The sequence below is a fragment of the Urtica dioica genome, chromosome 11 (assembly GCF_054948205.1).
Source record: "Urtica dioica subsp. dioica isolate 48M chromosome 11, U.dioica_male_clone48M_v1_H2, whole genome shotgun sequence".
Lineage (NCBI taxonomy): Eukaryota > Viridiplantae > Streptophyta > Magnoliopsida > Rosales > Urticaceae > Urtica > Urtica dioica.
In genome coordinates, this window is record NC_142766.1 from 6,611,552 (window position 1) to 6,683,640 (window position 72,089).

The following is a 72,089-nucleotide window of genomic DNA, read 5'->3' on the forward strand; positions in this document are numbered from 1 at the left end:
GTCAACGTCAATGAAAAGTCAATAAAAAGAATATTTGTGACACTGTTGTCTATTTCAGGGTATAATTTCGTCATTTTAGTTAAACAGAGGGTATGAACTCGACATTTTTGAAAACCGAGGGTTAAACTCGACATTTCACTAAAACACAGGGTATAAATGTGTTATTTTCCCTTCATTTATAAACGTCCTGATAAAAGAACTCTCTCTTCATGCATGCGACTTGCACTTTAATGAAGAAAAAAAAACATATGTGACAAAAAATATTTTTGTTTCATAGAGATATCTTATTCTTTTTATTATATAGATAACTTTTTTTTTTTGTTAAAAGACCACAGTATATATTTTAATTTCATATTGCCTCGGCGATCTTTGCTTATGTATATATATAAACTATCCTCTTTCCCCTGGAGTGAATAATAATTTCTAGAAATCAAGTACACTGAGAAAACGATGGAATAACTTACCAAAAGTAGAGCCTTGATATTGATCAAATTAAGTCTCTCGCCATCTGGAATATCGTCTTTCATGTTAGCCATAACAAGATCAAGAAAGTCAGGGCTTCCTTTCCTCTTCTCAGCACTCTGGCGGTGCTCCTCGATCATCCTCGTCAGAAGCACATCGAACCGCTTGTGCAGCCTCTTCATCCCGCGCTCAACCCCCTGCAAATCCATCCATGCCACGGACGGAATGAAATCCCCGACGTTGAAGAACCCGGCGGTCGTCATCAGCTCCACAACCATGTCCTTGAACTCGTTGGACTCCGAGCCCTGCGTGACAAACACGCGCCGGCTCAGTATGACCTGCCCTATCATGTTGGCCATCGCGTACGTCAGCATCTCGGCCACCACAACGGGCCGGCCGCGGCGGCTGAACTCTGACATGGCCCGAAGCATGTGGCCCAGCTCGGTGTCCCTGACCCCGGCCCAGTCAGCGAGGCCCTTTCCGCCAAGCATGTGGAGGTTGCTCAGCTTGCGCAGGAGCTTCCACCGCGGGCCATACTCCGCAAATACCATATCCTGTGAGCGGTGGCAGACCCAGAATTTAAAAAGTGGGGGGCCAAAAAAAAAATTTGGTGTAAAAAACAAAAAAAAAACCTTATATATATTGCCCTAAAAATTTGGGCTGGAGGGGGGCCAGGCATCCTAAAGGATACACCTGGGACTGCCAATGCCTACGAGCATGGACGGAGCTAGAGAAGTTTGTTTTGGGAACTAATATGTGTAAGGGCCGAGTTCCTCCACCGTGTTGGGCTGCCACCCACCTTAGTATGATATTGTCCGCTTTGGGCCCAAGCCCGCACGGATTTGTTTTTGGGTTTCCTTCCAAAAGGCCTCATACTAGTGTAGTTAGGTGGGTCTCTTATATCCAATGCATTCTTTGCATTCACTTCCGATGTGGGACTTTGGTTTGCATCCCAACAATCCTTCCATCAAACCAAGGACCACATACACATGTCTTTCCCTCAAGCGAAATCATCTTGTACCGCCGTTTGGACGCTAACGGGACCCGCCGCCTGACCGGCATCATTGTCAGGAAGACTTTCGACACAAGGCACACCATCGCGAGGTCACCACACAGAGGGATTCTCCTTCCACATCGCAAGCCCAACCCAAACTCCCATTCTCCTGAACCATCGGCTCTGATACCATTTGTAAGGGCCGAGTTCCTCCACCGTGTTGGGCTGCCACCCACCTTAGTATGATATTGTCCGCTTTGGACCCAAGTCCGCACGGATTTGTTTTTGGGTTTCCTTCCCAAAAGGCCTCATACTAGTGTAGTTAGGTGGGTCTCTTATATCCGATGCATTCTTTGCATTCACTTCCGATGTGGGACTTTGGTTTGCATCCCAACAATATGAAAATAAAAAAAAAATTGTAGACTGGTAAAAAAAACATTATTAAGTAATATAAAATGAAAATTATAAATAATTTTGAAGGAGGGACCAAGCCCTCCTCCATGGACCTTAAGAGGCTCCCTCCCTACCTGCGAGTCGTATGCCAGGTGGGTCGCGCCAGCATTGGAAGGGCGGTTCGAGAAGTTGATATCTAGGGTTTTGAGGAACGCCTTGGTTGCGGCCGGGGTCGAGGCCACGACCATGTCGCACGTACCCATTTTGAGGAACATCACTGGGCCGTAATTCTCCGCCATCTTCGCCAGTGTCACGTGTGGCATTGTGCCCAGTAGAGGAAGTGCCCCGATTACCGGCCATCCTTTCGGGCCAGGCGGCAGCGGCTTCTGAGGCTTGCAGAGAAGAGATCGAATGGAAAATCGGGTTACGAGGAAGAGGAGAAGGGAGACTAGGATGTCTCCGAGAAATAGGGATGTTGATAGAGACATGGTCTTTAATTCCATTACTCAAAGTGTGCCAAGTAAGTTGGCTTGGGATGAGAAAAATAATTGAAGGGTGAAGGGAAATATATAATATTGCACGGAAAGATGAGAGAGGTGCGGAAATTTTTGTTAGGTTTGAATCACGTGCATGAGTGTTAGCTAGGTGGTTTATCTAATAGTTACCGTATGATCGTATATTAATGACAAATTAACCAGTCTATGTGTACTGACTTCTAATTATAAGGCCCTACGTTGACGTACGAAGTATCTTTTCTTTAGATATTACACTTGGCCCATCCTCCTTTGTACCAGCTTCCAATTTCATGAAAACTAGATTTTCACGCCTACATGATTGAGTGTAGTACAGAGGAATCTAAATAATTCGGGCTAAATAAGACATAGCTACTACTACTAGTCAGGCACATATATATTCTAATTCGGATCTTAAGTCATGAGAAGATCAGTAAAACATTTTAACAAGTTTATAATCATTGTATTATTGATTTTACTAATTACTAAACCTGGCACATTTTAATTAAATTCTCTAGCATGGTCTTAATAAATAAAAAATTACTAGCTATGGCCTTTAAATTGTTAATATATATATATATATATATATATATATATATATGGTAAACGAAGCTGCTAGCAGCCGTGATGGTCGGTAATATGTTACTAAGAGAGCATCTTCAATGGTGTCATTTTCACACTAAATTTAGTGTAACTTTTACATCATGTATTTTTTTCCAATGGTATTACATTATATCTTATATTATAGGGAATATTCTATGTTTTTTATTAGGCTTTTTAATCTAAGATGCTTTTATATTAAGTGTCTTAATTTTTTTAGTTATTTCTAATGTCTGATTAGATATATAAAAATGTAATTGCATTTTATTTATCAATTATATGTAACTTATAGTATAAATCAATAATAAATTATTCAAAAATAAAAAATATAATTAATAAAAGTGAAAATTAATAAATTTCATTACATAGATAATATTCAATATTTTTTATGGAATAAATAATATACCATTAAAAAAACATAAATATGAAAATTACATATTACTAATTGAATTAATTTGGCTTGATATTTATAAATAAAAAAATTAAATATTGGTTTAACTTAAGTGGTATTGAAGAAATTAATTTGGATTATAAACAATGTTGGAAAATGCTGGTATTTATACCAAGTTAATGGCTGATTTTTGGCAACAATTTGAGTGGGATCCACTCATCGGATTTGAATAATTACGTATTCCTTGTAACGAGGGGTATAAGATTGAATATTTGTTTGCCAAAATCGGACCTAGAATGAATGAGAAATTGATGCTCAAAGTAGGCTTAAAAGAAACACATACATGTTATGTTGTGGAAGTGGAATTGCAAGAGTCCCACATTGTTTTGGGATGCGTGTTGTGGTAGTGTATAAATACTATCATCTATCCTTTAGTGGATAAGCAAGTGCGAGAGAGGAGAGTGTGAGTGGGTTAACTTAACCCCTCACGCGCACACACACACACACGCGCGCGGCGCCGCCGCCGAGCCGGGCCGGTTTTCGGGTTTCGGGAATGTCTCGGGCTTATCTTTTTATTGCAATTTCATTTCCGGATTGGGCTTGGGCCTACGCTACCATGCATTCACGTAGACACTTTGAGCTCCATTGTAACCTCTGACTCTTCAGAGTTGAAACCTCTCATTTATGTGAGGTAAAGAGCTATTATGGAGCTTAATGGTGGACGTTTTTAGGAGCTATAGCTCAGGTCTTTGCGCCTATAAAAGGCAGAGCCTTTCTCTCATTTGGAGAAACCCGAAGTTAATATTCCTTCATATTCCCTACTGTTCCTTCTCTCTCTTGTTGTTCCCAGAAATTTCTTCTTATTTTTGTCCGAGTTTGGTGATAGTTCTGCTTCGGTTCTAGTTCGATGTGCGACGTACTTTGTGGTACCTTTGTTCGTCGATTTTGTCGTTGTATCCTGGGAAGCCTTGCTCAAGAGTTCCTGTACCGGTGGGAGAGCAACAAAGCTTCAAGGAAACTGTCCAACAGTCATCGACAATTTTCCTTTCTTTTTATATTATCTCTGTGAAGGTTCTTTATTATTTTGTTGTTCATCGTTACTTTATCATGTTGTAATTTTTCGTTTCCCTTAATTATAATCTGTCTTTATTCCCAAAATATTTTATAATATTTCTAACAAACAAAACATCAAACATTAAAAAATATATGATTAAATTTGGATTAATTAAAATATGTATTTTTAAATAAGAATTATGAATTAATTTAATTATAATAATGTTTAAATATTTTGTGTAATCTTTACACCAAATGAAGAGTATTACATTAAATAGTGTAATATTATTTTATGTAAAAGTTACACTAAATATAAAATTTTAAAGTTTTGAAGTTTTAATTATTAAAGAGGAAAAACTTAATTTATCGAGTTTTATAGTTGTGCAATTGGAGATTGCTGTAACAATTTCAATCAGCATTATATATTATGCGGTTTAAAAAAAAAAAAAAAAAACCATGCTTATTACGTATATCCTCGAAAGTTGTGACGCTAATAATACACCCCACTAAATATTATATGACCGACCAGTCAACGAAAAGACATTGTCCTAGGGGAACAGATATTCCGACATCCATGTTAGATACTCATCCTCATCCAATCATCTCCCTTCATTAATATCGATCTTTTTTAACTGACATTAATATGTTCTTTCTCCCGCCGAAAATCTGGAAAAACATACCACCGCATTATAAATCACTATTAGAAAAATAACAGTTAGTGGCAGTATTTTAATGCTATTGTAAATAAAAGATGGTGCTCTTAAATAATGGCATATGTGAGTGGTACTAAAAATTTTACTGGCGGTGTTTTTAGATGGCGGTTAATATTAAACTGTCACTATATAGACAACCGCCACCAAAAATATTGGGGAAGGAGACCGGGCTCTGTCAAACTCGCACGTCCTCAACAAGGCTGAAACACCGAGAAAGGAAGCCGAGCAGACCTATTTCATGGTGCTTGCATGTGATGCGGAATTTCAGTCCCAGTAGAGTAAGTAATCATTTCGACCTCCGAGAAATCGAAATGAACACTCGGAAGGAAATTCCTTCCTAACCTGCTAGTTTCAGCGGCATTTAGATTCGAGCCCGCAGATGGGAGTCCACCTGCGACACAACGAGATTCAAGTGCGTTGCATTTCGACGAGATTGTGAGATCTCGCGTTTTATGGTCTGATAAGAATGATCCTAATGGGTAGCTCCCTCGATGAGTGCTTCCAACATGGATTTCAGCTCGGGAATCATTTCTAAGCCATATGTGGTGTGAATGCCATGGGGATCTAAGGAGATCAGGTGAAAGGATGTTTGGTGAAAAGTATTTAAGCTTTTTGCGTGAGAAAATCTGATGGGATCTTCACAGATGATGCCAAACTGTTGAAGTAAAAAATCACCTAAAAATAGTGTCTACTATTCGTAACGAAAATCGGGCATATTTAAATTTGTAAAGATGGTTTCAGAATTCATTAACAAGATTAAATTCGATCCAAAATAATGAACAAAAGGTGATAATTGAAATTAAGTCAAATAAATTAACAAAAGATGTCCGGGCTCTTTTATTACATTAAAATTACTATGAACAATAGAACTGATAAAATGAGAATAACGATTGTCTCTACATTATCAATGGACAGTAACAAAGTTTACATACCACGGTGTTGTCGACGTCTATAAATGGACGGTTAAAAAATTTACTCATATAGTATAACTTTAAACAAAGCAATAAATGGGCAATGTAGAAAAAATAAAAAAAATAAAAAAAAATAAAACAAAACAAAACAAAACAATAGGATAAATTACATGAATCTCCTCTCAACTCTAGGTCGAGTCACAAATCATCCATTAAATTTCATTTTTCCATAAAATCAGCGTTTGAACTCTTGTTTTGCTGTAAAAACCTCCCCTTCCGTCAGTTTTTTAACCATTTCATCCAAAATTTGCTAACGTGGATGTTGCATGTGAGTTAAAACATGTACAATTATCAAAATATCCCCACTTATTATTATTATTATTATTATTATTATTATTATTATTATTATTTAATCATTTAAAAAACTTTGAAGAAAAAAAAACAATCTCTCTATCTCCCTCTTCTCTCTCTCGTACAATGTAATTAAAAACCAATCGATCTCTGAAACTAATCAACAAAATCAATTGTTTTCATGAAACCTATCAATATATGTAATTCTTATAATATGTGTCTGTACACACACACACATATATATATATATATATATATATATATATATATATATATATATATATATATATATATACTAGTTTAAACAAACGCGCAACACACTTGTGGGGGTATAAAATTGTTTCAATATTCCGGATGGGCTTTGGCCCGACCAAAGTCCAGTGTCCATTTGAAGACCGGCCACGAAGTCAATTATGGGCCTAGTTCGACCTTGACAGATCGATCCAAGCCCAACAGTACTTGCCAGCCTGTTGAAGGAATCCAGCTCGACCACGTCCTTTAGAACAGAAGAGTTGGTCAGTGAAAGAAATGATCTCGCCATGAAGACCGGATCTGAGACGACTTCAGCCTTGACGAGGAGTGCGGTTTGACGAACACGTGTCTTCGGCAAGAAGGTTCCATTTCGCCTATAAATAGAGGAGGAGACGACGATTTTCGCACATGCAAGCTTACAATCCCAGTTCCAAATCGACCATATCTTATTCGTATATTTGTAGTCTTGAGCTCGCCATTTCGAGATCGTCCCAGTTGTAATTCGTTATTCAACAATTTCAATAAAGAATATTTATATTTTCTTCTTATTACATCTTTTTATTTTCATATTGTTTCTTATACGACGTCTTTCGAAATCCCTCGAAATTAATATCAAATTTTAACATTTCTATACTTGTGATTGTTGATCGACCTGAAAATTGACATCAACAATTTGGTTCCGTCTGTGGGAACCTTCAGAAAGACCAACCTCAGAAGAAACAGTTCGTAAAAAAAAAATTTGTTTTCCATGTCTTCCACTCCGACTCATTAAGAATCTGGAGAGGAGATCCCCCCGGGGATCAGGGCAATCCTGGATATGTTGACCAAAAAAATAGACGAGCAAGCGGAGACCAACCGTGCTCTTAACGATCGGTTAGATACTCTCTCGACTCCTCAAAACATCCCGGATCCTCAGGTGGGATCCGGAGATACGACCGCTTCGGAATCTGCTCGTCAAGCATCATTGGCTGCGCAAACGAGCCGGGCTCTCCCTCCCGGAGTCCATCTGGATTTCTCTGGGATCCAGGTCGCCCAAGTAACAGACCAGTCCCCGTGCCCGAGCTTTCAACTTGGGGGGACTGCGGGCGAAGTCGCAACGGAAGTCACGATCGACCTTTCCGGTCTCCCTCCGCCTCCCCCGGGGGGAGCACCATCCGGGCCTTTCCTGACTGAGGCAGGACTTCGCCCTTCGGCAACCTATCAGATGTTCACTCCCCAACCTTTTGGCGGAATGAACTGTCGCGAAAATAACTCGTGCACGCAAGCGTACGTGTGTCGCTCAAGTAATATAGAATGTAAATTCGAGTATCGTACCCACAGAGACTAGTGAAACAGCGATTTCCTAAAACTTGATGCTAATTAACTCCAAGTAAAATTAAGATGATGGTTGTAATAAAAGCAATAATAAAACTAAAGCAGAGAGTTAAATACGAGTTTTGCAAGAAGAGAAGATAGGGGTCACGACTTCACCGGAGCTAACTAGGTCGGGGGGGTTGTCGGGTTCGAACAACAGCTCTACTCCTATAAACGCTAATCTCACTCTGTCAGAATTATTCACTAGCCTCTCTCGAGTGTTCTAGCAAACCTATGTAATTGACGGATTATTATCCTCTCGGCATCTAATCCTATTAAAACAATCACACGCAATGAAACAAGAGTTCAAACGATTACATAAATTGCCTAGATTTTCTAACCTAGGATCAACTATGAAGACATGAACGAAAGCACGATTATTTATTCTCTCTCAAGTAGCTAAACAATCCTAGATAACAACACTAATGGTGATCAAGCATTAGAAAGCATAAGGAACAATTCATATCAAGCAGTCCATAATAATGAAGCAAACAACAATTATCTAACCCTAACGAGTCCCCCAACCATTATCAATCTCGGCTACATCGTAACCCCATAAGAAACTTAGCCTCTAATGGTGTTCATAATCAACGCTAAACATAACAGAATAATTAAAAGCAATAAAATAAAGATTGAAACCAAAATAGAATTCATATTAAATAAAATTGATGTTCAACAATAATTTAGAGCAATAAAATAAATAAAAGAAGAGAAGAAAGAAGAACGAATGAATTCGGAGAAGGATAACTCGTCGGGTAGTCAATTCCGTTGAAGAACGCATTTTTCCTCTTTCAAAAGCTCTAAAGAACAACCAAACCATAAAAGAGAAACTTAAACAAAAGGGAAGATGTGTTTTTGAGAGCTTAAAGTCGAATATATAGGTCAAGGGGTGATTTTCGGAGCATATTGGGCCTTTGGAATGGTTCAAATAGCCCAAAAACATCAAAAATGGAAAGAAAGTCCGTCAAAACCCGAAGGAACGCGCGGCGCGCACTGATAGTCTGGAGATCCTCGCGGCGCGCACTTTTTTCCTCGCGGCGCGAGGATGCTTCCGGACGCGCACACTGTTGTTGTTTTGGCCGTATCTTCTTGCTCCGGTGTCCGATTTTCGCAAATAAATATGCGCTGGAAAGCTAAGAGATAGCTCTAACCAATGGTGGAAAGAATTTATCCAAAATCATCACTTCAGAATCTCAAATCATGCAGAAGAATACGCCATGTTTCTTGATTAGCTCTAACTCGTCCGAAAAATCTTCAAATCATCCCAAAGTTGCTCCATTGCCCTCAAAACACTTTTAGATCATGAAAACCTATAATAACAAATAAAAAAAACACAAAATATATCAAAAACACTTAAGGATTCGCTTCGATTCAAGTCCGGGAACGAGCGATTTGTACGTATAAAACGCACTCATCAAATACCCCCAAACTTGAACCGTTGCTTGTCCTCAAGCAACACAAAAAACTAGACAATAAAATAAACACACCAAAGAAGTTATACTAAAAACGAATGGTTATCACAAAGTTTAGCAACAATGTCAAGTGTTAGTTAAATGCCTCAACCTACAAAAATTTCCGAATCGAACTCAATCATCATATGAAACAAAAAAAATAATTAGATTGACTAAATGGCCTTTCGCAACACGTTCCCGATCAAAACCCCCGTGTGTGAAATATGTCCAGAAAGAGAGAGATGTCAACTCAATATGTTCGTTCACGTCTTCTAATGTCAAATGCTCAAATAATAATGAGATGAATGTGAATCGAACACCATAATGCTTTTCGCCGCTCACTCTCCACTAATGCAAGACACTTACCGAGGAAATCAATAGGGCTTTGTCGGCTTGTAATGGTAGGCTAGGGTCAACGGTAGGATATGTTCAAAATGTGGCTAAAACGTCAACCTAGCGACTCAATCCCACCAAACTCACCAACTTTCACATGGTATTAATTACTCACTCATTCCCACGTTCATGGCACAAATTTCGCTTTTCGAGAGAACATTTTTTTTTCTAAGTCTTTACTTCCCAATGTTTTCCCCCCAAACTTTGACTATGCAACGTCTAGTCTCTAAAACTAATGTCACAGATTACCACGCCAAAAACTAATACAAATAAATAATAAAACGCATAAATTAAACACTCTTTTTTTGTAGTTTTTTTTCTTTTTCTCTTTTTTTTTCCTTTTTTTTTCTTTTCTTTTTCTTTTCTTTTTTTTTCTTCTTTTTCTTTTTTTATACAAAACAATAAAAATAAACACGAACAATCACCGGCGTGGTGTCTAATGAACTATAAATCACGTAGAGACTAGTCGAAAAACATGTCACAAAATCGTAAGAATTCACTCAAGAGTCGCTAAGTTAACGGTGTTCTTTGTGGGATTTGAAATATTATTGGCTCGGCTTTTTCTGACTAAGTATCGAGAAAGGATTAATCGTTCGGCTTTTTCTGAAAGGGTGCTCAAGGAAGTATTACTGGTTGGCTTTTTGGCTCTGATCGGTCCAAATGAAGGCCTATGTCATTTTTCCTAGGTTCGTGTCTGGTCATTTCGCCTCGAAGAGGGCTAGAGCGGTTCTTAGTGTTCGTGAGCTAAAAGACATTTAAAGATGTGATCGAACCTCTAAGAGACTACTCAAAACCCGGGACAGACGTGTGTGCATAAATGGGAAAAATCAACCGAAATTGTGTTACTCAAACCACTAGTCAATCACAATGAAGCACAAAAAATATATTGATTCAAACTCGGATTTCTTCGAAAATACATGGTATCATTGGCAAATAACGAGATAAAACACTTTAATATTATCACTTATAAGCAATCAAGAAACAAAATTAAGAAAATAAAAATTAAATAAAAAACAACCTAATCTAACAGAAATCCTCCAGAAAGTAGTTCATCCCCCCAAACTTAATCTCTACATTGTCCTCAATGTAGATCCATAAAAAACATGGGAGATAGAGAACTTACCTCGCGGGGGTGGTAGAACTCCCCTACTCGTCGCCGCCGCACTCAAGCAGCGGTTGGATCTTCTTTTACGCGCTTTTTCTTCCTCCATACCTCTTTGAACGGTTTCGGCCAATGTCCTCGCCATGACTTGGATGGAGACTTCGGCTTTGCACCCTTGCTCTCACTTTTTGTTGATTTTTCTGGAGGAGCACGTGGCGGAGGTGTGGGTGGTGGAGTAGTGACTTCGTCAGTCTCGAGGACGTAGACCTCTTCTTTTTCCTTCTTGCGCTTTCGGGTTTTGAAGATTCTGAACGTCTCTTCCTCGTTCTTCACGCGGGTCATCAGCTCGCCTTTTTGCACGTCTATGCGAACACCGCAAGTGGCTAAGAAAGCCCTTCCAAAGAGAATGGGGATATCGCGATCCTCGTCCATGTCGATGACGTAGAAATCAGCCGGAAAAGTGAATTTTCCGACTTTAACGAGGAGGTCTTCCACGAAGCCGCGCGGGTGCCTTACGGTCCGATCTGCCAGTTGGAGAGTGGTGCGCGTGGGCTTTAGTTCACCCACCCCGAGTTTGTTGAAGACGGCCAACGGCATGAGGTTGATGCCCGAACCTAGATCACACAAAGCGTTCCCGATAAAGATGTCTCCAATAGTGCATGGCAATGTGAACTTGCCCGGGTCTTCTAACTTTGGCGGGAGCTCCTGTTTTAGAAGTGCGCTACACTCGGCGGAAAGCGCCACCATGAGCCTTTGCGGAAATGGAAGTGGCATCTCATAGATATGGACCGACGAGGGCGGTTTAGGAGCTTTGGTGACCAAGGCAGCCTCTTCTTCTTCTTTCTTCGGTCTCTCGATGACTGCAACGTGCTGATGTGAAATGGCATTGCAATGCTCCCTTGGATTTACTTCGGAGGTGCTTGGAAGTGTGCCTTGGGGTCGTATGTGGATAGCAGTGGCGAGTTGCCCCACTTGCGTCTCGAGATTTCGGATCTGAGCCGATTGGTTCGAGAGTGCCGTCTTCGTTTCGTTCATGAAATCGATGGTGGAATTCACGAAGGCAGTCGTCGACGTGGCCAGATTAGCTACAAGCTCCTCCAGATTGGTCTCGTTCTTGTAAGCTCGCAATGGTGGGGATTGATATGGCAATGGTCGGGACTGATTCTGAGGCGGTCGAGGCTGAGCTTGCGATACGGGTTACATCGGCATGTTATTCTGGGGACCACGCCACACTAGTACAATTGATAGCATCAAGTGCGACAAAAGTCGCACCTGAAAGCATAAATGTCGCACCTGAAAGTATCATCAGGTGCGACTTTAGATGCGACAAAGTCGCATCTGAAAGTGCGCACCTGATGATATTAGGTGCGACTAGTCGCACCTGAAAGTCATCACTATCAGGTGCGACATTTTAGGTGCGACAAGTCGCACCAAACGTCGCACCTAAATATCCCTCTAAATAAGAAATTAAAGCATGAATTACAGTATCAGATGCGACTAGTCGCATCTGATACTTTTGCGGGAAGAGTATCAGATGCGACTAGTCGCATCTGATAGTAATTCCCCGCGAAATATTTGGCGGGTGTTAGTACAATCAAATGCGACTAGTCGCATCTAATACTCTTCCCGCGAAAGTATCAGATGCGACTAGTCGCATCTGATTGTCTGTAGTTATTTTTTTTTAAATGCTGATTCTAATAGAATCAGCCATTTAAATATATAAAAATTATAATTTAAAAAATGAATTAAATAATTTTTTTGTTAAATTAAATAAATAATTTGAATAATATTAATTAGAATAAGTATATAAATAATAATATTAAATTCATAAAATTTGATAATTTACATTCAATAAATTAAAAAAATTACAATTTATTCTTTTTGTTTCCCTTTTTCATTCGAAGTCTGCCAATTCTGGAATGCACGGCCTCCTCTTCCGCCAGATCTTGCTCGTGCGCCTTGGCGGCCTGATGCGCTGCCGCTCGAACGATGTCGCTGAAATTCTACCGAACCTGGCGTCTGATCAGCATTTGGCATGGAAGCGGATGGCGGCGTCTGAACATTCGGCATTGAAGCGGATGCCGGCGTCTGAACATTCGGCATTGAAGCTGATGGCGGCGTCGTGCCAGGGTGCATCATCGCGGGGGATGTCTGCATGGGAGACGGATGCTGCTGTGTGTAGGCAAAGAACTGTCGCTGAAACGCCTCCATCTGAGCTTGTTGTGCGGCCAACGCTGCTTGTAGCTCGCTAATCACTGGATCTGGAACGCGCGTCGATGAAGAACCTGAGGACGAGCTGTCGTCCTGAGCTTGAGCCAAGAGATACGAGGATCTCGGGATTGAGGGACCTATCCCGACATACCAATCTCGACGTTGCCCGAGAACAGTATCCATCGCGTACTGCTCCGCCTGGTCTATGTCAAATATTTGCCAATTTCGTTAGGGAATCTTCTTGCAGCGCGAATAAACTCGTTAACACCGGTTTTGTACTGCAATGTCACCCGATTATTCTCCGTGATCCAATCTCTACTTGGATTGGACATTTCGCTGAATGAGAGCGAGAAATGAAAGTTTGGAAGAGTTATTGATAAAGGACGACGGAAATCAAAATGAAAGAGAGATTATGAATTCTATGTTATTTTGAGCTCGGATTGAATAAGTTGGGAGGTTTTAAACTAATTAATTCGAAACTCTACCGAAATTTCGGCAGAGTTTCCCCTATTATACTGACAAACCAAAAACCTGCAAAATTATTTAAAAACATACACAAACCATCCAGAACTATCCTATAAATTAGCTCAGCCCTAAACCGAACCTCCGTGGTTCGATCACAACATTTATAAATGAAAAATCGAAATAAACAAAATATCACAAACTATCAAAACATGTCACAAACTATTTTTCTTATTTAAACTTACAATTTCATTTCATGTTAAACAAACTAAAACTAATCACAAATTCATTAACTTAATTTTAACCTAAACTTCATTTTATATTAAACATGTCACAAAACATCAAAACATGTCACAAAACATTGTAATTAATTACAATTTCTTTACAATTACAATTAACATACTAATCAAAATTAAATTAAAGAACCTAAACATATTACTAACTATGTAATTAAAATTTACAATGATTAACTACAATTATATTAACTAACATTTACATTTACATACTAACACTTAACATTCTAAATAATTACATACTAACATATCTATTTAATTAACTAACATTTACATACTAATTTCTTATTTAAACTTACAATTTCATTTCATGTTAAAGAAACTAAAACTAATCACAAATTCATTAACTTAATTTTAACCTAAACTTCATTTTATATTAAACATGTCACAAAACATCAAAACATGTCACAAAACATTGTAATTAATTACAATTTCTTTACAATTACAATTAACATACTAATCAAAATTAAATTAAAGAACCTAAACATATTACTAACTATGTAATTAAAATTTACAATGATTAACTACAATTATATTAACTAACATTTACATTTACATACTAACACTTAACATTCTAAATAATTACTTACTAACATATCTATTTAATTAACTAACATTTACATACTAATTAACTAACTAACTAACATTTTATATCAACTAACCTAATTAACTAAACTAACAACACAAACAATTTTTTTTTTTTAAAAAGGCTAGACTTACTTGGACAGCTCGGGACAACAGGGGACGGCTCGGTGAAACGGCGGAGGAGGGATCGAGGCAGCGACGGTTCGGTGCAGCGGGGAGAGAGACTCGTCGAGGACAGGGACTCGTCGAAACAGCAGGGACGCGCGAGGCAGCTCGGGACAGCAGCTTGACGAGGCTGAGCACGGGACAACGCATCAGTTCAGTCAAAGGGAAAATAAGAGAGAGAGAGAGAGAGAGAGAGAGAGGCAGTGAGAGATAGCTTACCGGGATTGCAGTGACACCGAGGCTGAGCACGCGTCGAGGCAGCGGGGCTGTCGGGGCAGAGACGCCGAGGCTGTCGAGGTCGGAGAGAGTGAGAGGTGAGGCAGAGAGAGAGCCGGGGAGTGAGAGGTCGGAGAGAGTGAGACTGAGGCAAAGAGAGAGCCGGAGAGAGTGAGGCAGAGAGAGAGCCGGAGAGAGAGAGTGAGGCAGAGAGAGTGAGGCAGAGAGAGAGCCGGAGAGAGAGAGTGAGGCAGAGAGAGAGCCGGAGAGTGGTGGCGCGCGCGGCTTGGCGGAGGAGCTGCTGGCCGCCGATCGAAGCTCGGCTTGACGGAGGAGCTGCTGCCGGCGGAGCGTGGCTGGTGTCGCAGATGAGGCAGAGAGAGAGAGACGCGGCGGAGGTGGTGGAAAGGGCGGAGCGCGGCGGACGTCAGAGAGAGAGAGAGGGTTTTTTTTTTTAAGTGCAGGGCTTTTTTTTTTAAGTTCAGAGAGTTTGAGCGGCTGGAGAAGAAGGACCGCGACCTGGGTTTTTAAACAAAACCCTAATAATCAGGTGCGACTAGTCGCACCTGATTATTATTATCAGGTGCGACTAGTCGCACCTGATGAGTTATCAGGTGCGACTAGTCGCACCTGATTATAATAATAATAAAAAAAAAATCATTCGCCACGTCAGATTAATGAAATAAAAGAGGGGGATTTGAGGCCCGCCTAAAATTTAAAACTATCTGATGCGACACAGTCGCACCTGAAAGTTTCATCATATTTTCAGGTGCGACTAGTCGCATCGGATTGTCAAAATCAAAAGACAATTTGAGCAAATTTTTTCGGCTTCTGATTGACTATTAGATGCGACTAGTCGCATCTAAAAGTTATTTAGATGCGACTTTTAGATGCGACTAGTCGCATCTGATAGTCTTGCGCATCAGAAAATCAATTTTGTAGTAGTGCCATCCCTCATTCTGATAGTTATTCCTTGGGCCTTGATTGTAGTTGTTATAATTCTGGTTGGGCGGCCGATTGTTGACGAAATTTGCTTGTGGGCCATTGTCCCCTGGCGCGTATTCATCGCTAGAATGAGGGTCGGCACACCAGAAGCACGGCTTGGGAGTAGGGACTTGGACAGCCTGAACTGTAGCTTTCTGCTCGTGGAGCATTTTGGTGAGGTTGGTCACCTGTGCCGCGAGAAATTTTATCAATTCCATCTCGGGCGTGACTGGCTCGTGCTTCTGAATCCTTCGTTAGGAAGGACATTGGTCGTTGTTGTACGCGAGTTCCTCGAGGATGGCATGAGCTTCTTCCTCGGTCTTTTGGAAGAAGGATCCCCCTGCGGCGGTGTTGACGTGGGTGCGCGATGAAGGAGAAAGGCCGCCATAGAAAATTTTCACCATCATCCACCCTTGGATGCCATGGTTATGACACTTCCGTTGCAGCTCCTTGAAGCATCCCCAAGTTTCAAATAAAGACTCACCCTCGAACTGGGAGAACGAATGGATTTCGTTACGCCTCTTATGCATCTTCTCGAATGGGAAGAACTTCGAGATGAACTTCACGCGCAAGTCCGCCCATGAAGTGATGGAGCCAGGAGGGAGCGAGTTGAGCCAAGTTTTGGCTCGATCCCGCAGTGAGAACGGGAAAAGGCGGAGGTGGATCGCTTCATCAGAGATGTTGTGGAGCTTGAACGTGTTACTGATCTCGACGAAGTAGGTGAGATGGTCTTGCGGGTCTTCGGTCGGTGATCCTGAAAATTGGGATTGTTGCACCATATGGATCACGCCGGTCTTGATTTCGAAATTCTGATTACCCACAAGAACCGGAAGAACAATGGCCGATTGTGTGGCATCAGTCGGAGGTAACCCATATTGGAATAGGGTCTTGGGCTCCTCGGCGTTGTTCATGTTGTCTTCCATTGCTCGTTCCTTTGATTCTTTTCGATTTTTCCTGCAAAATTTTTCAATCTCGGAGTTGATTGGAACAAGAGCTGATGACCCATCTTTTCGCATACACCTTCAAAAGCAAGAAAGTGACACAAAAAGTTAGGAAACGAAATTAAGAAATTAAATAGCAAGAGCAAGTAAATTCAATCGCTATTGTAGACTAGTCCCCGGCAACGGCGCCAAAAACTTGTTGCGAAAATAACTCGTGCACGCAAGCGTACGTGTGTCGCTCAAGTAATATAGAATGTAAATTCGAGTATCATACCCACAGAGACTAGTGAAACAGCGATTTCCTAAAACTTGATGCTAATTAACTCCAAGTAAAATTAAGAAGATGGTTGTAACAAAAGCAATAATAAAACTAAAGCAGAGAGTTAAATACGAGTTTTGCAAGAAGAGAAGATAGAGGTCACGACTTCACCGGAGCTAACTAGGTCGGGGGGTTTTCGGGTTCGAACAACAACTCTACTCCTATAAACGCTAATCTCACTCTGTCAAAATTATTCACTAGCCTCTCTCGAGTGTTCTAGCTAACCTATGTAATTGACGGATTATTATTCTCTCGGCATCTAATCCTATTAAAACAATCACACACAATGAAACAAGAGTTCAAACGATTACATAAATTGCCTAGATTTTCTAACCTAGGATCAACTATGAAGACATGAACAAAAGCACGATTATTTATTCTCTCTCGAGTAGCTAAACAATCCTAGATAACAACACTAATGGTGATCAAGCATTAGAAAGCATAAGGAACAATTCATATCAAGCAATCCATAATAATGAAGCAAACAACAATTATCTAACCCTAACGAGTCCCCCAACCATTATCAATCCCGGCTACATCGTAACCCCATAAGAAACTTGGCCTCTAATGGTGTTCATAATCAACGCTAAACGTGACAGAATAATTAAAGGCAATAAAATATAGATTGAAACCAAAATAGAATTCATATTAAATAAAATTGATGTTCAACAATAATTTAGAGCAATAATATTAAATAGAATTCTGCAACCAGTTCGGCCCCCGAAATAGATCGCCTTGTTGAGGAAACGAGGAGGACTCCTTTTGCTAGAAACATTACCGAAGTACTAATGGGAGATGCCAGAAAGGTTCGCCTGCCGCGCTACAGTGGCACCTCAAGTCCAAAAGCATTTATCTTGTCCTTCAGGGTCGCGATGGGACGGGTTATGCTCGCAGAGAGAGAACTGGAGGCGGGTTACTGCCAACTGTTCGCAGAAAGATTGTCTAGACCCGCTTTAGAGTGGTTCTCCAAACTCGAGCCGAACGCTATTGATAGTTTTGAAAAACTATCAGCGGCATTCCTGAAACATTATTCGATGTTCGTAGAGGACGATCTGACCATAGTAGATTTATGGGGAATTCAACAGAAAGAGAACGAATCTTTGAAGGATTTCATGATCCGCTACAAGGAAGTACTCTCAAAAATCTCTAATGTATGTCACGAATCTGTCATAACCTCTCTGACGAACGGGTTAAGGCACGACTCGAAGCTGAAACTAGAGATGACTGTTAACCGTCCCCTTACATTGGAAGACGCAATCCACAAAGCCGCAACTTATGCGAAAGCCGAAGAGGAATTCGCTTCCTACGAGAGGCAGCGCACGACTGAAAAGAAACCGCCCTCCAACACTTGGATAAGGCCTGTAAATGCTGGGGGCAACCCTCGCAGGGTCAATCCCCATGACACCATGCCTCATGCCAAAAAGCAACACGCCCCTCCTAATTACACTTTCAATGTTGGAGATGATATTAAGGAGGGAGGAATTGAGGCCAACCCAGATCAACTACACGCCTTGCAAGAAATGCATTCACCCCGTAACAGGCGTGAAGTTCAAAGGTTGATGGGACGCATCGCTGCCCTCAACCATTTCATCTCTCGGTCCACAGATAAGTGTCTCCCTTTCTACCAGCTCCTTAAAGGAAACAAGAAGCTCGAATAGGACGAAAAATGTGAAGAGACGTTCAAAAGATTGAAAGAGTATCTATCGACACCCCCGATCTTGGAAAAACCCGTTGCGGGGGAGCCACTCCACCTATACGTCGCAGTGTCTCAAGCGGACGTTAGTGGAGTACTCGTCAAAGAAGAGCAAGGGGACCAATGACTGATCTTCTATATAAGCAAGTCGTTAGCTGATGCTGAAACCCAATATCCTGTTATGGAAAAGTTGCCATTGGCCGTCGTTTCCGCCGCGCGGAAACTTCGGCCATACTTACAATCTCACACCATAATAGTAATGACATCACATCCGCTCGGGAGTTTCCTACACAGCCCCAATCAATCAGGAAGATTAACAAAGTGGGCCATTGAACTGAGCGAATATGATATTGAGTACCGAGTGATGACATCCGCAAAATCTCAAGTTTTGGCGGACTTCATCATCGAACTCCCAAGGGAAAGCCCCACCGTGACCGAAGCCGAAGGCACCTGGAAACTAAAAATGGATGGGACATCGTCAAAGCAAGGGGCAGGAGTGGGAGTACACCTGACCTCCCCTCACGGAGAAACTATAGAACAATCATTCAGGCTCGACTTCGTTGCAACAAACAACGAAGCCGAGTACGAGGCGTTAATCGCCGGACTTAGGTTAGCCACTGCAGTCGGATCAAAGAAAGTGGAAGCTTTCTGCGATTCTCAACTCGTAGCAAACCAATACTCCAACGAATATGAGACTAGGGACGAGCGAATGGAAGCTTACTTGAAAGTCGTAAAAGAGCTTACGAAACATTTCGAAGAGTTCTCCTTGACGCGGATCCCTCGAGGCGAGAATACTTCGGCCGACGCATTGGCTGCATTGGCATCTACCTCGGATCCGGACCTCAAAAGGATCATACCAGTCGAAACAATCAAACAACCTTCCATTGCTATGACCATTGCCGCAGTCATAACAATAGAAGAGAGGGATTGGAGAGATGAAATATTGCACTACATCACGACTGGTACAGTCCCATCCGATAAGATGGCGAAACGCAAACTCATGCTGAGAAGCGCGAGATTTTGCATCATAGGTGGAAGCCTGTTTAAGAGAAGCTTCGCATGACCCTACCTCAAATGCGTTGGGATGAAGGAATCCAAGCAAATTCTGGAAGACGTGCACGAAGGAGAATGCGGAAATCACGCGGGCGAGCGAGCGCTCGCCATTAAAATAAAGAGGCAAGGCTACTTCTGGCCGACCATGTTGGCAGATTGCAGGGCGCACTCACGCTGCTGCAACCAATTCCAACGCCACGCCCCCAACATAAAAAGACTCGCGGAAGAGTTGTTCTCCATCTCGGCGCCATACCCATTCATGAAATGGTCAATGGACATTGTAGGACCAATGCCGGTCGCCCCTGGCGGACTAAGATTCCTATTAATCCTAACAAATTATTTTTAAAAATGGGTGGAAGCAGGCGCCTTCGTCTTAATAAAGGACGTCGATGTAACCGCATTCATATGGAAAAATATAATCTGTCGACATGGAACTCCCCACGAGATCATAACGGACAACGGGTCACAATTCATATGAAAAAAATTCAGGAGCTTTTGCTTCCACAATAACATTGAGTTAATGATGTCAACACCACGATATCCTCAAGGGAATGGACACGCGGAAGCTAAAAATAAGACCATAGTAGATTCCATAAGGAAAATGCTCGATACGAAGAAAGGACAGTGGGCAGAAGAGCTACCTGACATGCTCTGGGCTTACCGAACTAGCCCGCGAAGGCCGACAAGAGAAACTCAATTTTCCCTGGTCCATGGAGTCGAATCAGTCATCCCAATTGAGCACCAAGTGCAAACCCTTAGGGTAGCGCATACGCCGGAGGATGAGCCGAAAAACGATGAGGCACTATGCGATGCCTTAGATCTTGTAGAGGAAAGACGGGATTCAACCCTAGCACGGCTATCCTGTTACACGCAATCCATCGCCAGATTCTACAATAAAGATGTTAACGCAAGAAGATTTGAAGTGGGAGACTTGGTCCTCCGAAAAATCTTCCAAAACACTGCCGAGGCAAACGCAGGAAAGCTCGGAGCGAAATGGGAAGGACCATATAGGGTCACCAAAGTAGCACACCCCGACATTTTTACGAGCTTGAAACACTCAACGGAGTCCCGGTTCTAAGGTCATGGAACGTCTCGAACCTCAAAAAATACTACTGTTAAAACCAGTAAGAATCGAACTACGTCCGACTTGATCCCTGGATAAGGGTACGTAGGCAGCCTTTCTTTACAAAGGCACAATCTCACCTTAATAAAACACTCACGGCCACTCATTTGAAGAAAGTTAAAAAAAAAAAGGAAAAATGATAATAAGGCTCTAGAGCTCACACTTCGTCCTAGAGGTCCAGACTTCGAACTCAACTACGGTATAAATTCCTTACGACCAAGGCGAGATCCGAATTCTCACTTCATCATCTCACGTGACATTTGAATTAGAAGTCGTGCCCCGATAAGGTCGACCTCGCCCAAGGAAAATATAAGTGAAACTTTTTAGATCCCGATAATCTAAAAGACTTAACGACATCTGGGTAAAAAAAATCATCTGATTACTTTAGTCTAAGGGAAACATTTTAGATACTCGGCGATCTAAAAGACTTGGAAAATATGAAAGACACACGTCCACATGATTTCGGCGAAAGGGAAACATTTTAGATACTTCGACGATCTAAAAGACTTGGCAAATATGAAAGACACACGTCCACATGATTTCAGCCTAAGGGAAACATTTTAGATACTTCGACGATCTAAAAGACTTAAGCGAATTCAAGAGACATCCATGTATGACCTCGGCTTAAAGTCTTAAGGGAAACGTTTTGGATCTCGGCGATCTAAAAGACTTAACAGATTTTAGAAAACCCGAATGGATTAAGACCTCGACTATATAACATTTAAGGGAAGCCTTCAGGACAGAAGGGCGACCTGAATGACAGACAAAATATACAAACATTCATGCATCCATAAAAGACTTCGGCGAACTAAAAGACTTGGCAAAAATTTAAAAATAAAATTGCATAACATAATAACAAAAACGATTCAAATAAAATAGGGGTACCGAAGCCCCTTATAATTGTCTAAAAAATAATCAAAACTTCGCCGAAAACATGCGGGCCCAAATTATTATTGAAAGACAAAAGAAAAGAAAACGACAAAAAAAAAAAGAATCACGCTTGTTCTGGCGGCGGGACCTCGGCTTCGGTCCGCTCGGGAGTAGGCGTGAACGCCGCAACGTCCTCATTCCCCTCCGGAATCGAGATAAAGACCTCGTCAGTTCGCCCAAGCATGGAGCCATGTTCGTCAACGACTGGGGGCTCTACTTCGGACGCAGAAGCTTCGACGGGAGATCGGTCCGAGTACGGGGTGAACGGAATGTCTTCAATCTCAGGAATGGCGATGGCCGCATAATCGGCTTCGTACTGAGCGATGTCATCCTCAGTATCTTTCATCACGGTCGCCCAATCCGAGATCTCACCCTTCAAGGCCTCCGAGATCAATTCATTGTTCCCCCGGCATTGCTCGAGCTTCTTGAGAATGAGAACGGCCTCGTCCATCTTCTCCTTCTGCGCGCGATGCCTAAGTATCTGTTCTCGATATTTTAGTGAAGTCGCCTTCTTCGCCGTGTGAGCAGCTCGGTCCCGATCCGCCTTCGCTGCCCTCTTCGATCGAGCGAGCTCATCAAGAGCATCTTTCAGCTCTTTATCTCGTGTCGCCAGATCGGCCGCCAGTCTCTTGCTGTCCCTCTCAAAATGGCTGGAACAGGCCGCCCATCCCTTGATCTTCTCTTTCTTATCATCGACGTCGACAGATAAGAATTGAACTTTTCCACAAAGAGATTCAATCTTTCTGTTCGACCTCTCCAAGATAGCATCCTTGGCTAAAAGATCGTCTTGGAGGGTGGCGATCTTCTCATTCATTCCTTGGAGCTGAGCCTGCAGAGACTCCGTCCCCTTCTAAACCTCGGTGAGCTTTTCCTACTCAGCCTTAGCATTACGAAGATGCTTTTCATAGCGAAAAACGCCTCAGTTCAGTTGGGTTGACAGCTGAAATTAACCAAGCCCCCATTAGTTCGACCATAATAGGTGTCATAAAATTTTTTCCTAAGTATAACAGGTCGGTTATATAAAATGTAAATATATATGTATACATAACGACACTTACCCCAGTGATGGTCGAAGCCATCATTCGATACCAGTCTGACTCAGCCAGTTCGGGTACCTTCGGAAGGGCCATTTCGGACCAGGTAAGCTGGCGTAAAAAGCCCGCCGAGGAGTAAATGTCGTCACACAGCATATGATCTTGTGCATAGTTGAAATTGACGACATGCTTCTTCTTGCGAGAAGCGGCCGCGGTGGTCTCAGCTCGCCCGCTACTTCTCGACTTCGACTGGGTCTTGCTGCCCTCGGCAACAGCTTTACCCATGTCAGTCTGACCCGCCTCGGCTGCGGGGGCTACTAGGGTGGGCTCCTCCCCGTCCCTGCCAGCGAGGTCAGGGGCTTGGTCTTTCTTCTTCTTCTTCCTCCTCTTCTCCCCTTCTCCAGAAACCTCGCCCTCAACGACCCGATTCGATGGCACCTTCCTTTTCTTGGGCACCACCGCGTCCTCGGCCCTTTCTGGGGCATGTCCTTCTTCGGCCCCTGGGGCTTCGGCTTCCTGGGCGCCCGTCGGGTCGGCCTCTATCGTTTCGGGTACCTCGTCTGAAGGCACCGGGACGACTGGGATCTCAGACGTCAAACGAACCCCGGTCACTTCGACCTCGGGATCACTGGCGGGAACCGGCGGGGTCGGGGCCGAAGATGAGGCAGCACCCCCCTTCTTGTTTTTCCTCGCCTCGCGAGCACTATTTGGGGTATTCATATTGTCCCCTACGTCTATTAAAAAAAAAATAAAAAAAATAAAAAAAAACTTAAGCGAAATACCACAAGAAAGAGGGCGAAATCGAGTTTGTCGAACTAACCTTCTTCAAAGTCCTCTAAGTTAGTTGGTGGGTTAGGCCAAAGCTTGGCCGAGATGAACATATACAAAGTAAAGTTCGACCACTCTACTTCGCCCTCCTACAAAAACGAGAGCTTCTCGACAAACTCTGCTCCTTGTGAAGGCGCCTTGATCTTTTCTGAAAAACAAGATAGGGAAATGTTAGTCCGTCTCTCCTACCTATAAGAAACAAAATGATAAACTAAAATAATTTTTTGTGCATACTCGGCGAGCTCGCCCACTTCGAAGAGAAAGAGGGAGCTCGATCCCCGAGGGAATGTTCGTTCACGGCGAAGTAAAAATATCGGCGCCCCCAGAATTTGTCTTTCGAGGGCAGGCCCGTGATCACTCCCTTGCCCGCAGCCCTCGAAAGATAAAAACACTTCGGATCGTGTTTCGAATTCGCCTTGACAACACAAAGACGGATTAAATCCATCAGTGTGAGTTCGACCTTTTCTTCATGGGCCATGACTATCAGACCCATCACCATCCTGACGAAGTTCGGACACATCTGGGGAAGGGTCAACCCTAGAGTCTGGACGAAGTCGAAGAAGAGAGGGTGAATAGGAAATCTTTGCCCGCATTTCTCTAGCCAGATCTCGTATATACAGCAGAAACCCTCCACGACAGTATCGACAATGGCTCCAGGAGGAGGAAGAAGGATTTTTATCTCTGGGGGAATCTGATATTTTTCACGGATTCTCCTAAGGTCGGTTGAGGTCACGGCAGAGGGTAATAAGATATCTTCGTTTCCAAAAAATTGAGACCCAGACGGACGAAGTCCTGAGGTCGACATGTTAAAATTAAGATTTCTAAGGACGAAGTGTGCAAAGGTATGAACTCCTTTGAGTTCGCTAGACGAACTAAGAATGGAAATAGGTCGAAGTCTAAATGAAACCGAAGAATTTAGAGAGGAAACTCGAGATCGAAATAAATGGAGAAGTTCGAAAGAGAGAAAATTACCTTTTAACCGCGGATGACGAGAATATAAATGAAAAGAAGCGACTCTTCGGCTCGCTTATTTATATATCTCATTATTAACCGAAATCCCGGAAAAATCTAATGATTACGGAAAATATATCAAATCAAATCAAATATATTTCCTTGATCAAACGTAGGCTAGATCAAAAATCACTTGTTTAAAATGGCCTAGTTAGTTACAAATCTCTATATAATAACATATACTCAAAATAATGTATGTTATTGATATAGTATAATATAGTATTAGTAATTATGATTATAATATACATAAAAAAACATTATACAAAATATATTGATAATTAGGTTTTATATGTTATACAATATGGTAAAATATATTTATAGTAATCATTATGAATTTACGAAAGTCTTTTATTGTAAGGTATCAACATCAATTTATTTACATTTCTTATTTCTCTTATATATTGTCAGATTTATTTTTCCGATTGCAATTAGAGAGAGAGAGAGAGAGTAATAAATGTAAAAGAAGGACAAACGAAAAAAAATCCTCTTGATGAAAGTGAAATAAAAAATTAAAAAAAATAAGCCGCCACGTGACGGGCTCTGGATGAAAGTGGGAGAGAATGTTATCTTTATTATCTATGTTATATATATATATATATATATATATATATATATATATATATATATATATATTTTCCTTCATTCCTTTATTTATATATTTTAGCAAGATTACTAAATTTCCCTCTAAATATTGATCATGTGAGTCACATGCTAAAAAATAGGATGATAGTCAAATTTTTTGGACAAAAGGGGCAACGGTGCAGTAAAACGAGAGTTCAGTCACTAATTTTGTGGAAAAATAAAATTGACGGGGGTGGTTTGTGACTCGACCTAAAATTCAGGGGGAATTCATATAATTAATCCTAAACTATATAAATTTGTAGCCAATAAACCGATAAAACTAGGATAATATTAAATCTTATGTTTTCCCTTGTGAATAAACTAATTTGTACGAATCGGTTTTAATTATTTGTTTTAAAGCGAAAATACTGTACGATGGTAAGTATTGTACTCAATACATTGTAAATTAAAAAAAATTGACACTCCCAAGACAAAACAACATCAAATATTGAATAATTTTAATAGATATGTACTAACATTTAAAGACAACGGCATAAATAAAGGCACATAAACGCTTCGAAAGTCCCAATCCCCGACTATACCGTGTGACCAAATAGCCTCAAAACCAAGTTGTTGGAGACGTCTCGAGGAACCAACGTTGCACTAGTGTGCGTCTCGGATTGCAAAATCCGAGGAGAAACACCACAGGCTGACCTCTAGAAGACTATACCTTGAGTATGTAAAGCACGACCACTGAGATTTTTATACTCGATCCCCTCCATCGCGATCACCTTCCTCCCATTTTTAACAGAGGTTATTAACGAAGTGTGAAGTTAACTGGCCCAAAACACGTCATCGCCAATGGAAGCTCTTAACACATGATTGTTAGGAATATTGCCCACTGAAGATAAATGATTATTGAATTCGATAAGAAGAACACTATAGTATTTATTATTAATGGGTTTAATTCTGATATTAATATATAGAATCAATAACAACTATCCCCATAGCCTCCGTATTAAACTGAATTACATGTTGGGCATTTAAGTTCGGGTGGTATGCTAAAACATGATCGATGACTGATACACGCATGGGAAGCTGTATCTAAAAACATATATGTGGAACACTAAGTGAAGGCTGATCACTTACTAGGAGCATTCTACACATTTGGTAAGTGTACGACCTGGACAGACCTTGTTTGAGATGTGTCGTTTAAGCACCGTTATGACACACTAGCCGAGGTCACTATGATGGTCACAGTAAGACTTGATCTAAATCCTGAAGTGATCACGGACTTCTAGGTCATGTTGCCGGGTTCTTTGATTCATCACGTTAAAGGCCAATAAAGGTTGAATAAATAGATGTTTTGGGAACTCGGGACATGATCGTAGAAGGGAAGTGTTTCACAGATACGAAATCCGGCCTTCCTGAAAGAAGGTAAATCTTCTCTCACCTAAGGGTTGTTTCCAGAACCGATAGATTACCGGCACTCTCAAAGTAAGTAACGTTCGGGAGAATCTTTCGCTGGGGAAGCAACAATGCTTAGGGCTTATATGTATGAGAAAGGTATAACAGAATAATTGACCTTTTCTCGATACGGGTTGAACTGAAGGATCTTGATCATGTACTGACTATATCAGTGGACACTCGTCACGATGAGTAAATATAATTCTAGTATTAAAAGAGAGTTCAGTCTTAGCTTACACGGTGGAGTATTGACTAAGATTAGACGAATCGATCGAGAAAGAGAAATGACTTTTTTCGTCCTTTTTATTGGATTTGTTAAGCTTCAAATACTAGGTCCGTAGTCCCCGACTCGGCTTCGATAAAGACGAATAGGAACTTTCTAATAATAATATTATTATTATTATAATCTCACATGTTGTAATATGATTAGCAGCAACATTCGAAAATTTGTTTATTTGTCGAATTAACTATTTATAGTGGAATTAATTATTTGTTGTTGGATCAAGTAAATAATTAATTGAATTTTGAGTTGGGCCTTATGGACATTGCAAAATTCGAAATTTTTTCGCCCATGGAGAACCAATTAATTCTCCATACCCGCAGTGGGTATATTGGGAAAACGCCCAAAAACGAAATCCTTTGCTCATGGGTACATAAAATTCGAAATACCCATAGTGGGTATATTGGGAAAGTTCCCAATTTTTCTCTTTGATGATTTAAATAAAGAGAGAATAATATTTAAAAGTAAATAAGATATTTACCTTTATTCTCTCTCTACTTAAATTCCTAATATCTAGGAGATAAATAAATATTTGATATTATCTCACTATTTAAAAGAGAATAAGATATTGTCTTTTTAAATAGATTGCTTATTTAAAGGAAGATATTATGGAATAATATAACCTAGATTATGATCTGGGGGTTAAGAGAGAAAGTAGGAATTTAAATAAAGATCTAACGGTTGATCTTTGATTGGAGACTAGGTTTCCTAAAACATCTCCACTCTACTACTATAAATAGGGGTTCAAGGGAAAATAATATTTAACCTAATTGCATAACAAAATTTCGTCACTCTCTCCCTGGCAGTGGACGAAAATTTTCTCCCTCTCCCTCTCTCCGGAATTCCGTGATTCCAATCCCATAAACACGGTGAGATATAGAAAGCTGCCCACTCAGTTGTCCTATTTGTCTCGGAGATTACGTTTCGGAAGACTGCGGTGTCATCATCGACGACTCGAAGCTTATCTGGAAGTCCTCTTCATCGACGAACGTCCAAGAACGAAGACGGATCTGACAAGGCTTGAAGAATTCGATTCATGAGCCCAACTCGTAAGTCTCCCCGAACCTTTATTCTTATCGGTTGCTTGATTGTTTCTCCAACTTTATAGTACAAACTCATAAAACTAGATCTTGTTTTAAATATAATCAATATTAATTCGCTTAAGATAGCCTAATTAATTTTTTCGCATGATTATATAGGGGTTTAATTCCCAACAATGATTTCATAATATAAAAAATTTTAAAAAAAAACTATTTTATGCTACTTCACTTATGCCTTAGCTATTTTCACATTTGTCTTGTAATTTTTTCACTAATTTGACAAGCTCGTGTACTTGTTGAAGTGAAAAATCACCTAAAAACAATCTGGACTATTCGGAACGAATAGTGGGTCGATTTAGATTTGTAGAGATGGGCCTCAGAGATCGGTAACGAGATTAAATCGTATCCGAAATAATGAAAAAAATAAGATAATTGAAATTAAGTCAAATAAATTAACAAAAGATGTTCGGGCTCTTTTATTACATTAAAATTACTATGAACAATAGAATTTATAAAATGAGAACAACTATTGGCAAGCTCGGTAGAAAAGTAAATTGTAATGATTGATAGCAGGTTGTAACATTCGGAAATATGATCTCTAAGTCTCGTATTTATAGTTGTAGGCGAGGTTGGGTGAGCTTTGGTTCTTCAAGGCCACGTCATTCGTCAGAATCGAATCTCACTGTTTACATGGGGGCCACATATCACCTTTGACCCGGTCTCGAGGAGTTCCTGTTACGGGCGGTCTTCATTCTCCGAGTCTTCAGGGAGACAGTAAGAGGAACTATTGAGCTAGGTGACCTTTGTCAATGTTAGCTCTAGGATGCGGAATCTAGCTTACCTTTATCGAGGTGAGCTCGATCAATTGACTTCTCTGAGACGTCGAGATGACCACATGCGATGTCCAGCTCGATGCCTTTCGTTGGTTAACATTTTGGGCTGGGGCCAAATTAATTATAATTTGGGCCTAAGTAAATACATATTAATGGAAGACGAAGTCCAACGTCAACAGTACTTTTGCCAAAGTATCTAATGAATACTAAAGTTGGTGTCCTTTTGGCTCTTTCCATTTATTATTGTCGAAATATATAGTTATATATTTCATTTTATTTAAATTTAAAATACATGTTAAAGTTTAGGTATATATAAATTTGATTTCATTTGCTTCAGAATGTTAGATCAAATCCAAAAAAATACTCTATTTCCCACCTTCTGCCGCTGATGCAACACAATCTTTGATGAAAATTATTGTGCATCGTTTGAATTTTCATCATAACTTGGGATGGTCACAACTCTTTGAAATTCGTCATGGATGGAAAAATATAACTAGACACCCAATATTACATGACGGACATTAAATGAAAGTAGTTGTTGTAACATCTTCTATTTATCTCGAGGAAAAATGACACTTTCACAAAAAGAGACAAGTCTGAACCTAAAAGAACCCTAAGCAATTAAAAATGGGCCTAGCCATTCTAAGACAAGCCATGCTGATCTCCGAGGGCCAGCCTTTCCAATCTTGCCGTCCCTACCTAGATTGAGGACCAACCATGATGCTCAGCGTTTCCCATCTCTGAAGGCTGGCTAGGAGGGCCGGTCAGAAGGGTCAGCCCGGCCATCCATGTTCCTTCAAAGGGCTGACCTACACTGTTGCTTAAGGCAGACCCTCTTCTGAAGAAAATCCCATCTAGCCATTTCAAGGTTCTAATAAATACCTGATTCCATCAACTCGGAAAAACTCTACAACTATCACACCTTAATTTCTCTCGCTAAAACTCTATTCCTCTCTCTACCTCTATAGACGAGATGAGACCCCCTATCCCGCATTTAACAATTGAACTAATATTGAGTGTTAAAGAGCGTGTCGGTGGACATATCTTCACGCCTTCAGGCTCATTCTCGTATTTTTCTTAGGTGACAAGGAGTCAAAAACCTCTTTTTTCGAGGCAAAGGACAACAAATTAGAGAATTTTACAACAATTTGGCCCACATGTAGTCACAAGGTTCAGCACTAGCTTGAACCGCTTGGGTCCTACGTGTTTGTCTATTATTAGCCATTAAAAATTTGGCGCTAAAAGGAGAAGACTCAATAACAACCACGATTTCCTTCTGAAAGAACTCGTTTCCTCCCCTAAAAATTATAAATCCAATGTTGATTGACTTTAAAGCTCTCTCTCTTCATGGGTGGTTTCTCCCACGAATTTTTTTGGCGACTCCATCCCCTCTTCCCCCCCAAACGGGATCCTTGACATCCATGACATTTGTTGAAGTTTAGAGAGAGAGAGAGTCGAATCTGGAGAGAAGATAAAGAAAGAGAGAATCGGAGAAGAGAGAGAGTGTTCCGAGACTTTGAATATTTCTTATATTTGATATTCATTTGTATCACCTATTTATACATATGGTGGGTACAAGAGAGAGTGTAATAAATACATGTGTAATAACTACTTCTAGGAAAAAGAGAATAATAAATATACACAGAGAGCAAGACATAGGAAATAACATGAGAAATAAATGCGACAATTTCCCATGTGGAATGAGTTCCAAGCAGAGGACTTCCGAGGCAAGCTCGACGCGGAAGGGCGAGCTGGCGAGCTCGACGCAAAAGGGCGAGCTGACGAGCTCGACGCGGAAGGGCGAGCTGACGAGCTCGATTTCAACACTCCCCCTCAAGCTTGACTGTATATGTTGAGGAGGTCAAGCTTGCTACATAGCTCGGAAAAGGTTGCTCGCGGAAGGGCTTTGGTGAGAATGTCGGCGAGCTGATGACCTGACGGGATGTATTCCATATCGATTATTTTTTCTTCAATCTTTTCACTGATGAAGTATCGGTCGATCTCGATATGTTTTGTTCTGTCATGATGGACTGGATTTTTGGCTATGCTGAGAGCAGCTTGATTATCGCAAAAGAGCTTGATTGGACCTTCGATGATGATCTTGAGGTCGTCGAGAACTCTCTCCAGCCAGATGCCTTCACATACTCCGCTTGCTAAGGACCTGAGCTCGGCTTCAGCACTACTTCTTGAGACAACGGACTGCTTCTTGCTTCTCCAGGTAACAATATTTCCCCAGACGTATGTGCACATGCCTGATGTTGATCGTCTGTCTGGAACATATCCGGCCCAGTCTGCATCTATGAATACTTCGACACCTCGACTTCGTCTTTTCTTGAAGGAGAGACCAGTCCCTGGGGCAGATTTGAGGTATTGGAGAATCCTCATAACTGCGTCCATGTGAGTTTCTGAGGGATTACTCATGAATCAACTTACCATACTCACTGCAAATCCAATATATGGTCTCGTGTGAGTTAGGTAGACGAGTTTTCCTACGAGCTGCTGAAATCTTTCTTTGTCGGTGGCGGCCTCGTTGGTGCGAGCTAGAAGTTTCACATTGGCATCCATCGGAGTGTCAACTGGTTTGCAGCCAAGCATGCCAGTTTCTTTGAGGAGATCCAACGTGTACTTGCGCTGGGAAACAGAGATGCCCTTTTCTGATCGAGCTACCTCCATGCCGAGGAAGTATCGTAGGCTGCCGAGGTCCTTGACTTCGAACTCAGATGACAAAGTTTGCTTCAGCCTCCTGATCTCTTCCAGGTCGTCTCCGGTGATGACTATATCGTCCACATACACACTAAGAATGGTGTGCTTGCCTTGTGTGGAGATTTTTTAGAAGAGTGTTGGATCTGCTTGACTCTGCTCGTAGTCACAACGTTTGAGCACGTTGGTGAATTTTCCGAACCATGCTCGAGGGGACTGTTTTAGTCCATATAGTGACTTCTTGAGTTTGCAAACTTTATTGGCTCCTTGATCTTTGTCAAATCCTGGTGGGAGTTGCATGTAGACTTCCTCTTCCAGTTCGCCGTTTAGAAAAGCATTCTTTACATCGAGCTGGATGAGAGGCCAATCTAAGTTGGCTGGTAGTGAAAGGAGGATTCTGATGGTATTGAACTTTGCAACTGGAGCGAATGTTTCTTGATAGTCAATGCCATACGACTGCGTGTACCCTTTTGCGACAAGTCGGGCTTTGTATCTCTCCACTGTCCCATCTGGATTGTGTTTGATGGTGAAGAGCCATCTACATCCAACAGTTCGCTTGCCTGGTGGTAGCTCGACGATATCCCACGTATCATTCTTTTCGAGGGCTTGGATCTCAGCATGACTTGCGTCTCGCCATTCGGAACTTTGAAGGGCTTCCTCGATGGAGTTCGGCACTTTTCCTTCATCTAACTTTGTCACATATGCTTGGTAGCTTGTAGATAAATTCCCATAGTACACGTAATCTGCCATCCTGTATTGAGCACACGACCGAGGAGGTTTTCTCAATGCAATGGGTAAGTCTGGAGATTCGATGTTACCTTGTTCAATAGTGTCGTGGTTCAAGTTCGGAGAGACATCTTGGTCGCGAGCTTGTACCGGACTCTGGGTGATATTCAGTTCGCATGGAGAGGGTTCAGAGGCTTGCGAGCTGGTGGGAATTTCTTGACCAGGTTAGGTCAGCGAGCTGGGAATTTCTGGAACAGGTGAGGTCGGATTTTGAGGCGAACTGGGCAAGCTGGGAATTTCTGGAACAGGTGAGGTCGGATTTTGAGGCGAGCTGAATTCTGGGTTTATGATGAGCCAATTTGGGAAGTCATTTTCGTCATTCTCCCCCTGACGAGCTGAATTGGCGAAGTAAGGACTGAACTCATGAAAAGATGCATCCATTGAGACTATGAATTTTCGTGATCGGGGTTCATAGCATTTGTAGCCTTTCTGGGTTGCTGAATAGCCAAGGAAGATGCATTTGAGCGATTTTGGTTCAAGTTTACCTTGGCCATAAGAATGGGTGAAGACTGAACAACCGAACACTTTCGCAGGTAGGGTTGAGATGAGTCGACAGTGAGGGTATGTCTCTAGAAGGACTTGAGATGGGATTTTATAGCCAAGGACACGAGATGGCATTCTGTTTATGAGGTAGGTGGCTGTGAGGACAGCTTCTCCCCAAAAATGAGATAGGACGTTTGAGGAGAACATGATGGCTCGGGCGACTTCGAGAATGTGTCGATTTTTCCGCTCGGCTACCCCATTTTGTTGCGGGGTATGAACGCACGAGCTGGAGTGAATTATGCCATGTGTTTTGAAGAAATCGCCGAGCTCAGAATTAAAGTAATCTTGAGCGTTGTCAGTGTGGACAATTTGAATGGATGTGTCGAACTGTGTTTGGATCATTTTGTGAAAGGTTTTGAATAGATTGGATGTTTCAGATTTTTGTTTCATCATGTATATCCAACTGTGTCTAGTGTGGTCGTCAACAAAGAGAAGGAACCATCGAACTCCAGTGATATTGGGAACTTTTGAGGGCCCCCATATATCACTGTGAATTGTGGCAAAAGGACGAGATGGTTTGTACGAGGTGGGGTGATACGAGCTTCGAGAATGTTTGGCGAACTCACACATGTCACATTGAATGGAATTGATATTTTTATTGATAAACAAAGAAGGAAACATTCTTTTGAGATACATGAAATTTGGATGCCCTAGTCTAAGGTGATTGAGCATGATCTCTTTGTACTGGGGTGAATTTTGGCGAGCTGACACATGGCGGGCTGATCTAGCTTGATGACATAGAGTACGGTACTCAGCTCGGCATTACCAATCTGTCTCCCTGTGGCCTGTTCCTGAAACACACATGAACTTCCATCAAAAACAGTTCGGCACTTAGAGTCTTGGTTGATCTTATGCACAGATAAGAGATTGCATTGTAGTTGAGGCACAAAGAACACCGAGTCTAGCCTCATGGACTTCGTCAAGACAATGGTGCCAATACCAGTGACTTGAGTTTTGGCTCCGTTGGCGATGGTGACTGATATGCTTTTATTACAAGCGGAGTAAGTTGTGAATATATTTCGATTACCAGTCATGTGATCAGTGGCACCGGAGTCGACAATCCATGCTGTGGGATTCTCTGAGCTTACATTGAGGGCTCTAGGAGAGTTACCTAGAGGGCCAATGCCCGAGTGTTCTCCACTGAGTTGGACTTGTTGAAGAAGCTTCTGGAGAATAGCGAGCTGGTCATTGCTGAAGGGAGAGGAGTCTGAGGTCGAGGTCGAGGCAGCGGACGAGGTGGATACTAAGTTTCCGACTGAGTTAGGATCCTTAGTATCTTGGGTAGACTTCGAGCTCGGTGGTTTCCCATGCAGTTTCCAGCAGGTTTCTCGAAGGTGTCCAGGTCGTCTGCAATGATCGCAGTAGGGGCGAGGTTTTCGAGGTTTCTCTGTTGAGACGCGGGCTGCAAGAACTTCGTCTCCATGTGTGGTGAGGGCGGACGAGTCTGAGGATGAGCCCGGAAGTGAGCTCGATTTGATAACTCCCAGCATGAGTTTCCTCCTGCTTTCCTCGTGTCTGACCGCGGAGAAGGCTTCACGGAGAGATGGTAGTGGTTTTGTACTAAGTATCCGACCTCTGACCTCATCAAGGTCTTGGTTGAGGCCGGATAGTAGTTTAAACACACGTTTGGTCTCCACTATCCTGCGGTAGATTTTTTACTCTTCGGAGCTGGTCCACTGGTGCTGTTCGTAGAGGTCGATCTTCTGCCATAGATGTGTGAGCGAGCTGAAGAACTGAGTAACAGACATCTCTCCTTGACGTAGGTCGTGGAGAGTGTTCTCAATTTCAAACAGCTCGGACATATCTTCTGAGTTGGAGAAGATTTCTCTAGCTGCTTGCCAGATTTCTGCTGCCGTTCGGTAAAGGAGGAGGGTTTCTCCGATTTCGGGGAGCATAGCGTTTATGAGCCAGGACATCACCATGCTGTTTTCGGCCTTCCAACTCTTGAACGTCGGATCTTCAATCACAGGAGATGTGGCCACGCATGTGAGGTAGTCATCTTTACCTCGTCCCGATATGAACATGAGCACAAATTGGGACCACTGTAGGAAGTTGTGGCCATTGAGTTTGTGGCTCGTGATATGTTGGGAGAAGGATTCAGATTGTGACTGAGTGGGCATGGTCTGAGTGGTGTTCATGGTGGTTGATTTTCCCTGCTCTGATACCATGTTGAAGTTTAGAGAGAGAGAGAGAGAGTCGAATCTGGAGAGAAGATAAAGAAAGAGAGAATCGGAGAAGAGAGAGAGTGTTCCGAGACTTTGAATATTTCTTATATTTGATATTAATTTGTATCACCTATTTATACATATGGTGGGTACAAGAGAGAGTGTAATAAATACATGTGTAATAACTACTTCTAGGAAAAAGAGAATAATAAATATACACAGAGAGCAAGACATAGGAAATAACATGAGAAATAAATGCGACAATTTCCCATGTGGAATGAGTTCCAAGGAGAGGACTTCCGAGGCAAGCTCGACGCGGAAGGGCGAGCTGGCGAGCTCGACGCGGAAGGGCGAGCTGGCAAGCTCGACGCGGAAGGGCGAGCTGACGAGCTCGACGCGGAAGGGCGAGCTGACGAGCTCGATTTCAATAACCCTCATTGTTCAACCTTCAACCCTCCTCATTGGTAGCGGACTCTTCCCTCCACTAGATTTCTTCAAACTTGTGTATATGTCACCTTCTAGTGCACCCAATCATTGGCATGTATGCTCTTGTCACTCAACATAGTGATTCATCAAATATTTCTTCAAACTTGAGTGCATGTCTCCCTCGGTTCCGGCCAATCTTCGGCACACGTTCTCTTGTCTTTTTTTCCTCCGCGGGATTTACAAGATTTGGTTCAACGCCTACCCGGCCTTAGCACAAAAGACAAAAGATAGAGAACAAATTCATGGTTGGCCCTATTACAATTGGCAGAACGGGAAAAGCCGACCCAAAATTTTCTGAGAAAATAGAAGCATTAAAGTGGTCTCTTGTGACGCATTAAGGACTTCTCTCACCATTTCCTGACATTTCTTGTTGAGGCATGGTATTCCAAGACCCCCGTCTTCTAATGCACTGCCTTTCAAGGCAAGATCTTCTGAGACCTACGCCTTATGAGTCACTACCTTTAGAGGCTCATTGTTTGGATACCCCTGCTTTCCAAGGCACGGTCTTTCGAGACTCCTACCTTTCGAGGCACTGCCTTCAGAGGTACGGTCTTGTGAGACCCACATCTTTTGAGGTACAGTCTCCCAAGACCCCCTCCTTTTAAGGTGCCACCTTCCATGTCATGGTCTTCCAAGACCCATTCATTCTGTGGCATTTTCTTTTGAGACGCTTGCCTGCTTTCTTAGGCACGATCTTCTAAGAACCCTAACTTTTGCGAGAGCGTCTTTCAAGAGCAAGCTCCTTAGTCACGCTATTCAAAAATACTTACCTCCAAATGCAATCTAAATCCACGAGTCCGAACCACAAACATAACATTGACGCTCATCAACCAATCGTTGATTTCTTATTTAGCTATATAGTTATAGATTAATCATTGATCAAGTTTTAGAGTTATTAGATATTTCATACTAAAATATAAACTATTTATTATAGAAAGAGTAATGATTTGACAAATATTTATTAGAACATAATGTGAAATAAAAGTTCAATCAATAACAGCTTACAAAAATACTATTACTAATGAAAATAGCTATTATTTACAAAAATGGCTTTGAATTTTATTTTATTTTTCTTAACAAGATGGTGAACAATTTTTTTATCTTATAAATGAAACTGTTATCATTAAAAAAAATGACTGCATAAATACGTAATGTTTTCAAAAGCATACACTTAAATACCTATTCTTTTTTTTTGCGGAAAAAAATACATAATGTTGAGTTTCAGTTGCACCATTAAAAAAGTAAAATTAGTTTGACGGAAATACATCTGGCAGCCTCAGATTAAACGACTTTAATATTGTAATTAAGAATTTATGATATTATTAAAATGTGTATTATTAATGTTTAATTAATTATAAGAAATAAATATTGAATCATTTTCAATAATATATTTTTATTGATAAAAAAATAATTAAATATATTCTAAAAATGATATTATAGAACTAATAAATCGTTTTTAATATAAATAAAGTAATAATATGTATTTTTTAAAAAATATATATATATTATTAATGCTTGATTAATATTAAGAAATAAATATTAGGGTTAATGGTGGCATAAATATTAATGTTTGAACAAAACCATACTTATGTACGTAATCTTTTTTCGACAGCAATAATACTGAATGTTACGTTTATGTGTTTCCGTCACTACCTCCACCGTTAACTTTCAAAATGAACAGCCACAATTTGATTTTTGATATATTAACGTGGATTGTTTCTTTTTGTTATTATTTTTTGTATTATTAATTCAAAAATACAAAATGTATTACAACAATCGATATTCCGAGCAAAAAAAATACCCAAAAAACCGTAGATTCTCAAAACTAGGTTTGAAGAGAAATCAAGATTTCCATATCACAATTGTGTTCGACAATGCCTGGAGATAGCAATGGAGATGATGATCAATTTTTGCTTAAGGAAGAAGAGTACCACGAGGACGAAGAAGGTAAAGAGGCTCCGAACATTCAAACTAGAGATTGGAGCTCTGTCGTAATAGATGTTTGTAACTGTGGAGTCACTGGTGAGGAGGATTCTAATGGAGTGATGTCAGAGAGCGACCTCGATAGCTTGTGCAATGATGACGAGGAACATATGAGGAAGAAAAGCATAAAAGCGTTCAATCCACGTTCAAGCCTCAACGATTTCAAGTTTAGATTAGGTATGGAATTCCCTACTATTGTTCATCTCAGTGATGTGTTGAAGGAGATGTTCATTAGAGATAATAGGGAGTTTAAGTACGCAATGAATGACAATACGAGATTAAGGGTCAAGTGTAAGGGAAAGGGTTGCAAATGGGTTATTATGCAAATGTGTTGAACTCGGACACCAAGCTGGTTCAAGTGAATACGCTGATCGACAAATATGAAAGTGGAATAGTTTTCAACAACAAACTGGTCACATACCCTTGGTTAAGGAAGCGTTTTCTGGAGCATTTTTGGTTGAATCCTAACTTGGATTATAAGTGCTTCAAGGAGATTACCGCGGCGGCCAAATTTAGCAATGTGACCAGCAACATATTCTACAAGGCAAGGAAAACAACTAGAGAGATCTTATAGGGTTCGGTGAAGGAACAATTCGCAATATTGGATAACTATTGCAAACAGCTCCGAGCTACAAATTCACGTACAACAACTAGGGTTTACATCTCCTTGAAAGCTTGTAAGGACGGGTTCAACAAGGGTTGTAGACCAGTATTAGGATTTGACGGGTGTTTTCTTAATGGTTATTGCAAGGGAATGTTCCTTGCTGCTGTAGGTATAGATCCTAATAACTCACAATACCCAGTAGCTTTTGCTGTGGTGGAGAAGGAAAAAACATCGTCATGGAGATTGTTGTTGAACTTGTTGAGTGCATTCTGAAGATTGATACTCCTAGCAGATTCATAATGATCACTGAAAGACAGAAAATATTTGAGAAGTCCTTGGCTGAAATATTTCCATAAGCTGAGATAAGGTTTTGTGTGAGACATTTGCACGCAAACTTCAAAATTAATCACGGTGGTTTATTGCTCAAACAAATTCTCTGGAGTTATGCACGAGCCACTACACATGGTCAATTCACTCGGAGGATGAATGAGCTAAAAGAAGAGGATGACAAGGCACATGCTTGGCTACTAAATAAAGATCCTAAAGAATGGACAAAATCACATTTTATAGTTGATGTACAATGTGACATGCTTCTCAACCATTTGTGTGAGTCCTTCAACTCATCCATTATGGCTGCAAGAGACAAGCCAATTGTAACCTTGCTTGAAAAGGTTAGATTTTGGCTCATGTGTAGATTTGCGAACAAAAGAGTTGAGGTTCAAAAATGGCATTTCCCAGTTGGTCACTGTTAGGAATATTGCTCACTAAACATTAATAAATAAATATGAATGATCACTGAATTGAATAAGAAGTTTACTTTATTACCATCATATAATTGGTGGGTTGAACAACTATCATGCATAGCCTCCGCATTAAACTAAATCACATGTTGGGCATCTGAGTTCAGACAATGAGCTAAAATATGGTGGATGATTGATACATGCTTGGATAGCTGTATTTAAAATCATATATGTGCAACACAAGTGAATGTTGATCTCTTTGTGGGAGCATTCTGCACTTGTGGTAAGTGTATGGCCTAGACAAACTTTGGTTATTGATGTGTCGTTTAAGTACCGATACGACACACTAATCAGGGTCGCTCTGATGGTCACAGTGAAACTTGATCTAAATCCTGAAGTGATCATGGACTTCTATGTCATATTGCCGGATTCTTTGACTCATTCGTTAAAGTCTACAGAGACGTTGGGGTACTTATGTCCTGGGAATCTGGAATGTGATATGAGAAGAAAGTAGTCGACAGATATGGAATCCAACCTTCTTGGAAGAAGGTCAATGTTCACTCACCTAAGGGTTGATTCCAAAACCGATAGATTGCTAGCAATTTCGTAGTAAGTAACGTACAGAAGAATCTTTCGATGGGGAAGCAACGGTACTTAGGGTATATATGTATCGAGAAATGTATAACGGAATAATTGACCTTACTCGATACAGGCTGAACTTAGAGGATCTTGATCACAAACTGACTAGATCAGTGGATACTCATCATGATGAGTAAATATAATTCTAGTAATAAGGAGACTGGAGTCTTCGATTACTTTGTCGAGTACTGAACAACGTTGAACGAATCGATTGAAAAGAGAAATGACTATTTCATCTTTCGATCGGATTTGTAGGAACTTCTGTTACTAGGTCCATAATCCCCGATTCGGCTCTGATTAAGGCGGACAAGAACTCTATAGTAATAATAAAGATAAAGATTATTTATTATTATTACAATCTCACAGCTGTAAATTGTTTAGCAGCATTCATTCGGAAATTTGTCTATTTTCCGAATTAAATATTTATTGTATAATTAATTATTTATTGTTTGATCAATTAAATAATTAATTGAATTTTAAGTTAAGTCTTGTGCACACTGTAAAATTTGAAATTCCTAGGCCCAATAGTAGCTAAGTTGGGCGCCTACTCAGTATTAATCACCCAATATTCTCTCTTTAATTAGTTGCTAGATTTGTGGAAAAGAAATCAGGTAACTAATTAAATAAGAGAGAGAATAATAATGGTTGAGATATTCTCTCTTCATCAAACAAGAAAATAAGATATTGTCATTTATTCTCTCTCATAATTAATTTCCTAATATCTATGAGAATAATAATGGTAGAGATATTCTCTCCATTAAATAAGGAAATAAGATATTGTCCTCATAATTCTCTAGATTCCTTAAATATATGAGAAAAATAAGAAAATATGATATCCTAGATTCTGATCTGATGGATGAGAGAAAAAATAGTATTTGTACACAAGATCCAACGGTTTATGTTTAACTACAAAATAGGAAAGAATAAATGAGAATAAAATGTCTCTAGGAGCTTCCTAGAGTATCTCATTTCTACCACTATAAATAGGAGTCAAGGAGAACATAATATACATACAACAGAAGAAGCAAAAATTCGCCCAACATCATAGAGGTGGGCGAATTTTCTTCTCTCTCCCTCTCCCTCGGAATTTTGTGATTCATTTCTTATAGAAATAAGAGTAGATCTGAAACTCTATAATAAAATCTTGTGAGATTAATAGAGTGTGCCTACACTGTATTCTTGTTCATCCGGAGATTACGTTTCGGAAGACTATGGTGTCATCCAATGAGATCCAAGAGATTCAGAGATATCTCAGAGATCAGATCGGAGCTCAAAGATTGGAGAGGAAGACGAGAAGAAGAAGGTGAACTCGTTTCAGAAGCTTAAGGAGAAACCCATAAGTTTTCTGATAACTCACCTATTTGTTTCGGTTGCTTGATAATTTTGATATTAATTAAATAAATGTAGATCTTGTTAAATAACCTTAATTAATTAGCTAAGTAGCGTAATTAATTTATTCCGCATGGTTATGATGAGGTGAATAATCACCAACAAGTGGTATCGGAGCGATTGTTCGTGTTTGATACCAACCTGTTTTTTCCAGCTGTCATCGTGTACTTAAACTTATTGAGAAGTGCAAGGGAGTTGCAAAGTATGTATTTATTTGTTCTTATTTCTTCTTCTTTTTTAATTATTTGTTCTCATTTGTTCTTTTTTGTGTTTTGTAATTACAGACACTGCCAGTCAACTGTACCCGGTGATGGAAAGTTCCAAGTTTCATGTTTTGGAAATGAAACTTGTGTTGTTGACTTGTGATGTAGACAAGCTTATAGGAATGAGATAATCACACATGTTTTTTTTCAAGCAATGCTTGGGTTTCTTTTTATTTAATCAAGTCTGCCACATAACTTGGCAAAGACAAGTATATATAAACTCAAATTAACATGATGCGTTCAACAAAACAAGAAAGCAAATGGGCACATCCACATTAAAACTGAAAGCAAATAAAAGCCAATAAAGAAGGAAATAAAAGCGAAAACGGAAAGACAAAATAACAGCCCATAATTGAGGAAATAAATGACACCATTACGATGAAACGGAAAGTGACTTTTCATCATTTTCTCCCATTGTTTTGGTCCCACCTTTCCATGTACGTAAGACCCATTTGCATGGCATTATGCATGGCATCAACTTGCGAGCCACGACATGTTCGTACAGGTTATTTGACTTAAGTGGCATACCAGATCAACCAATGCCTGCAAGGCCAAAGAAAAAGCGGAACCAATCGAATGATGAGCATCCACCTGGTTGGGGGCTATTTCCTGATCATACAAAAAAATACTCTAGGAGAGGGCAGCTGAATCACTGCACAAACTATAAGCAGTCAAGCTATTCAAGCCGTACATCTTCTAACACAGCTGCACAAGAGGTATTTCTTGTTACAAAACCTTTATTTAAACAATTCAAACTGTGTCACTCATATTAGCTTTTGTCAATGCAGACACAGCAAGTCAAGAAGCGAGGTAGACCAGTGAAGGCTAACTCTGCCCCGAGGACAGTCAAGAGAGCCGAAAGAAGGAAAAGACAGCAGCTTGGGGACATGTCATCTCAGTCTTCTCAGCCACTTTAGTCATCCCAGTCATCTCAGCCACCTCAGTCATCCCAGTCATCTCATCCACCTCAGCCATCCTAGTCTTCTCAACCACCTCAGCCATCCCAGTCATCTCAGCCACCTCAGACATCCCAGTCATCTCAGCTAACTCATCCAACTCAGCCATCCCAGTCATCTCAGCGTCTCACACCATTCATGGCGTGGAAGAAAAAGTATAGACCAAACAGCCTCTGAAATTATAATATAATCTAGAACTATGTGTTTAGATCTGTTTTAGAACTGTTTTGATTTTTTTTGGTATTCAGGACCTGTGTAAAGTAACTGTTGCAGGCCTGCTTGTTGTCTCCTTTTAGAACCTATGTAGAGTCTGTTAAAAGTAATACTTGCATGCCATCGTTTTGGTGAAATATGGAATGTAAATGAGAAATGAAGACCTATCTTTTTGATGAAATACTTGCACGCCTATCTTTTTAGTGAATTGCTTCCATTGACAAAACAAAGTTATACAATATTTCATTGACAAAACAAAGAGATACAACTCAGAAGTGATACAACTCATATACATTATGTTCATACACTGACGAAAAATACCATGAAACCAATTACAAACACAGCAACAAACACAACAACAAACAACCTGCATCCACAACTGTTGCTTCTCGTTGAACCTTACACATTTGCAGTGAACATAATCAGTTCGTCGTCATCGCCACCGACACCTTTGAGTTCTTCATCAATTTCTCAATTTTTTCTTCCAGGCAATTAATTTTCTAGATAAGGCCTGGAATCACCTGCTTTGATCTCTTGCACATTTCTGGGTCTATCCACATAAAAAAAAATATGTGACCTCATTCTTCCTGTAGAGCACAATTAACATATGCTACATTCCACGACAAATCCACTGAAACCAAAATAAACGATCTTTACCTTTTTCTTATGGCAGCTTATAAACCTCTTCCCCGGGTTCAAACCCATCCACGACGTCCTCTCTACCTACGGCGCACCACAATCGCAGTTAGGTTGAGATATCGCCTGCAACTCTGTGTTCATTTGTGATGACCTTCCTCGCCGCTTGCTCTCAAATGATGAAGAAGAGTATTCCTCAGCCATCGACGCTCTCAAATGATGAAGAAGAGTATTCCTCAGCCATCGACTCGAGCTTCGTGTGCAATGACACACTCACAAATTCAGCTCAAACGACGAAGAAAGCTAGAAGAAGAATACGACCAAAAGGAACCACGATGAATTTGTGGATTAGGGATTTAAAGCGTATACATCTTTCTTTTTTTTCCTTTTACAACCGTATTTCTTTCAAATTAAATAACACAATAACTTATATACATCTTACTACTTTTTTTAATGCAAAATATGCAGAATAAATATGATGATGCCACGTGGACATCCGTTACAAGTTAACGGTGGAGGTAATGACGGAAACACATAAACGTAACGCTCAGTATATTGTCGTAAAAAAAAATTAGGTACATAAATATGACTTTGTTCAAACACTAAGTATTTATGCCACCATCAACCCTAAATATTATATTATTTTAATAATATCATCAATATCAATGCTTAAGTATAGTATAAAAGTCGTTTTTAATTAATTTATTTAGTTAATTTGAAGAAAAAATACTAAACCACGTTTAATTCGAGGCCGCCATGTGTACTTCCCTCGAACTTAACTGACTTTTTCTAACGGTGCAACTGAAACCTAATATTAAGTATTTTTTCCGTGGAAAAAAAAAAAAAAAAAAAAAAAAACATGTATCTAAATGCATGTGTTTCGAAAACATTAAATATTTATACCGTCATTTCCTCTAAAAAAAATGAAGTAAACATCAGAAAAAACATGTGTTTATAACTTCAGAAATAAAATTATTTTGTGATAAAAACTTTAGAACTGTTAAATTTTCCTTGCACATTCCATTATAGATAAATTAAAAAGTAAATTAAATTTAAAAAAATTAAAAAATATTTATTAAAAAAAAAAAAAAAAAAACATTGCGCTGTCCCAGCTTTTCCACATAAAATTCAGGTCGCTGTACAAATACCAAAGTGCATGTTCGAATTCGTAATGATATCGTATTTCAAAATTCAATCGGCATTGCTTTAACTCCTCAAGCATGAATTCCGAAAATTCTGGGTTGTTATACAAAATATCAACCTCCATCCTTGGATCAACAGAAGTCATTCATAATTTAACAAAATGTTATTATACACGGACTTGATAGTTATAAGTTAAAATCATCCCAATGGTCAACAGTTTCTACAGAAATTGGTGTCCTACATTTGTTCAACAAGGTCAATATCACTGGTTCATATCATATAATAGGTCATCTTACTCTCATAACAATTCTCAAGGGCGTGAGACGAACACATAGGTAATCACAGGAAAACAACATTGTGGCAAAGTGGATATTTTTAACTTCAAACCAAGTGTATCGCGGACGGCTTTTACCAAAAAAAAAGAACAGAAGATCTATCACCATACTTTGGTACCAATGAAACATTCTTTATTCATACCAGGCCTACATATATAAACAGAAGCAGAAAGTAGAGTCTCTACCACATAGCAATTTGTATCAAAGCACGATTTTTCTGTGATGTCTGTTTGGTATCATAGGAAGATCTGTCACCATACTTGGGTTTTACACAAACAAATCCCTCGCTGTTTAGCTCTCTTACGTGGGCATAATCGGACTGACTCCAATACCAAAGTGATGGAAGAATATTTATAAGAATACAAAGCCTCTATCACTATGCACCAAATAGTAACAACAATTAACAAAAAGTGACAAGGACCAGAGGTTAAGTACGAAACTCTGAGAAATGATCTATGAACAAGTCTGACCAATGAAGCTATAATGCTGTAGAAAAGTTCATGCATATCCAGAGAGCTTCTTGTTATTTAATTTAAATAGACACAATCTCATGACTCAAATTCACACCCTGCAAGCTTCCTCAACACACTCCTCTAACATGTCATCATTAAAATCATCAAGGGCATAAGAGAGGAAGAGGTGGATTAAACTAAAGGAGCTAAGTATCAGAAATCAAATCCTCAAAGGGAAACAAAACATAAGCACGAAGACCTTAAACCTAAAGGGAAAAAACTAGCAGCTACGGCAAACCTAAACCCGATTATCATATCTTCTTTTTTTACCCATTCATTTCTTCTCAAACATAGAAGGCTTTTCTTTCACTTAGGCTTCCTTGGGGAAAATAACAAATACAAAAACGGGAGGTTTAAATCCGTCAGAGCCCAATACAAACACTGCTAAATAGGCTTCTCTTTAACCCAAATCCATCCGAAACACGGTTAATTGGGCACATAGAAACGAAATCGAAAACCTTCAAATTACCAATATCTAGGGCATAATCCAATTCCAATCCCACGAGTATTCAAAAAAAAAAAAAAAAACCCTAAGAGCAGAGGAGAAAGGGGTTTAGGTATTGAAAGAAAAGAAAAAAGCGTAGTATATAGCAAGAAGGGAAGAGAAAGAGTCACTTGATGCCGTACTTTTCCTGGAGCTTGGCGAGGTCTTCCTCGCGCTTCTTGGGGTCGAACTTCTTGGACATCTTGGAGGGCTGGTAGTAGAGGACGATGAGGTAGCGGTTGGCGACGTTGAAGCCGGAGAGGTGGTCGACGGCGGTCTTGGCGTCGTAGATGTCCTCGTAGACGACGTAGGCGGTGCCGCGGGTGTCCTTGCTGTTGCCAACCCGGATCTGACGGATGGCGCCGTACTTGCCGAAGATGTCGTACATCTCCTCGCTCGATATGTTGAAAGGCAGGTTCCGCACGTACAGAATCCTGTTCACCTCCGGCGGCAGCCGCGTGTTCCCCTTCCGAAGGCTTATCGTCGTCATCTCCCCCGATTTCGATTCTTTCCTGCTTCTTCTTCTTTCTTCTTATTCCAACAGATTGCAACTGCTAGGCTCTTTTGCAAATTATAAAAAAATCTAATTTCTCTTTTTATAAGAGCTAGTTTTATTTATTGATAGATATAAAATGAAATTACCAAAAATAATCTAAAGTGTTTTTCTATTTTATATTAAAATAAACTTAACTTTTATAATAATTTTTGGAAAAATGAAAAATATAACCGATTAAAATCAAGGTTCGAAATGCCGTTTTCGACGTCGTTTCGAGTCTCCTGATATATGAAAATTCGACATGGCGACGGAAAATCGAACGAAAAAATGTGAAAAATGACAACGGATATGCAGTTTTCAAATGTCGTTTTCCATGAAAAATCGATACACCGATGGAAAACCGAACGCACAATATAATAAAATATATAAATACATACATATATACATCTTTTAATTTTTAACTTTGTAATTTACATGATATTTAAATTTTAAGCTATAATAATATCTATAGATTTAACTTTGTAATTTACATGATATTTAAATTTTAAGCCATAATAATATCTATAAATCTAATATATAGACTTATACGTAATGGTATTTATGTTTATTTTTCTAGTATATACACACTTTCGTATTGAAATTTCCACTTAAATTATTTTTATATAATATTGTATATATATATATATATATATATATATGTATATTTATATAATCTTCTAGTCATGACAATTTTCAATGTCATTGTACCAACTTTCAATGTTACCACCTCACGATGTTGAATATTCACACAGAAATATATTAAAAAATAATAAAATAAAGTAAAAGTACGTGTCTCACTCATGACTCTCTCTCTCTCTCCTCTCTCATCGTCTCTCTCTTCTCTCTCCTATCTCCTCTTTCATCTTCTTCTTCTTCCTTCTCCTATTTTTTCACCACATTTTTATTTACAAAATTTGGTTTATGGTTTCAAACCGAAAATGAAAATCGAGAACTTGGTCGCCGAAACTCACCGATTTGTTGCTAAATTTATAGTACGCCTTGTGGAAACGAAAGGAAAAGCCCGAGTTTCGCCGATAGTCGCCGGAATCTCCTTCTTCATCTTCGTCAGGCTGAAACGAAAATGGCCGCTCAAAATTTTTCTTTTCTCTCGACTTTCTTCGATTCTCCACGCTTAACTTCGCATTTTATTCATTTTCCAGACCGAAAAGTAGCGTTCGTTTTTGTTACAAACGACACATCGTTTTCGGAGAAAATCGAACGACATAACATGGAAAAACAACTTTCATGAGTTCGTCGGCCGTTTTCTCGGCGATAACGACACCACTAGCGAAAATCGGAGAATTTCGACGACATTTAGTCCGAGCTCTAGTGATCAGCAGTTCCCACCTACATCACTACTTCCACCTGCATTCAAACTTGCAGAATAGTCAATGTTAAAAAAAATTAAAAAAATTGACACATTTACTATCCTTCCCTCGTTCTTTTCTTTTCTTCTCTCTTTGCCTCACACCCACTCAAAACCCTCCCAAACACCCAGGCTCATACTAATCTCCATGTCACTGTTCGACCAGAAGAAGGAAAACCCCAAGTCGCTCATACCAGCATCATCAGGCTCGTCCCCACAACTCCACCAGCCCTTCCAGCCACCGTTGTCGCCTCTTCCGCCGCAATTCTAAAACCTCAACTTCAACGGCTGACTCGAAGCTCTCTCTAATCGCTTCGGCCGGTGGTTCGAGTACGCGCCGCTGATTTCCACACTAATCCAATAAGGCGTCGCTCCTCCGACGATGGAAGAGGTCATCACTATCTTCGGCGTCGAGTAGAACCGCCTCGTCGTCGGCGCTCAGGTCCACACTTTGTGGTTTGGCTTTTGGTTTCTTTTTTTCTTTATTCTTTTTTAACAGATGTGCTTGTATTCATCTATGTGTACTAGAAATTCATGACATATATAAACCATCGTCGTCACCTTTTATGTCTGCTCTTGTATTGTTGCTTATGTTACATTGATATCTATCACATAAGATATGTATTTCTTTTATAAAATAAGCCCTCCAAGTCTTTCTAATATGTGTCCTCTCTTCCGTCAAATGGAGACAAAGAAAGGGAAGATTAAAGAACAGTAAGTAACTTGACTATTGTTTTAGAACTTGAAAAGCAGATGTCGATGACATGACACCAAAAGCTGTTTCGGCGAATGCTTGAACCAATTTATATGCCGATGTTGATGACACCAAAAGTATATGTTGGAATCAATTAATATTATGGTCCATTAGAAAAATAACCAACTTCAACGTTTGACATTGCTAAATACTCAACGTTTGGTAAATCTTAAGTAAATAGTCATTTTCATGTATTTATAGACGTAAATCTTAGATAAATAACCACCTTCATATATTATGTCACATCATTATTTACGATTATTTACCTAAAATTTACTAAACGTTGGCTATTTAACAATATCAAAGGTTTAAGTTGGTTATTTTCTCAATTTTCTGTTAATATGTATTAGGTATTCGATGAAATGCCTCATGATTCAATAGACATATATGTTTAAACCAAGGTTTTAAATGTCATCGGAAATCGACGAGAATAAGCGGCGACGCCGCTTCCGAAGTAAAAATGGCCGACGAAGACACATATTATCGTATGTCATTCGGTTTTCGTGGAAACGCCAGGTGGATCGGTGCAAAAACGACCGATCGTTTTCATTCCTTTTAATGAATAAAACTGCAACTTAATTGTGTTTAGTCCAAATTTCTTTTTTTTTACTGGTTTTGTTTTTTCTAGATTTAAAATTGCTATGAAAATGAAGGAAGTAAGGAACATGAGAGAGAGAGAGAGAGAGAGAGAGAGAGAGAGAGAGAGAGAGAGAAGTTTTTGGAAAAAGTATTTAACTAACTTGATTTGTGGTGAGATTGTGTCAAAATACATCACTATTAATAATAAAATATGGGTTATTAAGTTATATAGCCACACGGTTATAGTGAATTGGGATATAGCCCACCTTTCGTTAATTTCTTGTAAATAGCCAAGTTAACTTATTAACAGATTAGTAAAAGACTTATTTAATCCAGCCAAACATGTAAAAAAAAGTAGTTAATAGGCTGCCACGTATGCAAGTTGGCTATTTACAAAGTATTTACCAAAGGTTGACTAATTTACAATTCTTATAGTTTAAGTGGCTTACGTAGCCAATTTTTTTATAAAATATTGAATACATCATTATTTGTTAGAAATAGAATACCATATCATTAATAACAAAATATTGAATACATAATATTTGTTTTATACAAGTAAAAAAGAAAAATACAAAGTCAATTAAAATGAACAACGAAAAGAAAAAAGACATTGAACTGTACCAATTGTGCTACAAATTGTACTATTGCTGAATTGTTTTTTTTTTTTTTACTTAGTAATTTAGTATATTTTTAATATATGATTAAGCAATTATTCTTGTTATTGAGCTATGTTTTCAAATTTAATTTATATTTAAATTATTTTAGTAAATTTTTTATCTTAGTTAAAATTTAATATATATATATATATATATATATATATAATTATATCTATATTTAACATATTATGTAATATTATTTCCGTTCGATTTTCCATCAGCAAGTCGGGTTTCCATGAAAAAACGCAATATTAATTGCCCTTTTCCGTTCGATTTTCCGTCGACAAGTCGATTTTTCATAAATAAAGAGGTTCGAAACCGCGTCGAAAATGACATTTCGAGCATTGGTTCAAACAGATTAGAAGTTTGCTTTTAATTGAAGAGTCAACAAATTCAGTATTGTATGTAAATTATGTCAACAAATTTAGGATTTGTATGTCAATTATGTCAACAAATCATGTTATTTGTTGACATCTATGTCAACAAATCAACAAACTTTCTAGTATTGTCATTTGTTAATATATATATATATATATATATATATCAACAAATTGTGTCAATTGTTGACATATATACATCAATAAATTGTGTCAATTGTTTATATATGTCAATAAATCGTCAAACAAACTCAGATTTAAAAATAAAATTTAAAAAAAAAACAAATTTCTTGAAATATGTGAGACTCCGAGTTTAAAAAAAAAAAAAAAAACATAGGGTAAAAATGGCTAAAAAATATTCTTTTTCCGAGATTTACAAGTAGATTTGTCCAAATTATGATATTGGTGGAAAATGAAAAATGAGTTATCAAATGATGGTAAATGTGTCAATTTCTATTAAAAAAAATTAATAATAAAGCCAATTGCAACAATATAGTCAATTTGAAATGTATGTTTTGCATTTTTAACTTCGAACCCCGTGTTTTAATAACTGAAGCACGTACAAATCAAATTACTTCTTTTTTACATTTTAAAAAAAAATATTTCTCACAAAATCTCTCTACCCTTCCTCGTAACATTTGTGTTTATTAAAAAAATAAATGCAAATCCATTTTATATTTTTATAAAGGGTTAGTAGTTAATAGTAGTTAATTTTGGTAATAAAAAATATTAGTGTATATGACTCTACGGCCTTGTTTGGTAGTAAAGATTAAGAGGGAAAGGATGGATTCTTTTACAAAGGAAAAGAATGGAAAAGAAAAAAAAAATTAAATAATTTCTTAGGTTTGTTTGGTAGAAAAAAAAAATTGGATGGATGGATAGTTTAGATGGTATATTTATACAAAAAAAAAATCAACATTTTTCTTCTCCACTTCTCTTTCCTTTCCAAATTGGAGGGATTATAAATGGTGAGCCCGGTAGATTGTGAATCCCTCCAAATCTTTCATGTTTTCTTTCTCTCCTCTATACCAAACAACAACATTAATAAAAATAAAAAATAAAAACAAACAACAACAACAACAACACATGCATCAACAAAAAAATCAATCCCCCTCCCTTCCCCTTCTGCCTAACGAGGCCTAACGCCTACCTCGTCCCTCATACTCGCTTAGTGTTGCTAAAGATTTTGTATGGACTCCTCGTAAATGGAGTAACATGACATATAAGCTACTCGAACATAATAGAAATATATTATATAACTGTTCTTCATCGCATAAATTATTGACATGGGAAAACGTTCCGAGTGTCTTGACAAGGATTCAAGAGTTTAACAAGAATTTCATGGTTTAAACAAAGATGATTGGAGGAAGTATAAAAATTTATCTTGGGCTAATTCTAAGCATCTGGAATCAAAATGGTTTAGAGTCAGAAAAAATCAATTAAAGAGGCTACTTTGAAATAACAAAAATGTTTTGGCATGATCAAAATACAAGTGCGGTGACTGGTGGTTTCTAGAATACTTTTCAACTTCATTTAATGTTGAAACCTAAAGGGTTCGTTTATTGAGTTTTTAGTAGTGTAACGAGGTTTAATAATTTCATGTGTTTATTTTACTAAGTGAATTTTGAATGTGACTTTTTATATACCTAGCATGAATAGTTGTTCACAGGGGGCGGAGCTACATGGGGACCAGCGGGTGCACGGGTCCCCACTGGCTCGGGACAAAAAAAAAATTAATAAGCTTAATTATAATTATTAAAAAAAATTAAATAATACATATTAATAAATATAATAGGTACACTATTATTGTCACAAAGTTGTTGCAGCTCAAATAGTCAAGGCTTAAGGGAATAGGTGGCACATGGCAGCGTCCCAGGTTCGAATCCAGGTTGGACGAAATTTGCTTTTATTTTTTCTAATACAAACAGCAGCGTTTTTAAGAGAAAAGTCCAAAAAAATATTCATTAACAAGTCTTCTTTCATCTTCAATGTTAAAAAAAACTCCAAATAGCAATCATACACTTTTTTTTCTTATAGTTTCTCATTTCAACTCTTCTCATTTCTTGTTAATCCAGGTTGGACGAAATTTGCTTTTATTTTTTCTAATACAAACAGCAGCATTTTTAAGAGAAAAGTCCAAAAAAATATTCATTAACAAGTCTTCTTTCATCTTCAATGTTAAAAAAAACTCCAAATAGCAATCATACACTTTTTTTTCTTCTAGTTTCTCATTTCAACTCTTCTCATTTCTTGTTTATCATTAACAAGGTAAATGTTTAATATATTATTCATATGTGCATTGCTCATTTTGTATTTTTATTATTAGAGTTTTCTAATCTTTTAATGCATACTATGTGTTTGATGAAAGTCCCAAATGAATTTTTTTTTTCTCTAATCATTTGGTGTTGATTTTTTTTATGAGTATAGATATGGAGAGATATTTCAAAAGAAAAGTAGACTCAACAACGACATTAATAGAAGAACATGCTAAAAGTGCAAAGAAGAGAAATGGAGATTTGGAGGTCAACATAGAAGAGCTCGCTACCGATCCGGGGTTAAGGATTCCGATTTTGAATTATCATCCTAATGTCCAAGATGACGTGCATAGAAGGTATATGCTAAAAGGTCCTTGCCAACCACACAATCATGATTTTGAATTCTCCGAAGAACGCTAAATACACATCACCCGATATTCAAAAAGATACTGTTTATCTTGCCGCAAATGAAGTTGTCAATGTGATTATCAAGGATATTGGAGATGCTTTGTTTTCTATTCTAGTTGACGAGTCTCGTGACATCTCAATGAAAGAACAAATGGCTATTGTTTTGCGTTATGTGGATAAAAAGGGGTGTGTAATTGAAAGATTTGTTGGTCTTGAACACGTCTCAAGCACCGCGGCTACATCACTTAAGGCGGCAATTGATAGATTGTTCTCTCGATATGGTTTGAGCATAACTAGTCTACGGGGACAAGGTTATGATGGAGCTAGTAACATGCAAGGGGAGTTCAACGGTTTAAAAGCACTTATTTTGAAGGAGAATCCAAGCGCATATTACATCCATTGTTTTGCTCATCAACTTCAATTGGCACTTGTTGGCGTGGCAAAAAAACATGTTCAAGTTCTAGAGTTTTTTTGTGTGGTTGCTAGTGTGGTGAACGTTGTTGGAGCATCATCCAAACACTCCGACATCCTCCAAGAGAAGCAAATTGCTCACATTTCTCAAGCATTAAAAATGGAGAGATTGAAAGTGGTAGAGGCCAAAATCAAAGTACAACTCTCAAACGACATGGAGACACACGTTGGGGCTCACACTATGGTACATTACTTAGCTTGCTCACTTTATTTTCATCTACTATTGAAGTCCTTGAAGTTATAGTTGATGATGCATCTAGTTGTGAGCAAAGATACGAAGCAACTAACTTGTTGGAAAATATGCAATCGTATGGCTTTGTTTTTTGTCTACATTTGATGAGGATGATATTGGGAGTTTCAAATGAATTGTCAAAAGCACTGCAACGAAGAGACCAAGATATTGTAAATGTCATTGCCTTGGTCAAAGTTTGTAAAAAAAGACTACAAGAAATGAGGGAAAGTGGTTGGGATTCTTTTATTATCCAAGTGTCATCTTTTTGTGAAAGCCACAATATACAAGTACCCGACATGAGTGATATCTACATACCTCGAGGAAGATCCGTCGTGGAAATATGTAATAATTTTATCGAATTGGATATTTTTATTATATATTTTGTATCTTTAATTTTGTTTAATTTTTTTTTTGGTCTCCCCTGAATTCAATTCCTAGCTCCGCCACTGGCTTGTTCATGCCAATAAATAGCTACATTTGAATGAAAAAAAAAAAATCTAGAATTTTGATCAAAAGATGTGTCTTCTGATCTTGAGTTCACATGAACTTTTATCAAAGTTATGAGTCTCGTGGCATTAATTCCCGCCTATTCAATTGAAATTTCTCATTCGTTTCTGGTGTTCTAGTTATTTTAGGGTGAGCATCTCTTTAGGCATTCGGTTGCAGAGTGACCGAATTTGAAGATCCATGTAGTTTGCAAAAGCATCAGCGTTTGTTATTTGGGTCATTTTCACAATGTTGGAATATAGTGTGTTTTAATGATATTAAATACAATTTAATATCAAGTTATTGGTTGATTTGTGGTAAATATTCGAGGGGCGTCCACTCTTTGAAACTGAAATGTTTTGACCGATTTGTATTCTTCGTTGCAAGAGGTATAAGATCGGTTATTTATTTGCCAAAATTGAAGCTAAGCTGAATGAGAAATTGATGCTCAAAGTGTGTTATGAGAAACACATTAATTGTGTGAAGAAAGCGAAATTACAATGAGGAAAAAAAAAAGATGTAAACGAATTAGGGTCGCTTAACGTGATCCTGGTGTGCGCGCCGCCGTCCGGTCGAATGTCCGCGATGGGCTTGGGCTGCTTGCCTTGGCTGTGTTTATATCTGTATCTCTTTATTGATAATTTTATCCCTTTTTTTAGTTATTACATGAATAACTCTTCTTGCGTTATTTTTGTAATAAAACAAATAGCCAATAATTTTGTATTAAGTGGCTTGATTGAGCATTAGTGTGGCAGACCGTTTTGGCATATTAATAGCCATTAAAGGCTGAAGGCTTATATGCACTCTTATGTCATATAAAAGGACTTTATGTCATATTTGATAATAGCATTATATGGTACATTAGATGCTATGGTTTTTTATTAATAAAAACTAATCAAATATTAGTGCATATAAAAGACTGGAGTCTTTTCATTCAGATAAAAAAAAATAAAAAATAAAAAGAGCTTTTGGCTGAAACAACAACAAAAAAAAAAAAAAAAAAAATTTGAGATTTGTTAACAACTAGCCTATTTAGAAATAGGATTTAAAATTATAGCCAATTTATTCATTTATTTAAAATAAGAGTCAATACGAAATTCGATTACCAAAATGCCCCCACAATCAAAATTAGTTCGCCCACTATTTCTCGCCGGAGATCGCTCTTGTTACGATTATCGCCAAGTTCACAGCTGAGAATCCGAAGCCGAAGCACGGCGAAAGGTCGTGGAGAGACTGAGTCGCGGCGGCGTGGTCCTGTCCGAAGAGCTCTCCCACCGATGGAGGATTTTCCGTCGGATTGAGCCGTGATTTCAGAGCCGACGCCACGAATTCCAGAACCTTCTGCTCCGCCGTAAGCTTAGGGTTTCTCAGTAGAATCATTTAAGGCCTTTAATGTACAGGCACGGGTATTTGACATAAGTAGTAACTGAAATAGAAGATTCCAGAGTTGTTATCGATCGTGTACGTACCAAGAATGGCGCGAAGATGGCGAACGTGGTGGGGCAAAGGCACGGGTGCGGCGGCGGCGAACACGTGGCGGCAGCACAGGAACAAGTCCTGAAGCGCTCTCGGCGGTGCGTCCACGCGCTTCGGCCGCCGCGGCGACGCCTTGTATCTCTTCTTCTTCTCAATCACCTTCTTCGCGTACCCAACCTTCATTTTTGTAGATCCAAATCAATATCTCCTGAATTGGTATTGTTTATGTTTTGGAAACAGTAGTGATAGTTGCGAGACACGTACCAAAACATATATATATATATATATATATATATATATATATATATATATAAGAGAGAAAGCGAAAGCGGTTCCAAAACCAGGGGCTAATAGTGGTTCTTACTTCTTCTAGACATTATTAAAATCGTTTTTTATTATAATAGTGGAGTGGAAAATATTTAGGTTTCTTTTCTTGTTGGATTTAACTAAAAAATGTTATGGTTAATCGTATTTACTATTGTTCTTGTTATGGTAAATAAAATTTACTATTGTTCTTGTTACGGTAAATAAGATTTAATATTGTTCTTGTTACGGTAAATAAGATTTAATATTGTTCTTGTTACGGTAAATAAGATTTACTTTTGTTCTTGTTACGGTAAATAAGATTTACTATTGTTCTTGTTACGGTAAATAATATTTACTTTTGTTCTTGTTACGGTAAATAATATTTACTATTGTTCTTGTTACGGTAAATAAGATTTACTTTTGTTCTTGTTACGGTAAATAAGATTTACTATTGTTCTTGTTACGGTAAATAAGATTTACTTTTATTCTTGTTACCACAAATAAGATTTACTATTTTTTTGTTATGGATGATATTATTTACTATGATAGTTAATAATATTAACCTAAGGGTATTATTGGAATATTGGAATGTTGTCATGATAAATTGGTTATTTTCCTAAATATGTTAATAGTTTGGCTATAATTTTGAAGTAGGGGTGTTGTTTTGGCTAATTGTTTAGCCGGCCCTTTATTTTTCCATCTTTTCTCTCAATTTTCCTCGGTGTAGGTGGTAGTATTCTGGCATGCGTTCAAGTTCGCCGGAGCTGAACAAGTTGGTGCTTTGTTCTTCTCGTACGTCGTTGTATCTTGGGAGGCGGTTGCTCACGTTATTCCAGCACCCGGTGGGAGAGCAATAACGCTTTAAGGAAATTGTCAAACAAGCCTCGACGTGTTCTCCATTTTCCTTTCTATACCGGTTTCTTGGTGATATCCGGTTTAGTTATTTTAATTTATTTATTTTGGTTCTCATGTCTATGTATGTATTTTTATTAGTTTCGTTCATGATTATTTATTTAATTTAGTTATGCAATTTGTCTTATTATTCCCGCATATTATTAGCAATATAGCTAACAATCTTAAAGCGTTATTTGTTATTTTAGGCAGGTTGCATACCCGGAATGTTTAAATGGTTTGTTTATTACCCGTGGTTGAAATATTCACGAAACTAATACTATTAATTTTATTTTGTAGATATGGAACACTACAATTTAATTTTGGTTTATCCGGTGGCGCCTCCGAATTGGCTTGTGTACCACCTCTTCGTGATATAACCGTTGGGTTATGTAAATCCCGTAATTTTTTTGGGTAAAAGGTGTGTTGATGGCTACGGCCGAAATTAGACCCGAGGGTCTTATTCCATGTGGGTTCGTGGCACGAGTGCCCGCCATGATGATGTTGGCCGTATGGCCCGAGATATGAAATGGGCTTAAACCCATTAAATTAAATATATATATATATATATATATATATATATATATATATATATATATTATGACCATGACGGTCTAATGAGGTTCTTGACCGTGGATCCGAACCCCGAGGGGTTGGAATCTATCCAAAAGGTGCTAATGGCCCTTAGGAAAAAGAATTGAGATTCCGACTTCTTGTGTTGGAATTTTTATTGACAAGTCTTTAATGACATATTTTTATGGAGTGTTGGGTTTCATTAGATGAGAAATCCATAACCATGGATGAGGGCTCTAATTTTATTTATTTTAAGCCACGTCCTAATGTTGTCTTTGTTGTTCAAAGATGGTGGTGAATCAAGTTCTAGATTTTTAATCGTACACAAAATTCACACCGGCCGGATATTTAACTGTTGTTAATCTTTTTATGTGGTCTCGGTCTTCGAGAACATGCCTTCGGTTTTGGAAGGTAATCAAAACATTTTTAGCACTTATGAGAGGGGTTATGTTTTGATAGTGAGGTTGTTCCTCTTTGGTTCAAAGAGATCAACTATGACTCTGAAAAGAGTTTCACAACCACTTAGGAGATCATATAATATGGCTAATTGCCGAAATTAAGTAAATAAATCCTCAACCGTTCTTGAGGTGAATGGTGGGACATTCCAAATAAAATATTATCTAAGGTTCCTTAGTAATTATTTTATTAGCAACATTGACGGTAGCTGATTTACGGTTTGTTGATAACCGTAATATGAAAGAATTGGAAAACCAATACGGCGGACGTTGTTGTTATTGTCGTGGTCTCCTATGTAAACTTGGAGTCTTGAACTCCTAATGTTTGTGGCTTTCCACCACATTTTTTAAACATAAATATCTTTATGACATGGACTTGAATAAGTCATGGTGAAATGTACTTGAATCGTCATGGGATGAGCTCCGTTATCCCTAGATGAGATGGGTTTAATTTTTTCCCATTTGCCCAAAATAAGAGAGAATCTTTTTTATGAGAAATTGTTTTACCATTTGTTTGAAATGGTTTATGAGACATATATTTTAATTCTTACCATGAGTGGTTTGAATATGGACGGGCGTTATGTGAAAGATGACTTTGTCATTGTCATCACATCTAAAAAAAATTATTATTTTGCATATGTCTTCTTGTGTATGTAATAACTATGTCATGTGGGTATTGACATAATGCGAAAAATAATTTATTTGGATACCAAATATTAATTTCGAACACATAAATGACATTTGTGTTGAATCAATAATTGAGAAAATCTTTGGTAATTTTGAAAGTTTGGAATGTTTCCAATAATAGTTTATGAACCAACGAAAGGTGAAAAAAATTATTTTGTGATTTTCATTGACGAAATTTCGAAATAACTTATTTGCTTATAAACGAGTTTGAGGCAATTGAGTAATTTGCATTGGTTAAAGTTGAAGGTTGAGAGTCAACTTTATTAAAGTTTAATATTGTGCGAAGTTACCGTAGAAGTGAATATGATGAATCATTTGGTGTTTTTATGCACAAAAGAATTTATTCACAACATCAATCCATCATATTATCATATATTGCATGACTTGGCCAAATAATTGGATCACACTTTATTTGGTGAATGTGGTATTGTTTAAGATACCATAAGACATGTAGGGGGTAACCATCATGTTGGTAATTTACCTTTTTTTTAATAAGGTATATGGATGAAGGATGTTATATCCTTATTCGAGTTATTTAAAGGAAAGAAGGTTTCCTACAAATACTTTCGAATGTGGGGGGTACTCTACCGGAGTGATGGAAACTGCTCAAATGGATTAAAAGAGTGAACCAAGAGCTTTGGTTGCATATTTATTAATATACACATTTTAGATATGTGTATTGTATGGTTTGAAAACCTTGATAAATACAAAGATTATTTTATATAATCTAAAATACTTTGTTCTTCGAGCATATATTTCCTTACAAGTCCAAGGAAGATGAACCAAGCTTCTTTATTTAAAGTATTGAGGTTATTGAGAAAGTAACTCAAGAACTTGATGAAGAGCTCGAAGAAGAGATAAAGTCTCAATGAGACGTAGAACATAAGTATTGGTAGAAATGTCATTTGATATGAATTTCTTAATTATGTGCTAGAGTGTTGACCACTAACATACTAAGAGCCCATGAACTCTTTTGAGAGTCAATTATGGACTTATACTATAAGAAGTGATAGAGACTCTATTATGCTAAACCACTTTGCGAAGTTGGTTAATCTTCTTCTTGGTAGTAAAACACTTGGCTCGAAGTCTACCTTCATGAGAAAGATGAAAGTGGATGACCTAACTCGTTAATTACAAGACGAGACTTGTAATAAAAGGTCATAAGACATCTAGAGAATCTTGACCACTTTGTTACGTATTCTCTCGTCACGAGAATAACATCCATTAAAATGATAATTTCGATCACCTTGTTGTGTAATCTTGAAATTCATCATAACGATGTACTATATATATATATATATATATATATATATATATATATATATATATATATATTACTTTCCTTAAATAGATATCTTGATGAAGAAATCTATGTAGAACAACTCGAGAGTTGTATTGCGCCTAAGCAAGAAAGGAAAGTATGTAATTGGTCATATTGTTTTATGATCTTAACGAAAGGCTATGATAATGGCTTAAGAAATTTTGACACCATTAAAATGTCAATTATTTTTTAGATCCACGAGTGTGACAAATATGTATACACTGAACATAGGTATATGATTCTGTGTTTATATGTTGCTGACATGCTTATTATGAGTAATAATAATTGCATGGTCAAATACACATATAATATATCAAACCGTGACTTTGATATAAAATATATTGGACTTGTCAATGTAATATTGAGGGTCTATTTACATGAAAGTCCAATAGGATTATCTTGAAACGGTCACAAGTCGCTGGAAATTCTTGACAAGCTTGGAAATGACGATTCTAGATGTCATATTGGACTTAGACGATGCTTGTCTAAGAATTGTAGAAAATAACTCTCAAAATTGAATATGTGAAAGTGTTAGACAGTCTTAATTTGATTTGGCCAACACTATAAGTAGATTGGATAGCTATACGAGTACTCCAGGTTGAAAACTATGCATAGTGATCGTGAGGGTACTGAGGTATCTACGATTTACTCGTAACTATTTTCTACTTAATAAGAGATATTCCAAAAGCCATTGAATGATTCACTGATGCGAATTGGATATCTTAAATCCTTTTATGGATTAGTATTCATTTTGGGAGATAAAAATTGAGCTTTGGAAATCCTCCATAAAATAAGTGATAACTCGATCCACGTTGGAATCCGAGTTTGTTACACTAATAAAGATGTTGAAGAGGCTGAATGCCATTTTATTTTGTAGAGGATATTCTTAGTTGTGCCTACAATATGATTATATTGTTATAATCAATTTATTAGTAGAACACTTAACGTGATGAACCATGGTATGTCTAGACATTTTGTCAACGACATAAAAAAACCATGAGTTAACTTCTCTTATATGGAGTCACTGGATTTGACTATATTAGGTCCACAGAGAATATTGAGGATCCGCTAACCTAAGGGTTATAGATGGACCATTTAGAGAAGACATCTAAAGGAGTAGGGCTTAAGCCCACGAACAATAAGTCTAGGCAAAGGAAAACCAACCATGTTGACTGGAGATCCCAAGATCTTGGTTCAAAGGGACAACCTAATTGTCAAGATGAAGTGAGATCACTGTGGGGGAAGACCCCCTGGTCCTATTCCTATGATAAAAACAGTGACACCCGTACGAGGTTAAGCGTTGAGCTTTTAATGATTCTATGATATCAAATCTTTTGCTATTTTAATGAAGTAATGCGGGATTACTTTTGGTAAAGAATCACCTATGTGAGAGAGAAGTGAGGCCGCTTCGAAAGAGAATTAATCGGGCTTAATTCTTTAGAAACTCTTGCAGAACCAGGCGCATGTTTCAGGGCCGAAATGAACATAATCACGAGAACTGAATCTTATGTCTGGAAGATATCTGAGGGAAATATGTTTATCGTTTACACACAAACGACTAACAGTTCAAGGACATCGCGTCTACTGAGTAGTCAGTAAACATGACATACGAGGGAAGGTTCAAAGGTTATACCTACCTATCCTATGCAGATATTGACCGTAGAAGCTATCACCATATCGAGACTAGTCATGTCCTATGTGGACGTTACTCAATTTCATTCATGTGGGGGATTGTTGGAATATAGTGTGTTTTAATGATATTAAATACAATTTAATATCAAGTTATTGGTTGATTTGTGGCAAATATTCGAGGGGCATCCACTCTTTGAAACTGAAATGTTTTGACCGATTTGTATTCTTCGTTGCAAGAGGTATAAGATCGGTTATTTATTTGCCAAAATTGAAGCTAAGCTGAATGTGAAATTGATGCTCAAAGTGTGTTATGAGAAACACATTAATTGTGTGAAGGAAGCGAAATTACAATGAGAAAAAAAAAAGATGTAAACGAATTAGGGTCGCTTAACGTGATCCTGGTGTGCGCGCCGCCGTCCGGTCGAATGTCCGCGATGGGCTTGGGTTGCTTGTCTTGGCTGTGTTTATATCTGTATCTCTTTATTGATAATTTTATCCCTTCTTTTTAGTTATTACATGAATAACTCTTCTTGCGTTATTTTTGTAATAAAACAAATAGCCAATAATTTTGTATTAAGTGGCTTGATTGAGCATTAGTGTGGCAGACCGTTTTGGCATATTAATAGCCATTAAAGGCTGAAGGCTTATATGCACTCTTATGTCATATAAAAGGACTTTATGTCATATTTGATAATAGCATTATATGGTACATTAGATGCTACAGTTTTTTATTAATAAAAACTAATCAAATATTACTGCATATAAAAGACTGGAGTCTTTTCATTCAGATAAAAAAAAAATAAAAAAAAAAAAAATAAAAAAAAAAACTCTTTTTCTTGAGTTTATTTTTCCATCTTTTCTCTCAATTTTCCTCGGTGTAGGTGGTAGTATTCTGGCATGCGTTCAAGTTCGCCGGAGCTGAACAAGTTGGTGCTTTGTTCTTCTCGTACGTCATTGTATCCTGGGAGGCGGTTGCTCACGTTATTCCAGCACCCGGTGGGAGAGCAATAGCGCTTTAAGGAAATTGTCAAACAAGCCTCGACGTGTTCTCCATTTCCCTTTCTATACCGGTTTCTTGGTGATATCCGGTTTAGTTATTTTAATTTATTTATTTTGGTTCTCATGTCTTTGTATGTATTTTTATTAGTTTCGTTCATGATTATTTATTTAATTTAGTTATGCAATTTGTCTTATTATTCCCGCATATTATTAGCAATATAGCTAACAGGCAATGCCCATGTATAAAGGTTTGAAGGAGGTTAAAGTCCCCGAAAAGAGTTCTTGTAATCAAATCCATCATATTGTTTCCATCTTGCATTCATTTGAGTGAAAATAACCACCTTGGTTCGCAGGTTGTCAGTCGAGCCTCAGTCGGATTCTGTCTCATCCATGCAATTTACTTATTGTCCAAATTTTAGCGATAACAATGTGATTTATAACATGTTGTCTCTAGAACCAATAGACATTGTTGGAGTTTGCCTATAACATGTGGAAGGTGGTTTTCATTCAAAGACACCAAAGTTAACTTAAAAACGACCTCCTATTTGGCATCTCTTTTCTCTCTTTGTTATATCCGGTGATACTTTTTAGTAGGGTTTTAGTTCGGAGTCAAACGCCATGGTGTGCGCTTTTGTCGTTCGTTATTCTAGTTTGGAAGATTTTTGCTCATACTAGTATTCGTGAGAGAGCAATATAAGCTTTAAAGACACCATTAATTGGCCTCGATGGTCAATTGAATTCTTCATTTATTTTTTTGTTAAAGTTATTCAATTGTTGTATGTTTTATAAATCTGTCTACTATTTTTCATACGATCTAGTTTTTGTTAATTTATTTGGCTTTAAAATTAGTATTTGTAAAGCTAGTTTATTTTTGCACATATAATTTATAATATATTGCTTACAACTTATGCTACCATCGATGAACATTATTAGATTGCAACGGATGGTTATGTTTTCAATAGGGAGTTCTTCATAAACAATCATCTTTTATTTCTAGTTTACTATACTTTAGGTGAGAAATAAACAATAAATGAAAACGAAACAAATGAAGAACAACAAGATGAGCATCAAATTTATAGCAAGTTTAGTAGGAAGATAAATGGACAAGTGAAAGTACACCGATTAGTTTGGTGGTAATGAGCATATTACAAATTTCTATGTCATGAATTCATTTGTTTTTTGCTTTGTTATATTCTTTTTTTATGAAGTATATCTTTTTATGGGTATCTAACTATTAATATTAACTCTTTTCTTTATCCAATACAGAAAAATAAATTAATTATCGTAAAATATATGTATATATTTCTTAACTTCATTGAAACTTCTACCAAAAACTCCAAACTATTTTTGCATTTTTTTGTAGAGGGAGATACGGAACATCGGACCTCAACACTTTTGGGGTTTTTTATTTTATTTTTTAGAGTACAGCAAGATTTAACTTGCACAATATGAGCTGTGTAACGAACTATACAATTTTTATTTTGATGGAGAGAGGGGACAAAACAAGTGGGGTGTATGCTATCGCTTTGTATTTTTTTTTTTTTTTTTTTTTTTTTTTTTTGGAAGAGTAAAATCGCTTCGTATGGTTAAGGAGGCCACTTTTATATCCTTTATTTTGTTTTGTTCCAATTGATTTAATCTGTTAGCGAAAAAGGGATGAGTAATTTTACATCCTTAAAGTTGTCTACTCTTTTATTTAAAGGATCCAACTTTCCAAATGGGCATGGCTAATCAGCTGATATCCTCATCATCATCCAAATTTAGCTAAATTTATTATATTATTAATAAACATAATCAATCAAGCGATCTGTCGGTTGGGACATATTTTGTGGCATATTATCTCTCTTATCTCCCATTTCTATTGTATAATCCTTCTTTTTGTCGACTCAGACGACAATCTGTTGACAGTACTTAACCAAGAGCTTCTAACTGAAATCAGTTTAATTGTCAAATTTTAGGGGACGTGATTAGGCAAAATGACAGGAGAGCATTATTTGATATACCCTGGGACTATATATAGTCGTGTCAGATTAGATATGAATAGGAATGCGAACTTGGTATTTTTAGTAAAACTGATGTTATTTCTGAGGCATTTGAAAACTTTTCAAATCAGCTTCTAAATTCCACCCTCTTTTTTTTGACGAATTACCATGGCTGACCGGCATGAGGTACGCTTTTGTTAATCCTTCATGTAGGAAATTCTAGTTCTCTTTCTAAATGGGACTTCTCATGTAATTTATTTTTCCTCTGCTATGGATTTTCTCTTCTATGGAAATCTGAAAAGGGAAAATAAAATTATTTGCGGAAGAGTTCTAAAAAGATTAGCTCTTTGAACCATCGTTATATTTATCACTTTCTTCCAAGAATGATGGCAAATGTTAGATGAATTATTTGTGGTTGTCAAGGAGCAGAGTTTCCTTTTCCAAAAGACGTACAAAATAAACTTTGTTTTTTTTCTATTATGTCTTTTTTTTTATCAATAAGACTAAATTAATAATTCATAACCACGTAAAATATCTTTTTCAAATTGATGTTTTGTTTATTATCATTTACTCTGATAATTCCGGCGTTGATAAATTTATTCCTATGGTGAGACAGAATCTAGCAACACATAAACTAATTAGAAAACAGTCATAGTGCATCAATATTCAATTTTCTTGGTTATAAATACTATTTTGTATTTATAATTAAATTATGAAAATCCGATAAAAAAAAAAAAGAGAATTATGAAAACAGTCATTATTATTTTGTCTTACTTTATTCAACTCCTTACAAAAATACACGTCCGCTACTAAGCTACGTTTTTTTTTTTTTTTTTCTCTCATCTCTTCTAAATAATAACCAACTTGTGGTTGGACACCCCTATTCAATTTTAAGCTTCTTTTCCTGATAATGTCATACATTTGTTTTACTCTTTTCCTAAAGAAAAATCTGCTCTAATTATATTAGTATATCTACCTAATACTAACTAATGTGAGTTTGTTCCCAGTAGCCTGTTTCCACTTGATACTACAGAATGCAAGTGAAAGAGATGTTTTAAGAGAAATGAATTGTCAAGACCAAGTATTCCTATAGGTTAAATTGTTCGACTTGTGAGCCAGAAAACACTTGAGCTTGTACTGGCTAATAAGCTTTGACCAAAGAGGGTCATTAACCAGTAGAAGGTCTAGAAGCCTATATACTTGAGCTTGTATTGGTCAATGTGCGTTGACCAAGGGGATATTAACCAATACCAGCTCAAGAAACCAACAGCAAATGTCCATATAGTTTTCATCTCATTTAAGTGAGCTTGTGTCGCTCAATGTGCGTTGACCAAGAGGATATTAACCAATACAAGTTCAAGAACCAACCAGCCCTGTCCATATCATTTCCATCTCATTTAAGTGAGCTTGTATTGGTCAATGTGCGTTGACCAAGGGGATGTTAACCAATACAAGTTCAAGAAGTGCATTAAGTAATCCATAACATCTCTCATCTAAGTTAAATGGTATCTAACAATGTGTATGTTCTGTGATTTTCAGAAAAATAATTGGATGTCTGTTCCTCAATTTGGAGGGTGGGACCACAAGAGCTCTGGAGGAACGGACTACTCCATGGTTTTCTCGCGAGCTCGGGCAAATAGGAAGCACCACAAGACTGACCTGAGCGAGTTTAAGCGCGCCAGCATCGGCAACGAGAGAGAACTCATGGCTCCTCATCTCCAGCAAGATGACTCGGTCATGGTATGACTCTCTCTCTCTCTCTCTCTCTCTCTCTCTCTCTCTCTCTCTCTCTCTCTCTCTATGAGCTCATCGTTCATAACTTGCATCATTACATTTCATCGAGCATGAGTGCCTGTTTTCTTGCTCTAGTTAGTTAATTAGTACACACATGACATGTTCGCTTGTTTTGGTCCATATCCCCTTGGTCAACGCACATGGGCCAAAACAAGGTAGACCATGAAATTGGTCATCATGGAAACTTGAAACAGAAAAGAGAGAGAGAATACTAAACTGAACTTAACAGTTTTTTTCTTTCTTCTAATTTTGTTTTTTCGTTGCAGAGGAAGAAGAAGATTCTGACCTACATTAACTGTTGTATAAGACCTTGATTACCCATTAATCCCAATTACTAATCAAAAGCCTCCAACCATATTGTTCTCTGCTAATGTCCTGTAAATTTATAGATGACTTTTGTTCATCGGAATGAAACTTGACAAGTTTTAGTAACGTTGCAATGTGAACATGTAATAAGCATATTATATATTTTATATAACTATGAGTTTGAGTTTAATTACTTTAGCACCCGTATATGCACATTAGATGAACAATAAAACGATAAGAATAAGTTTTCTGTTCGTATGCAGAAAGTAACATACTACCATGTTCTATAACCACGTAAACTTATTGGTCATTATTCCAATTTTTTTTTTTATAACTACCTATCTTCGAGTGATAATTACAAATCAAGAAATGAACAAGACATGTAGTTTTTAAGCTGCTGATTTAGAGCGCTTAACTGGGGCTCGCATGGAAGATAGGTATTTAGCATCTGCCTTGTCTAATCCATCGAAGAGATAGCTGAAAGGAGGCATATTTATATACTTTCCAGAACCTGGGACAACCTTAAGCTCGTCGTTTTGCCAAACAATTCTTCCACCGGCAATGGTCACTTCAACTTTGCCCTGAAAAATAAAACATGAACTTGAGTATCTAGAGAGAAGAAGATACAAATAGCATCAAGACTTTATTAGACATAATAATACCGATTAGATGCTTTCTCGAGAGGAACTACGAGGAAGAGATATGGCATGGATTAAAACCATGCCCAAACCACAAATCAGCGGGCAAATTTCCGGCAGGGATGCATAATGTGCAATGGTTAAATAGTCATTCACTTCTCCGTATAACTAACTTGAAACTTATTGTCGCGTTGTATCTCGTGATGATCCTAAATTCTAAACAAGACCCAACCAATAATTTCTAATCTTTTTTTTTTTCTCTACTTTGAATGGAGACTTTTTTTATAACTCAAACATGACCTCTTTGACGCGGTTGGAATTACTAATTTCTTATTTATTTTGCAAGATGATGGGATCAAATAAAACAAATATAAGGCCAGATTGGCCGGTGTAAGTGGGATGCTCTGGTATAATTATAAGCATCTTATTTCCTATATTAGTACAAACACAAATGAACAGTAGCAGTGTATATAGTTCTCTCGTGTCGTAGTGTAGCCCAGTAGTTTGGTTTTTTTGAATAAATATGTATATATATGTAGAAACCATGGATATGAAGACTACCTTTCCTCTCCTTCCTTCATACACATTTGTGTCAGATCTAGAATGGTGTGACTTTGCACTTATGTGAAAGCTTGAATTTGGATTGAGTATAATTATATCTGCATCTGACCCAACAAGAATCGCTCCCTTCTTTGGATATACGTTGAAGGTTCTAGCACTGAAAAATAATAAAAAAAAATATTGCTTCATTTACATCTGACACCCTTATAATGCCCATTAGATATTCAATTCCATACATTTATGTTAACCCTAAATACCTAAGAAGGAATAGTTTGATTGGGCTAACAAAGAAGAGAAAATACCATTCAGTGCTTGTTACCCTGACATAGTCAGTAACCGAAATTTGACCAGATTCCTGAAGGAAGAGTGGGAGATAAGGCCTTTAACATTGACTGGCTCCAAGTTGCTTGAACTATTTAAATAAATATAGAAGAAATGATTGCCCTTACCACCATTGTGTCCCAGACAAGATGCATCCGCTCCTCAATACCTAGATCATCATTACAATATCAACAATGAGAGACTTGTACTTGAAATCTGCCCTCATCCAGAGCTCTATGTTGAGTTCTTGGAATTTAATGCCATTACCATTAACTCCATTTGGGATTTTCCGGAAATCATCAATCCCGAGAGCCTTTTGGGTAGAGTTGAAGGTACAATGGTCAGTTCCTACAAGCTAAACACGCCTAGATGTTACTTATAATATTAAAATAATAGTAAATAAAGAAACAAAAAATTAGCCAAATAAGCCACCGAAAGTCTAAGAATTGCTAAATATCCAACATTTTTGTAAATTTTTTGTAAATAACCACTTCAACTTATTTACGGCACTCAAAAAGACAAAAAATACCCAAAAAAAATTCCCGCCTATTTGGGTTTTTTTGTCTTTCTGAGTGACGTAAATAAGTTGAGATGACTATTTACAGAAAATTTACAAAATGTTGGCTATTATACAAAACGTTATAAGTCAAATAGCTATATAGCTAAAAGACCCATAAAGAAATCAGAAAGAAAACAATCGCAAGTTTCCGAATGTTGTTTGACCTTGGGAATAGGTATCCCGATCATATAGCACAACTTTTAGAACTTCCTTTTCTGAGTTTATCCACTTAAATTAACATTTTTTCTCAACTGCTCAATATAAGCATCCCAGAAAAATTATATATGCCCTAAAGAGAGTAAGGAAAACATCCTAGAATTATTTGAAATCAATATAGCTATCTATTTCTCAACCCAGGTCATGATACATTAAGTTCACAGATGTTCCTCCCGATGATGGCCAGTACATTAGCTCATTTCTTTGTCTACATGAAAACAACCCTTTAAGCTCTTGATTTCAAAATTATTTAAAATGTGACATAAAAAACGGCCTGGCGTTTTCCACATCACAAAAGTGTAGGGGTGAGGATATAATGTAATTTATAGATATGTTTTGGAGTTTGCTATAAAGTAAATGATACTTCTGTGAAATGTTTAACTTTGTTAAAGAGCATATCGGCAGAGTGCGAACACACAGGCCTAGTTGAATAAAAATTTGTGACCGTGACATTTTTTTATTTCATTATTTTGAATGAAAAGGGAGAAACCTGAAGAACACCCGCAGCGAGAGCAGCTTGAAGGGCCTTGTCATGTCCTGCTGCTCTTATAGGGGGGCTCATAACATATCTGAAATGTCAATTGTTTAATATGCACGACAAGAAAAATTAGTAGCTATAAAAGCGGTACTAAAAACAAAATTGGGTGCACATTCTTACTTTGCTGCAGTGACAAAATCAGGATGCCAAAGCCAGGAATCATCAAGGACTAAGCCAGAAACTACTGGCTCGCCAATAACCCTCTGCCCTAAAGATGAAAAGTAGCCTTCTGAAGTTAGACCATCAAATGAAGATATATATTGCAGTATAATGTATGAGCTAATAAAATATAGGGTCAAGTTAACTTTACAACTACCAATACAGGCAACTTTTACTACAAAATATCTCAGTTCCTGATGTGTGAAAGAAAATTAATAATGCTAGTAAGACTACAACAAACCTGAATTCTGAGCCTTCGCAATTTCGTGCATAGCATCAATACTCATCACATGCACTACATAGAGAGGAGTGTTAACAAAACCGGCCAATCGAACTGCTCGAGAAGTTGCCTCTCCTTCTAGCTACAAGAGTAAATAGCGATACATAAGGAAAACTTAAAGATAACACTTTAATAACGCTTCCGAGTTCATAGTCAAATACAAAAAACAGGAACACTTGGATCTCCTCGTAGAAGATTTTAGTCTCACTAGATTCATTAAGCAATAGAATGTTCAAACCGCAAACATATCAAGTATGAAATAGAAACAAATAAAGGAAGAAAAATAAAAAAAATAAGGTAGGGCGTGTAAACTAAATTGCACAGCACAGAAGACTCGAGACAAACAGTAGTAATTTCATCGATAAGCGATAGCTGTATTCAATGGAAATTTGATTCACTGGAAAAAATAAATAAATAAATAAATAATTTAAGCATATTGTGCTCGAGAGGCTCACTCTCTCCTTCACAATGTTTACATTCTTCAGTAAGTAACTTCACACAATGGGACCTACTAATATATCTAGACTACATCATGACAAGTACACATAACGCCTTATGATGAATGAGAAACATACTTGCCAATTAGCATCCACATATCATTCTCTGAAGTATTAAAATACTCATGGTTTCTCCACAATAGCACCCTTCTTGACTCTTCTTGAGTAGGCAACTCTTAATGGGTGTTTTTTTATCATAATAGTTCCTATTTGTACGTACTTTACCATTATATGTTTTCAATTGTTCTAAGCTTGGATCTAATAACTCTTACTTCACTACAGTATAATTTCACCCTAAGTTAGTTACATTGTATGAGGTCAACAAACAGCGGATGAACATTTATAATTAATCTCAAACAATAGTTCATATTAAATGTTCTTTCAATGTAAATTTTTATTTTTCCTTTATGAATAATGAATTCTCGATACTATAAACCTGAAAACAAGGTACGTTAAAATTTACCATTGGTGGCCTTGAAAGAGCATGTCCCTCAGGACCAGTGATACCAAGTTCTATAATTCTTTGTTGTCCTTCGTACACTGCGTCTCCATTTTCTGCATGAACCATCGCTAAAGCACCGAGAGACTTGCACTTCTTGAATCCTTGTAGAAGAAGCTCGTCACTGATCATGAGTGACCCCTTGTAGGCCAAAAAGAACTTGAAGGAGTTTATTCCTAAATTTTGGAAATAGTAAGTTAATTAAGTTGACTAGATATTTATGTACGAAATACTATAAAAAAACCACATGAGTACAAAATACTAACCTTTTTCCTGAACCATTATCTCCATTTCTTTCGAAACAGTGTCATCCCATTTTGTAATTGCCATATGGAAACCGTAATCCATACAGGAGTTACGGGATTTTTTTTCATAGGTGTCAAAACCAGCCATCAAACTACCATGAACAGGTATAACAAAGTCAATGTGCATGGTTGTTCCTCCAGCTAACGCAGCGGCCTGACCACTGAAATAGTCATCAATGGTCTCAGTGCCCATAAACTCCATAGCAAGGTGTGTATGAGGATCGATCCCTCCTGTTAATATTTAAAAACGAATACTAGTATCGTCATAAATAAAAATACTAACAATATAGTATATGTAAAGCTCAAAATAGACCAATTTTCTTATTAAAAAACATAAAAATAAACAAATGTATATTTATTGGAATTAAAGACATAAAAAGTAAGAACCGAGAGGACAAGATATCTTCACGAAAGAAAAGGCTGAAAAGATTAGAGCCCGAAAGTTTATTCTGAATTAGATAGTCTTGCACTATAAAACCATGTCACTTGACAGAATCACTAGATCAGAACATGAAAACGATAAAATAAGTTTCAAGTCCTCACACGGCAAGCAATCTAACCTGGCATTACATACTTCCCAGTAGCATCAAGCACAGTGACATCATCATCAACCTGGCACCAGCCCGAACAGAATTATAGATATTATTTGAACTGATAGACAGCCTAAAAAATGGTTATTAGTGACTCGGCATTACTGTGCTCAATGATGAGACTCGTTTTTCGAACTCATGGCAACTACATATCCTAGGCTTTCTATGTCCCATCATTTTTCATGATTTCTAGAAAGAAATGTCAACTATTGACCTGTTAAATAAATACAAAGCTAAGTACTTAGATGCCAGAATGGAGTTACACTAATGGATTCGAAAACAAAATAATGACAACGACAATCATACATGTGATTAGTAGTGGTGAATGGCATCTGATTTCTTCACATTTATGTGAATATTTTGTACCCCAAATTTGTAAAATAATCTGAAGGAAAAAAAAAAAAAAAAAAAAAAAAGTGCAAAAAAGCTTCATCGCAGAGTCAACGATCAAATTCGCCTGTTAAGTTCAAGTTTAGAGCTCCTTCACCACTTCTAAAAACAGAAAGAAAGAAAGAAAGAAAAGAAAAAACTCAAGATAGACGGAAAAAAATCCAATCGAGAAGAGTTACGTTAATATGAGGCTTGACAGCTACAATAATCCCGTCCTCAACGTACACATCCGCAACCTCCTGATGGTGAGCGTTGACCACAGTCCCTCCCTTTATCAGAATCCTCCGCGCCGAAGCCCCGCACGCCGGCTCTCCGAATCCGATTCCAGCATCGCAGAACTGCAAAGTCCGAGAGAAAGCGGCTCACTTTTTCCCGCTCTTTCTTTCTCCGGATAACCAAACGGTGATGGAACGAGAATTACCTGGTTGGAGTCGGAAGCTGAGGGAGAGGCGAAGAAG

The 72,089-nt window shown here is 38.1% G+C and overlaps 7 protein-coding genes across 7 annotated transcripts in view; 4 read left to right on the forward strand and 3 right to left on the reverse strand.

The window, feature by feature from the left end:
• Positions 1–2,337, reverse strand: part of LOC149380891 (flavonoid 3',5'-hydroxylase 1-like) — a 14,819-nt gene extending 12,482 nt beyond the window's left edge. Inside the window, exons 1-2 of the mRNA XM_089600818.1 lie at positions 1,984–2,337; positions 465–1,016 (exon numbers count right to left, since the gene is read on the reverse strand). Of these exons, the coding sequence (XP_089456944.1) occupies positions 465–1,016; positions 1,984–2,337 (906 nt within the window). The remainder of the gene's footprint in view (positions 1–464; positions 1,017–1,983) is intronic.
• A 16,722-nt stretch (positions 2,338–19,059) lies between these two features.
• Positions 19,060–19,863, forward strand: LOC149380892 (uncharacterized). Its single transcript, XM_089601240.1, has one exon. It carries the CDS (start codon positions 19,060–19,062, stop codon positions 19,861–19,863), a length of 804 nt encoding a protein of 267 aa, XP_089457366.1.
• Positions 19,864–20,376: 513 nt separating this feature from the next.
• Positions 20,377–20,931, forward strand: LOC149380893 (uncharacterized). The gene has a single exon (XM_089601241.1). It carries the CDS (start codon positions 20,377–20,379, stop codon positions 20,929–20,931), a length of 555 nt encoding a protein of 184 aa, XP_089457367.1.
• Positions 20,932–45,483: 24,552 nt separating this feature from the next.
• LOC149380894 (RNA-binding (RRM/RBD/RNP motifs) family protein) lies at positions 45,484–46,113 on the reverse strand. Its single transcript, XM_089602082.1, has one exon. It carries the CDS (start codon positions 46,025–46,027, stop codon positions 45,665–45,667), a length of 363 nt encoding a protein of 120 aa, XP_089458208.1. The 5' UTR covers positions 46,028–46,113; the 3' UTR covers positions 45,484–45,664.
• Positions 46,114–52,450: 6,337 nt separating this feature from the next.
• LOC149380895 (uncharacterized) lies at positions 52,451–53,182 on the forward strand. Its single transcript, XM_089601242.1, has one exon. The coding sequence runs from the start codon at positions 52,451–52,453 to the stop codon at positions 53,180–53,182; it is 732 nt and encodes a 243-aa protein (XP_089457368.1).
• A 10,854-nt stretch (positions 53,183–64,036) lies between these two features.
• LOC149380896 (RPM1-interacting protein 4 (RIN4) family protein) lies at positions 64,037–66,238 on the forward strand. Its single transcript, XM_089600889.1, has 3 exons — positions 64,037–64,164; positions 65,518–65,718; positions 66,039–66,238. Exons 1-3 carry the CDS (start codon positions 64,147–64,149, stop codon positions 66,084–66,086), a joined length of 267 nt encoding a protein of 88 aa, XP_089457015.1. The 5' UTR covers positions 64,037–64,146; the 3' UTR covers positions 66,087–66,238.
• Positions 66,239–66,305: 67 nt separating this feature from the next.
• The window catches only part of PYD2 (pyrimidine 2), a 5,896-nt gene continuing 112 nt past the window's right edge, over positions 66,306–72,089 (reverse strand). The window contains exons 1-13 of the mRNA XM_089600888.1: positions 72,053–72,089; positions 71,811–71,969; positions 71,212–71,263; positions 70,613–70,882; positions 70,311–70,522; positions 69,312–69,432; positions 69,032–69,119; positions 68,864–68,942; positions 67,866–67,953; positions 67,727–67,767; positions 67,580–67,632; positions 67,278–67,434; positions 66,306–66,659 (exon numbers count right to left, since the gene is read on the reverse strand). The exon at positions 72,053–72,089 is cut by the window's right edge and continues 112 nt beyond it. Coding sequence (XP_089457014.1) covers positions 66,468–66,659; positions 67,278–67,434; positions 67,580–67,632; positions 67,727–67,767; positions 67,866–67,953; positions 68,864–68,942; positions 69,032–69,119; positions 69,312–69,432; positions 70,311–70,522; positions 70,613–70,882; positions 71,212–71,263; positions 71,811–71,969; positions 72,053–72,089 — 1,549 coding nt within the window. The 3' untranslated portion in view covers positions 66,306–66,467. The remainder of the gene's footprint in view (positions 66,660–67,277; positions 67,435–67,579; positions 67,633–67,726; positions 67,768–67,865; positions 67,954–68,863; positions 68,943–69,031; positions 69,120–69,311; positions 69,433–70,310; positions 70,523–70,612; positions 70,883–71,211; positions 71,264–71,810; positions 71,970–72,052) is intronic.

What these genes read in the sequence shown, in the direction of transcription:
- LOC149380892 (XM_089601240.1), top strand. Translation starts at nt 19,060, where the DNA reads ATGACATCACATCCGCTCGGGAGTTTCCTACACAGCCCCAATCAATCA.
- LOC149380893 (XM_089601241.1), top strand. Translation starts at nt 20,377, where the DNA reads ATGTCAACACCACGATATCCTCAAGGGAATGGACACGCGGAAGCTAAA.
- LOC149380894 (XM_089602082.1), bottom strand. Translation starts at nt 46,027, where the DNA reads ATGACGACGATAAGCCTTCGGAAGGGGAACACGCGGCTGCCGCCGGAG.
- LOC149380895 (XM_089601242.1), top strand. Translation starts at nt 52,451, where the DNA reads ATGATTTTGAATTCTCCGAAGAACGCTAAATACACATCACCCGATATT.
- LOC149380896 (XM_089600889.1), top strand. An exon ending in AGCAAGATGACTCGGTCATG is followed by an intron (nt 65,719 to 66,038) that starts GTATGACTCTCT and finishes TTTTCGTTGCAG; the next exon opens with AGGAAGAAGAAGATTCTGAC.